Source organism: Clinocottus analis, unplaced genomic scaffold, assembly GCF_023055335.1.
Source record: "Clinocottus analis isolate CAN_PGR_092001 unplaced genomic scaffold, fCliAna1.0.p SCAF_9, whole genome shotgun sequence".
NCBI lineage: Eukaryota > Metazoa > Chordata > Actinopteri > Perciformes > Cottidae > Clinocottus > Clinocottus analis.
The window spans coordinates 9,624,697-9,683,980 of NW_027176251.1; the positions used below are offsets into that span (position 1 = coordinate 9,624,697).

General features: G+C 39.0%; 2 protein-coding genes across 2 annotated transcripts in view; one reads left to right on the top strand and one right to left on the bottom strand.

Moving 5' to 3' along the window:
* The window catches only part of gnl2 (G protein nucleolar 2), a 14,090-nt gene extending 4,497 nt beyond the window's left edge, over positions 1-9,593 (bottom strand). Inside the window, exons 1-14 of the mRNA XM_068570138.1 lie at positions 9,405-9,593; positions 8,758-8,842; positions 8,542-8,636; positions 7,459-7,598; positions 5,958-6,142; positions 5,569-5,635; positions 5,311-5,469; positions 5,081-5,194; positions 3,397-3,525; positions 1,885-1,989; positions 1,375-1,533; positions 1,072-1,179; positions 476-963; positions 82-170 (exon numbers count right to left, since the gene is read on the bottom strand). Coding sequence (XP_068426239.1) covers positions 82-170; positions 476-963; positions 1,072-1,179; positions 1,375-1,533; positions 1,885-1,989; positions 3,397-3,525; positions 5,081-5,194; positions 5,311-5,469; positions 5,569-5,635; positions 5,958-6,142; positions 7,459-7,598; positions 8,542-8,636; positions 8,758-8,842; positions 9,405-9,468 — 1,987 coding nt within the window. The 5' untranslated portion in view covers positions 9,469-9,593. The remainder of the gene's footprint in view (positions 1-81; positions 171-475; positions 964-1,071; positions 1,180-1,374; positions 1,534-1,884; positions 1,990-3,396; positions 3,526-5,080; positions 5,195-5,310; positions 5,470-5,568; positions 5,636-5,957; positions 6,143-7,458; positions 7,599-8,541; positions 8,637-8,757; positions 8,843-9,404) is intronic.
* A 27,863-nt stretch (positions 9,594-37,456) lies between these two features.
* On the top strand, positions 37,457-53,308 carry rspo1 (R-spondin 1). The gene is made up of 6 exons (XM_068570132.1): positions 37,457-37,535; positions 41,759-42,488; positions 44,422-44,616; positions 47,009-47,152; positions 47,596-47,820; positions 51,721-53,308. Exons 2-6 carry the CDS (start codon positions 42,392-42,394, stop codon positions 51,903-51,905), a joined length of 846 nt encoding a protein of 281 aa, XP_068426233.1. The 5' UTR covers positions 37,457-37,535; positions 41,759-42,391; the 3' UTR covers positions 51,906-53,308.
* Positions 53,309-59,284: the final 5,976 nt, after the last annotated feature.

The following is a 59,284-nucleotide window of genomic DNA, read 5'->3' on the forward strand; positions in this document are numbered from 1 at the left end:
ACCAGGTTGGCTACATCTTCCAAAAAATACATTATACCTTGAGCTCCAGACAAAGTCATGACAAACATGTTGATTGATTACCTTTCTTCTGTGCTTCCTTTGCTGCGGTTGCAGCCGCTTGTTTAGTCTTGATGTCCGTGAACGCTTTGTCAGACAGCGCCTTCGGTATCCTGTCCAAAGAAAAACAAAAGTAAATAAATTCCCAACAAAGCAAATGGTTGGGCTAGGGATTATTTATGGCGCAAGTTCTTGACTTGAAGCTGAAATTCAATGGGAGAGTAACAAACACAAAGATATTGAAAAATTGTTGAAACCGGCCACCCACGGATGACAGATTAAAAGGCTGGTTAGCACAGACCACCTAAAATGTGTGGCATCTCTGTTCATGACAAAGTCATGTTACTTTACTGGATAAAATAAATTAGGGCAAAACAAAGAAAATATCTGCGTGAGGTTTGGTGGGGAGCAGACTGACCGAATTGCAGAGAAGCGTTTGGATTTGGCTCGGTTCAGGAAATGCTTGTACTTGGAGATCTTCTCATCCAGCTCACGAATCACCTCCCGGGAACTCTTGTCGTTGTTTGCTTTGCCAGTCTGAGCGGTTGCGGACTCGTCAGTCTTTCCATCATCCAGTTCAATGTTTGCCCCATCTACCTCGCCAACCTCATGCTGCTCTTCCTCTTCTTCTTCTTCACTGCCTTCCTCGTCATCAGAGCCAGAGAAGTCAGACAGCTCCAAGTCAGGCATCTCCACGTTAACCAAGTCTTCCTCGTTGAACTCAGGTGCCACATTGATCTTGCCAAAGTTCTGTCGCACGTTAGACAGAATCTTTGTGACCTGTTCCTTCCTTCTCTGCTGCTGCTTCTCATGTTCCTCCAAGATGGCATCCGGATTGTCTGCCTGTTCCTCCTGTACAGTCTCAACTGCTTCTGAGGCTCCTTCGACTGGCAATTCTGCCTTGTCCTAGAAAAACGCAAAGAAATTACAGGCACAAAACACAAGGCGACAACACAGGGGCCCAGTTGGTGCAGATAAAAAGTTGTTGACCAATAAAACAGAATAAACTCTTACCGGTTGTTCCCCCTGAGGCCCAGGTGGTCTTACAAAGAAGGGGATACGTCCCCTCTGCCAATCATTCAACACCATTTTGGAGACTGCAGTGATATCTGGCTCGCCACCCTGTAGTATGCCAAGAATACATTGCTCAAGTTAAGGATTCACAGTAGTGGTTCACATACACTTGACCGCCAAAAAAGACCAGATTATTATTAGTATTAGATCAAGATTTGATGTTGCACTTCATAAAATGGAATTCAAACTGCACTTGTAGGTATACTGATATGATATAGCAAGAAAATGAAGGAGGATTCAGACCTTCATGAGTTTTCCAGTACGAAACGCCATCTTCTCAAGGAAGTCTTCAGCAGAGGTCCAACTGGGGATGCGGTAAGTCTTCTGAATGTATTCTGGCTTAGCCCGCTCCAGTACTGCCCCAATGTGCTCCTCTGGGTTCTTGATCTTCTCCACTTGAACCTTTGTGGGGAAAGGGAAAAAAGGTGTGCAGTTTAAGATATGGATCTGCAACCTTTTAGTTTCAGTGGCTGTGGCCTAGGATCTGGCAAAGGGATCTGAAGGATCAGAACTGGTGCTGATTATCGAATTCTTTTAACAGCCATGTATTTGCAAAAATAATCCACTTTCAATTATTTGTTCATCACGTTCCAGGTACTAGAGGTGTCGAATATCCCACATTAACAGTTTCTGGGACAGTGTGTCTTTCAGATGCTACTGTTTTTCAGTGATTCACCTCCATTTGATTGGGTTGGAGCAGAAGTATGTGCATGTCATAAAACCTAAGTAGAGGGTAAAAAAATATCGACTTACCACTCCTTTCAAGACAATATCAGATTCACTGTCTTCTGAAGGGTAGACAACACCAGGACAGTCGATGAGGAAGATGCGCCTCATCAAAGTGATGTACTGCCACACCTAAAAAAGGAAGGAGATTAATGTCGTCTAAATGATTCATTCATTTTAGGTTCACAAGAGATGTTAAGATCTTGGCAAACTTTCTTTAAAATGATCTTTTGGCAGAGTGGAACAAAGACCATTTTCGAACGGACTCAGAACTATGATAATGGCTTCCTTTCTTTTCTCCATATGCGCCTAACTTTTCAGATCTTAGACAGACAGGGTGAGATTCCTTGCTTTGTAGAGTCCATCTTCCTGTCTGCTCTTTGCATATCTCGAGAACCGGTTACCGACCTACTTCACACTTGGTGGGTGTTTTGCTGCGGACCCCATGTATTGCTTGGTCAAAATGCAATTTGAACACACAACACATTTAATACTATTAAACCGTGACTACATTAGCCAACAGCGCCCTGTGTAGGAGCTCTTCAGAGCTCTACAGCTCAGCAGACTTGAGCATGTTGTTCTTAGGGGGGCTTTAGCAGCCTTGAATGTTGGCTGCACTTTGCTTTCGTTGCTGGACACCCAAAACACTTCAACCAAATCAATATTCTTTAGTCCCTCCAGCATATCTGGTACGGGAAGCCAAGCAATCGGCCCACTCGTTGACGCACGCGTTGAACAGCTACACACGAAAAAACGGACAGACCACCCAACAATACCGTGAGCAGCAATACCGAGAGCCGAGCAATAGGCCCTTTCTGAACTCAGCAAACATAAGTGCACATCCATTTGAACAATAGTAAGAGTGAGGGTCATGACAGTGCAGCCAGTATGTGGTGAGAAAAAAAGACAAGGTGAGAAATAAAGGACGGTTGGCAGCAGGCCCATCTGATTCACTGGCTGGGTGTGCAAAAGAAAATCTCCACTCTCCTCTTCTTTCTCCTTGACCCTGCTGTGGACATTGGGGTTTGCAGACCCTTGTTCGTTTCCAAACAGGATAAGCAGCCCCAGACATAGGAAATTAAGGATGAAAATGGTTGTTGCTTTTTCTCTTGGCCCAGTCTCTCCGTAGATTTTCTGCTATATAGTTAAGAACTCTGAGCCCACTACTTCTGTTGTTGCAGCTATCAACAATTAAGTTAAGAGGAACACCTTCTTTCCTTTTCACTGTATACACAAAAATACCGTTCCCTTCTTTGCTCTGATCCCTTTTTTATTAGTAGTGATCTTTTCTTTTCATATTCTTAATTCTAGGCCTTTACATTGTCAATATAGCAGTTTGTTTTCTTTAGAAGAATATGAACGCTTAGCATTAAGCTTTAGTATTTAGATTAATATTTTTTCTTAAAAAACAAAAAGGATTTCAAAACAGTTTCCTGTACACTCCAGTGCAGTGCTTAACAAACACGATTTTAGTGTTGCCATACTTCAAAATCACATGTTTACATATTTTTTGCATGGCTAAGGAGACTTAAAACGTACCTTTGTTTCTCCGGCGAGGGGTGCCACATTGCAGACCTTCTTAGACCGCAGTGTGTTGATGACTGAGCTCTTTCCCACATTAGGGTAGCCAATGAAACCCACACTGATCTGTTTCTTGTCTGTGTGGAGCTGTGGGAGGCAAAACATAATGTCAGAATGTGGTGTTTCTTCTACAACAACCTAAGTCTGTCGTCTGTTCGTGGAGGTAATTTAAGATGAGGCTCTGTTGCCATTACCAATGAACCAAGTGAACTTGTCATCACTCCAGAGCCACAATGGAGTTTGTTCAAAACACATACCAAAAGATATCTGAAAAAATTATTTATTATGTAAACAACAAAAATCACGCAACCTTTTAAAACGAGAGGTACAGCTAACTTGTATTTCTGTCCCAGGAGGTAAACTATCAAGGCTGTTATTGGAACAGGTTTTTAATCTTGTTATCTCCAGAATTTTTGGTGAACTCAGTCCAGAGAAAACCTCTACAAGGAAAAAAATCTTGGACGTTTTTTGTGTCTTTCTCATAACAGCTCTTTAAATAAAAATATTGAATATAACCAGAACATACCACAGTCACGACATCACATTGCATGGTCAGGTCTACTTTTAGATTAGAGCTCATTTTATGTCAGCTTAGCAATACAGCTCATAATGTAGTAAAGGTTTTGGAAATTTGATGAAGAAACTATTAATAGAAAAATATTAAAGGAATGTCTAATGACTACTACTTTAATTAATATGAACAAATCACGGTACTTCATCAACACATTGATACATGCAGTAAACCCTAACTATGTTTGTGATTCTACATACCTGCTAATAAAATCTCAGCGAAGGCCACAACTTAAACAGCAATAGATATAAATGGATATCTATCCAAGTCTTAACTCAACAGTGTCTTCTATATTGATCATACGCTCAACTCTATCCTTGTTTACAATTATACATAAAGAAACAGCAAAATATATAAGTACTTTACTGAGGAGCTGTTTTTTGGCCTTTATATTGCAGTATTAAGAACTAATTACCTTTTATAAATATTAGGGCTGGGCAAGTTAACGCGTTTTAACTGCTTGTCCCTCACAGGGACGCTTACTACTGAACAGTACCTGTTCAGAAAAAAAGAAAACAGATTTATAAACTATATATGTAAGTACATTGTGTTATTCCAGACTGCTGTTATATTGTTCTGATAACATTAATTTAAAATAAAAACGCGCAATACACTAGTATTTACTTCATTGTTGAATTTGGCGCATAATGCGATTAATCGCAGAAAAATCATGCGATGGATCAGTTAATTTTTTTCAACTTGGCCCAGCCCTAATAAATAAAGCATGTAGATAATAAAATACACGGTATGATCCTTGGCCGCTCCACAGCTGTCCACTGCTCCTTAATTACTAAGAATTGATTATAATGTAGAGAATACATTTCCCCACCGTGGAACTAATAATGGAATAATTATTATGAACGATTCCAATCATCACACTATATAACACACTTTTGGATTGGGCAAAAAAAAGTACACTCATAAATCACATGGCGTGCAATTTAAACATTCATGGCCAAAAGCAAATAAACAGTTTTGTTTCAGATAAAAAGATTCCAGGGAGTGGACAATAAACTGAGCGACATAAAAGGCAAAAAGTTATGATTTGTTGAATTTGAGGCATGTGCTTACCTTGCCAAACTGTCTGAGCAGCTGGATGAGGGCGCCCTTTCCAAACGAGTTGGTTAGGCTGGCATGAAAAGCCAGAGTGGGGTACTCCTGGGATAAAACAGCTACCCAACGTTTCTGGTTCAAAATTAAGTAACAAAGAGACATTTTTTTCCATCAAACTATGAAAAAGAAGAGACATTCACTACCAATGAAATGGAAACTAAAGATGAACGTGTTCTAGTTATTCTTACCGTGACCCAGGAGGGGATGAGGTCACATTTGTTGAGAACAAAGATCAGATGTTTCCAAGATTTCTCTTTCTTCATATAATTCTCGATGCTCTTGGAGCGCGTTCCAATGGGATCACGGGCATCAAGCACTTGGATGATGACATCAGATGAGTCAATCACCTATTACAAGAAAACAGTCAAGAATGCGAAACCACCCCAACACATCTCGTGTACCAACTGGACATTAACATAATTCTGAGAGAAGAATGTAAGCAATACCTTGTAAAGTTCTCCCCAGATCCTCTTGGACTGACCCTTTTTGAAGATTTCCTCACGTACTTCAGCCCTGTTGCAAAATGAGAATAAAACTAGCATTAGCATGTGAAATGGTCATAACGAAAAACTATTGAAATATATGTTTTGTGGGGTCACAGTGACCTTAACTTTTGACCTCTAAATTCTAATCCGTTCATCCCGAGCTCAAGTAGAATTTTTAAGCCAAAACTGAAGAACTTGGCTGAAGCATTCCTGAGAAATTGCATTCACGAGAAGGGGCTTGACTGACATCCCAAAAAACATAATACAAAGCATTTCTACAACAAACCAGGCTTCTGGTCAGTTAAAGTACTCAGTAGTGGCTTGATTATAATTTCTTCTGAGGGTCTTACCGGACACCTGTGTCCTCAACCACCAAGTCTTTGTCCTTGTCTGCACTGTAGGTCAGGACTGAGGCTTCAGCCTTTTCCACAAGGTCCTTCATATCCTCCACCACGAGACTGGGCCTCTTCCTCTGAGCCTTGGGCCCAAATGTTGTCTCAAAACCTTCTGTGTCTAGGATGTGCACCTTGGAGTTCTGCAGATGTAGAAACAAAAGAAAAGATTAGACTTACAGCTCCATACAAACATATTGCACACCCTCACACACACAAACACACACACACACACACACACACACACACACACACACACACACACACACACACACACACTTTTTATTATGTCCTTAGTGATTAGTAATATCTGTGGTGAGTGAATAATCAGAATGGATCTTTTGTGACTGAAAGGTTTGGTAAACCTGTCTTCATCTACAGCATGAATGAAAACAAGTGAGGCCATCAATGAATTGCAAAAGTGATAACTGATGAGACAATACTAATACAGGAGGAAAGGTTTCTGTCTCCGTTTCAACACATTTTTGATATCGTTAAAGTGATGCAGTCATTCAATAGGTTTCAGACTGAATCACAGAACAAATACATATAGTAAACAGAACAAGCAAATATGCAACAACCATGCCAATGAAACAGCTACTCCAGTGCCAGGGCTAATTAGGTGTTCCAATGATTTTTATCATGAGACATGCCTCTATTGCAACACTACCATGAGAGGGGCGGTGGGGCAGGGGGGACAAACAGTTTACAGGGTTGTCAGAAACAATGATCTTTAAGGATTTAATCTGCCAAGATCTTCCACAGGGCTCTCCGTTTCTTTGAAAATGCATTCCACCTACCAAACCACAAAATCTGGTTCAACTCATCTGCCTTTTCTGGAATAAGATATTTCAACAGATCAGGCATCCTGATTTAAGATCAATGGGTTTCACAAATTGTTTTATCAAAATCATCAGTATCATGAATTGGCTATTAGCTCGTTGGTAGATGATGATATCTTCACTAATTGGGGGAAAATAATGCTCTGGCGAAGCCTGCACGCTCTGATCTGAGACACTGCTGGTCAAGGAAACAAATCAGTATCTTTTTATGGCTTCAAATTCAGAGAAAGGTTTCAATTTCATGAGCGCCTATAACAATTTTAAAAGAAAAGTTTGAATGGTTGTTGGGTAGAAAAGTTAAGGCTCGACAGAGTGCACCTCTCCCAGGTCAAGCACAGTGCCAGTCTACTCAGGGTCGCAGAATGAGGATTAAAGTGAGGCTGTATGTATGTTCAAAGATTTCCCAAAAACAAGCCACTGAGGGAAAAAAATATTATCTTCTGCACTAAATAACAAAAGCCAGGTAAAAACGTCAATAGCTCTATAAGCCAGTATAGGCTTATTCCTAGACAGCCTTCATTAGACAAATGGACAATTATATAGACAGCACAGGATTAAACAATTAAAATATTTTTTTTTCTTTACAGTAAAAGGAGCCTTCTGCATTATATACTCACATGAGCTTTGACTCTATCATGCAAGAGGGACATGGGGAGTTTGCTTGGTCTCATCACCACTCGATACGGATCCTTCTGTACCGCTCCCATCTCGTCTTGGAACTTCTGGAGGGAGGACTGCTTGATCACACGGGTATTTGCTGATATGCAGAAAATACAAAATGCATAATCCAGATTTCCCATTTTCTCTAAAATGTATATTTATAATCCCTTATCTGATTAATTTACCACCATACTCGTCGATGAGTTATTTCAAACTTGTTGATTAAAAATCCACATATTTATTTAACATAACATTATCAAGAGATATCTCTCAACATGTGCTATCACCTTGAGATGAATAAAGTACTTTTCATTCATGAATGTCACCATTAGGAGTTTAACTAGTTAAATAAAACAAAGTTATCCAATATCAGATCTATTATCTGGAGACCCAATCCAGCTATTTGAGTCAGCATCAGACTGATATCCATATCAGTGCATCTCTGTCAACACAAAAGAGAGCAAACTAGTTAAGTTGGGCTGAACAGACAAAGATTAACACCAAACCATATGATAAGAAACATGAGTACCGATTTTTGGATTTGATGCCACAGATGAAAGTGATTACCGCCACGATGGAGGTCATGGGGGTATAATGACTTCATAAAATGCAACTCCCTGACAGTAACATGAGCATACCGCTGAAGTGAAACAAAAGTGACAGCACTGATTCCATCATCCAAGTCTTCGTATTGTTTTTTTTGTAGAAGCTAGGAAGACATGCTACCACACTCTGAAAGCCAATGACTATCTAAATAAAGAACATTGTCTATCATCTTCATAAAGTCACCAAAAAGTGTTAGTTGGCAGTGATGCATTTATCAATATGCTCTTGAATGTTTTTTTAATATAGATTGCCAACATAGTCAGGCTTAAAAAAAAGTTAATAAAAACTCAGATAACTTTAAATTCTTCAAGTAGGACATATAATTTGTTCAGTGTTGTTTTGCTTATCACCAAACAGAAACAATAAAACAAGTATTTCACAAATGAGTTGCACCATCTTCAACACTACAACAGTCTCAAAGTTGTTGCACTTACTAAACCACTTGATGTTTGGTTCCACTCTGGCTACAGTCCCTGGAGTCACTGTGGACTGGAACTGTAGAGGTCTGATGACTTTTCCACGGTCATTACTAGGAGTGGAAGATCAGTCAGTGTAAATATCATATTTGTATGCATTTGTATGTATTATTGTCATATTTCTCTGCCACTTATCGACCCATAAGCATAATGAAAATCTGTATCATCACTTACCATCTCTGCTTTTGTCTGTACATATTCAGACGCTTGATTGTGGATCGGTCCCTCATGTTGTTGCCCCCAGCACCCTTGGCTCGATCTGTGAAATGTAGACAGTTCATTACAATAGCTCAACAAACATCGCTTTAGAAGACATTGTGTGTGTGTGTGTGTGTGTGTGTGTGTCATATGTGTGTATATATATACATATACATATACATACACATATATATATATACATATATATATATATATACATACACATATATATACATATATATATACATACACATATATATATATATATATATACATATATATATATATATATATATATATATATATATATACATACATATATACACACACATACACATATATGTATAACATAATAATAACAGCAAACTTCACACAAGCCCTTCACTAAAAGTTTAATACTTTAGTGTCACATTTAAATGGCGTCACGCTAACTCGTTACATCAGCAGCTAGAGTAAAATTGAGTTAACTTAATTGTGTGTTTGATTTCGAAACATTTGCACACGTATTGTCAGTGACTAGCTCAAGCTAACACAAGTTAACCTAGAATGTATTTTTAAAAAACATGCTGTGAACCAGTTAGCAACAGTTAGCATTAGCTGTAAACAAACGGGTGTCAGCTCACCAGGGTTGCTGCTGGACGACGAGGGGTTGATGGACATCTTCCCCTTGAAAAGAGGCTTCACCATTTTGACCGCTTAGTTGGTAAAACCTTCCTTTAAAAAAAAAGAAGACCACACGACGGTGTCTGACAGCCGACGTTTAGACGCTGTTGTTCCCTTCAGCTCTAAATCTTACACACGTACACGTGCTGTTACGGTGAAGCCGGAAAGACGTCATCAAAAGAGCGACGGCGACAAGAGCCAATCAGATAGCTCCTGGAACTGTACAGAATGGATGTGCTGTACATACTGTATAAATATTTCTTTTATTTCAGACTCGTAAGTCCATATAACAACAAACAGAATATATATGTACACAATACTGTGGGACAAATACATTACTAAAAGTGAATTATGTGGAACTAACTTTATCTGAACTTCAAACATGAGTAAGTGTTCTGGAAATGTATTTTGTAAATGTTTAACTGAGGTGTAAAAAGCAAGTTAATATTTACTTGCTCATTAGTTAGACCAGCACGTTGTCAATGTTGGGGGAAAAAAAATCTACTATAATAATAATATGTAATACTACTCTTTATGTTGTAAAGAAATGCATTGCTATACTCTTCTAATTCCAGAAGAGGGTGCAATACTGTTTCTATCAGGGTATGAATGACAACATTCCCTGCTGAATATCTACGGCCTCCCATGCTGACTTTAAAACTTTATTATCTGGGAGGCTGCTGTCTGCAGCTCAAAGTGAATCATAAGGGCCACATGAGGCATAAGACTTAAAAGGATAAAGGGTTTTGCACGATGAAAGAGGCAAGAGGGTTGAATAAATTTGTTTTGGCTAAAATAAAGAAAGAAAAATAATTAATGATGAGGGATGTTACAGGGATTCTTTTTAAATTGAGGCCAGTTTTGCCCAGTTCAGCCAAAAATATTTTCACATTTTATTTATTCAGTTAGCTATTCCATCATGTTTTCTTAATCTCCACACATCAAAGAATACAATTATGTAGGAGAAATTCAAAATTTTTAGTTTTTAAAGTACCAAGATGGGACTTCTGTGTCCTCAGTGTAGCATATGGCCTTGCTCATTAAACAGGTGCAGATAGTTTAATTGTATGGCTTTTTATTTGGCACTCTGCAAAAGAAAAAATCCTCTTCGGACAATATGATTTTTATCAACACCAAAGTGACTTTAGCAGGACTATTTGACAACAGGATGTGCAAAAAATGAGCTTGTCTGGTTGTGATGACGCTGCCTTCACAGTGTGTACGATACGTTACACACGTATGGCCCAGAGCCAAAGCAGGCAAGTTCGGAGAGACTGAGTTCTGGAGAGGCGCCATCCAGCATTCAGTTTATACAGCAGGGAGCCCAAGGAATGTTCTCTGTTAATTTTCATACAGATGAAATTGGAACTGACTTCATCAGTAATCCAGTCTGCAATAAATGATTTCTTTTTATATTCACAAGGTACATTATATGTCCATCTTCTTGAGCTGGAGTCAGAGTGGGAAAAGACAAGAAAAAAAAGCTGTTTAGATTCAATCTAAACATTCATCCTCCATTTAAAAATCCACATTTACAATAGGAAAAAGTCCATCCAACAAATTATATTCATGCAGTCAGAGGAGAAACAAATGTAAAATCCTTAATATTAAAAGCCAACTTAATTTAATCTTCCTCTTATGTTAGGGTCGGCGCCGACCCGTTTTAGGTTTTAAATGCATAAAATAACCGCATCATAGTAGTTTATTGCATCAAGGCTTTTTGACTTTGTCAGGAACCTCCATTCTAACAAAATAAAACTCTTTTTTTCTCACTAAATTAAAAATTCTCTGGTTGAAATTATGACCTTTGTGTTGTTAGGGTCGGTTTCCACCCAGTTATAAAAAATAAGATTTGCTTGATTGGTTGTTGTTTTTTTGACCTTGCAAATCTATATTTCGTGCTATGTCTTGTTCTACTTTTCATTTAGTTTTTTTATATTGCTGGAAAAAAGTAAATATACATGGGTCGAAATTGACCCATAACACCATAGATGTTACTATAGTTAATAATAATACAATTAAAAAAATAAATAAAATGTATTTAACAGATGTGTTGTAATACCCCTCAGTAATATTTAGGTAATACAACCACCTTTTATTTATTTATATGATTCTCTTGAGGTTCATTTTACCATTGTTTTTATTGAAATAGAGGGATATACGTTCAAAGAAAAGGCCCAGAGGCCCACACCAAAAATATTACAACATACAACAATACGTTCATGGATAAGGAATTCTAACAAGGTAACCAATAAATGAGAAACAATTGGGATAATAGTTAAATGTTTTAGTGTATTTTACAGCTGATTTAAGACATGGGTCAAAACCAACTCTTTAACACAAGAGGTTGCAACCGAAAGCTAATACAAGAGGAAGGTTAAATCCAAACTGTTATGGTATAGTTATGGACAAAGACTGTGCACTCTTCCAAAATCTTCTTCTTTACCTTTTAATGTGATTATTCTTATGCCAAAACCTTCTGGTTTGGCAAGACATTCATAGCACTCAAGTGATATTCCTCTGTGAAGAGTGTTGTATTAAAATGTTCAAATGACATAGAAATGGTCAATATATGTCTTGTTACCTGATACACACAGTTGAATGCTTTTCAAAATAAATAGCATATGTACATGTAGTGCCTCGAATCCAACACATTGTCACAAGAGCTTGTTGAATCGATCAATTTCAATGTAAAGCCACCACAAGCACTGAACACAGTTTACAGCAGTCCCAGCCTCAACACGTTGCATCAGTATTCAGCAGTTGGCTGAACTTCATGTGACCTTGATTTGCATGAACGCATATAGTAAGGCAAGGCGTTGCCCCTCCGAAGAAAACAACAATACTTTGACAGCGTTTGACCACAATTCATGGGTGATGCCTTCAGCTGCAGGAAAAACAAGTTAAGGGGCCTATATGCAATTTTTACCAATCCAATTCATAACAGGATACACATGGTGCTTGAACAAAACAAAAAACTCACCAATGTACTTGCCAAGAAACATAAAACATATTGAACAATTTGAAAAATATTACTTCTGAACTTTTTGCAGACATTAAAACATAGCAACTCACAGCAAGAAGGACCCAGGGTTCGATCCCCGATCCCATATGGTCCTTCTGTGTGGAGTTTGCACGTTCTCCCCGTGGCAGAGTGGTCCAAAGACATGCAGCTTAGGTTAATTTGACTCTAAATTGCCCATAGATGTGAACGTCAGCATGAATGGTTCTCTCTCTCTCTCTCTCTCTCTCTCTCTCTCTCTCTCTCTCTCTCTCTCTCTATATATATATATATATATATATATATATTCATATGTATAGAGAGAGAGAGACAGAGAGATTTGTAATTGAGGGCCATCTACCCGAATAAGCATCAAGATGAATCCCCCCATGGAGACGAGAACTAGTGATGATGATGATGATGATGGCTTGATGATGAAGCTGATGTATCTGTGAAGACTGGGCGTAGAGAGGGAGGTGGAGGGGTGCGTAACAGCAACATGAATGAACTGAAGGTGAAGAGACAATCATATTTAAAAGATACAGGAGCAAGATGATAAGCTAACAACGTTGGTTTGTGCTTATTGGATAGAGGAGACCAGCTAATCTACATAGCTAGTGTCATGATTGACAGCCCCAAACCAAGATAGCAAGTAAATAATAAGTGAGCGTGCATGAGTGATTGACAGATGTATGAGAAATAAATGCTTCTTGCAAGAGTATGGTCTTCTGACAGAACTTGCACTATAGCTTCATTAAGCTTTACAATATTATTTATATCACAGCACACAGTTCTGTTAAACATTTTATAGACCAATCTAACAGGGAAAATGTTCAAAACAGAACACTGTGTTCATTGGCCTCCTATCAGGGTGCTGGAGTGAGAACACTTGACAGATGATGTGAAAATTCTCCCCATCGCCTCTGATCTTTGGTCCTCTCGCCTTGGAGCATGGCAGGTAGAGCTTGTTTGTGTCGAATTGTATGGACAGCCAGCCTCTGCAGTCAAAGCATCCATCTTTCAGGTAGATAGTCAGGCAGCTGATCAGTCCTCACCGCTCAGGAGTTGGGAAGTGGGGCATCAACAGCTAGCACTAGTATTTGATAAGGTTATGACAGAAGCTTGCACAGATTGATACTTCATGTCCAGATGGTTGTTATTAAAGATGAAATATCACTTTTGATTTATAGTATGCTTTCTTATTCTCGGGAGAATCTGTTACTTTGATCCTGTTAAGTTGAAATAGAACAAATCTTGCAAAAAAGTTACCATAAGAATAAGGAATACGATAAACTGTATGAGAATTGTATTTATTTAATGGCACACAGTAATTCTAAATTACAACAACAAAACCCTGTGTTGTAAAACCAAACACCCAAAATGTACCCCGTTTCATCATAAATAATACAATTAAGCTACTTCCCCACTGTTACTTGGAGAAGTTATGATATGCTGTGGCAGGAATTTTAAAGTTTTCAAAACATTTGGCCACCCCTTGTCCGCCATTCACTTACTGAGAAATACCAGATGTCGAGGATTTCAGTGGTAAAGGTACTCAAGTCTTTCCTATCTAAAGCAGGGGTGTCAAACTCATTTTAGTGAAGGGGCCATATGCTGCTAATTTTAGTCTAAAAAAATAAATAAATAAATTCTTCTGTTTGACTGGACCCCTTGGCGGGCCGTATGTTTGACACCCCTGATCTAAAGCTACAAGACACAGTGAGATGGAAATAAGTTGAATAGGGTTAGTGTGACGAATGCCGCTTCACAAGTCAGTGGCGGTGTGTTAAAGCTCCCCATAACTGTTCATGTGAATGTGTGCGTTTGTGTGTGTGTGTGTGTGTGTGTGTGTGTGTGAATATAATATTTCAGCCTGGCTCGCTTTCCGAGTGTCTGCTTTGAATCAAAACTGGAACACTCGCTAGATGATGGAGCGCCACCTGCAGCCAGCGGTGTGACTCAAGAAAAAAAAGAGAAAAATAGACCAACTCCTGAACTTTGCTTCTTCTTTCCAAAAGGTAGCCAAAAACTGGCTTACATTGCTGATAGTGCTTTATGACTCAACTGGTGGGGTAATGACCTGCTGAAGGCTGATAGTCACTGTGTCATGACCTATTTGATCAAGTTATTCTATATGTAGACCTTAAGGGCCACTGCTGCAACAACGTTTGCTAGTTTGATAATAGACACTTGATATTAGGTGGAAACAGGATTACAGCGATGTTAGTGGTTCATTCCTGAAGGGCCCGACAAAACAGACCAATGGCCAATTTTGGGCCGTCGGTTGTTGCTCTAGTTTTTGCATTTTTTTTCAGAATTGAATGGCAAGCCAGTAAAAAATGAAATCATGGCAAACTGTTTCCATTGAATACTATAAACTATTTAGTTGACATAAACCCTTGATGTTGATATTGATACTGATATTAAATATGCCTTAGAAATACTAAGGTCTTCACAAATATGACATCCTTTTCTCCCATCACAAAGCGCTAAAGAGAAAAAAGCACTCTTGCCAGGGGCTCCTGTCTTCACATAGCAACCACACCTCATTTATATAGAGCTATATTATGGCCAGTTTTAAGTGGAGATTAGACGATAAATGACAGATCCAAAAGAGGGAATGATGAGAAGAGAGAACCATGACTGATGTAACTAATGAAAAACAATCCTGGAAAGACCCAGCTGGAGGTGAAGTGATGCAATATGTTGTTTTTCAACAGAATATGTTTGATGAATGCACAGTATTCTCTGTGTTTATTTTCACCAAAACATAATCTTTTACTTGTTTAGTTCATGGCTTGTCGTGGCCACAAGTTTCACACCACATAAATCATAGCATAATCTATTGGCAAGGACCTTTGGGAGGCGATCCCCGAGCCCTCTAATGAATGGTGTTTATGAGTGCTAATCTGTGGCATGTAAACCACCATTTTGGGTTGAGATAAGCCACAATAAGGTGAGAACGTATTAGAAAGTTCGCGTTGCACACTCACTTGGCTCACAGGTCAGTTTCCATTGACCTTCAGTTTCAGTTGTAATATCAATGAAGTCAAAATATTTACTATTATCTAATGTCACCGTGAACCTCAACGCAGAAACAGTTGGAACACATTTACAATTTCTTTTCTCACTCGGTGGAAATTCATGCATAATCTGTTCATAACCCTTGACACGCAGCTGTTAACCAACTCTGATAGTGAGATTTTATCCATGCCATGCCTCCAGGTGAAGGTAATAACTTAATGGGGTTTATAGAAAAATGGGGGTTTCCAAGAAGTTATTTGGTTCCATTCTTTTCACTTTTGGCCACCTGATAAGGTTGATAATTCTTGATAAACATGTGAGAGATATTACAGAGAAATAGGCCTGAAAGGTCTAAATAACTCTGATTTAAAGTGATTTTAATGCGACAACATTAAGGGCTTCTGTAACAATAAACCAAAGGTCACGACTGGCACGAACACAGACAGGCTTGTGTCTCACAGTTTCCAAGGAAACAGAGCATTAACGAAGAGTTCTCCACACGCTTGAAGACAGGGACAAGCAAAGTTGAAGCCTGTCTTTCTTCCTGGTGCCTAAAACAATCTTGTGGCCTGAAATATCAAATAAATTGCACTAAGACCGCCAAGAATATAAGTAATCCCATGGTGTTTAACGGAACAATAAAATGATTACCTACAGAAAAAACAAATATGTCTGTCAAGTGTTTCTCAGAAACTTAATACCAATCTTAAGTGAATTGCAGGAATGCTCCCCTGCCCGCAATCTTGATGTACCAAACCCGCTTGGTTGCTGCTCAAGCACTTGCTCAGAGAAGCTGGCAGCAGGTCCGTCTCTAGTCCTTCCAAGACAAACACACTCCTCTCGCTCATAAGGCCAAAGATGAGCCGCCATGGAGTTCAGGCCGCTCTTTGCAGCGTATCTGTGCATCTGGTCCGCAGCACTGGTTTCACCTTGCCAACGCAGTGTGTTCGTGCAAACACAGTTTGGACCTCTGCTACACTTTGAGTGTCAGCAACTGGAGCGCAGTCAAGGCCATGATGTGAACTTGAAGGGTCAGCTAAAAATAAGTGTTGCATGGCAAGTTTCAGGTGGGCTGTGTGCCATTGTGCTTCTTGCCAACAATCTTCTCCACTTGAATCGAAATAGTGTTCACCGGAGGTGGGCACCACCACCCCTCTCTCCTCTCTTTGCTTGTTTTTCTGTGCCTCACCATGGCAGCTTGTCTTTAATGTTTATCTGCTGCCCTTTCAATTTGATAGGGGCAACAGAGAAGCCTATTTGGACGGAGGTCTGTGTCACCTCAAAGCTATGGTTGCCACTGCTGAGGTCATGCCATGAAAGGGAAATGGAGCAGTACTGTTTCCTCTGAGCACTCTGAAACACAAGTGATTACACTGACTGATCTGTCCAAGGGACCCTGGTTGGTGAGGATCAAAGGCAGGCTGGAGACCACCTGGAACTTCTCTTGGCAGTAGACTTGGCCTGTAGAGGGATGAGAGGCTCTGGGAAAAGGCCCAGAAGCCCTGTGCCTCTCGTTCCCATCCTGATCTTCGTGAGAACGCATGCTCTTTGATTGAGGAACCTCCTTAGCTTCCAATGTGATTTTCTTCGAAGCATTGAGAGTCATATTAAAATATAGTGTGTTCTTGGCTTTACTTTGACACAATCTAAGTCGTAGGGCCGATTGGGTCGCCATTATTAAATGATTAGTCTCTGTGGCCTTAATGTCCTAGTAGGTCTTCTTCAACCACCATGAAGGCGAGATACATTAGTTAGGAATAGGCACAGAAAGGACACAAGAGCATCAGAGAAATCATACCTGCATAACACACCAATGTCTCTCTCTACGCTCACTAAGGTGTAATTTATTGTTTATATATATATATATATATATATATATATATATATATATATATATATATATACATATATATATATATATATATATATATATATACACACACACACATTCAACTAATTTGAATGACTTCAATATTTCACATTTAAATCAGATTAAAATCACATTTTGGTAAGAATAATTGGATTTCCAATATCCCTGTCCACAACTTAAGTCTATCAAACGCTGTAAAGTTTAAAAAATATGGAAAAATACTGCAAATCACAGAGGGACATAACAAGAGTAAGTAAAATGTTGGACCATTTAGCTTCTAAATTCCTATCTATGGGCCAGTAGTGTGGTCTGGCAGACACATTAGCCCTCTTTTCTATGACAAACATACCCAAATGTGTGCTCAGTGAGAGAAAAGACAGGATACATTTAGTGCTGACCAGCAGGGTGAGGCATACAAGTTGAAAAAAAATAACACGATGCAAAGTGTTCATAGAGAACTGAAAATATGTGCAAAATATTCATGCATACAGATAACATGTCTTACATACGAACGTGGTGTACATAGTCTTGACATGATCCTCAAAATCATTTTTGTGAGCCTTGTTACAGCCTGGTTCCCTAAATATTACATCCCCATACAATAAAACTGCACGTTGTGATTTATCTAAATAATGTCATGGGACACAGGCTCGCTAAACCTGTCTGGTCTGTTTTGGCACAAACATTATACAAAAGAACTGAAAGTGTTTGGAAGTGAAGGAGCCACTTGCTCTTTATGTAGATCCTTATACCATCAATATATTTTAAAGAAATAATGTGCATAAAATTATCAATCCCGCAAAAGTCAACATTGACATTGTTTTCATCAAAATGAAATTCAGTATGCAGTTTAGTTGTATCGGAATGTAATTCTCTACGAGACATGGGTTTGTTTTGAGGCCATCCCAATTATTGAACAACATATTGATTGCATTATATTGCGGTTTGGGGTGGCAGTGATTTGATCAGCGGCTCCTACTGTCTGCACATCGGAGAGTTCTTCAGCGCCACACTACAGCCAAAGTTGCTCCTCGGGCATTTCACAGCAGCCCACTGGAAGGGAATGGGTTCAAGGCAGAGGTCCGATTTCACGTAAGTATGACAATATAAATAAGGTTTAAGTTGTGATGCTTACGTGGTCTGGTGCAGGACAATTGTGCTCAGCATTCACAGAGAAAAGTGAGATTTGTCAGCTAATGGTTTAGCTAGTTCATATTTCCATTGCGTTTGTCCATGACACTGCTGCAGATAGCGAACTAGGCTTGTGTTATATCAGTCCAGCGGAAGTAAATGCTTAATATTGTGACGAGTTATGAGTTACCAATGGAAACAGACATGGAATGTTTATTTCCACCAGCTCAGCATTTTAATGCTCTGCGTCCCACGATATTACCAGATATGATTGCTTTCCAACCATGCGTCCTTGGCAGACAATGCAGTGTCACTGTGGTTTGAATGTTACCTTTAAAGGACACAGCAGCTTGAATTGAGCATCAGGGTGATCTAACCTGCCGCAACGAGACAAGACAAGAAAAAGCAGCAGGGCTTTATTGGCGCCTTTTTACATAGCTCTCAGACATGTTTATCATAGAGCTGTCTTGCTACTGCTAACCATGATGTTCTAGCGGCTTCAAAGGTGATCATAAAAAAATAACATTGTCTACTCAACCAGCATGTTTGTGAGAAGTGCTTCCTCTTTTTTTTTGGACGAGAAACCGTTTGGTAGAAGAAAAACAACACAAGAGCAACCAGGATTTCCAAGTAGAAAGATATAATTAAGTGTACTATTTTATAAATCCACCAGGAATGATCATTGTAAATTGAATTTGCACTTAGTCGCAGTGGAGAAAATAAACTAGAGCAGCTCTACAGTCAGCCACAACTCCACAGAATAAGTCAATAATGACACGCAATCAAAAACATTATGAACACATTCTTGTCATGGAGCTTAGAGTATTGTCCACAAATATGCATAAACAATGATTTATACCACCAATGCCTCCACACAAACCAGAAAGGATATCTGGCACCCAGACAGATTAACAAGACAGTCTTTTCAATGAATTCCTAAAGTCTTAAAGTCCTAAAGCGAAGGCTTAATTCTTGCCTTACATATGGGGAGAAAACTTCACTCGAGTTTGAATTGAATGCTTTGGTCACCTTATTAAAAAAGTGGTCCAAAATTGTTCTGCAAACGATGACCACGGCCCCCCTGTCATGAGCTATGTAAGATCTGAACTATTGGCTTCAACAGGAACTTTCGGATAAAGAGCCAACCTGCGTCTGTCTCCAGGAGGAACTAAACCTGAGTCTGAAGGAATGTTCCAGACCATAGAGAGTTTCTGTGGTGCAGATCAGAACCCAGAAGCGCAGACTATTGTGAAGGGATTATTAGTTCCCATGTAGTCCTTATGCCCTCTAACCCCCCTTTCACTTCTCCACACTCGTCTTTGTGCCTGACTCTGCTCCCTGGGTCCATTGAGCAGAGAAAATTAGGTTCTGCTCTTAAAAGACTCATGTCCGTTAACTCCATGATTCAGCATTTGTAGAGTTGGTTTGATGTGTCGGTAGGATAAAAAAAGTTTCCATGGTGTTGGCCGGTTGATGCTCGTTAGTGCCATATTTCTCAAGAACACTTTTGACCTCAGTTATTTTACTTTCTTGCCCTTCCTCTCTAATGGTTTCAGTTCGACCTGGAGAGAAAGGAACAATTTGCCATTGGCTGCAGTTTTGGCACTGAGGCATCCCCAACCAACCGCAACACTCTCTCCATGGAGGGCCTGAGGACCTGTAAATTAGACAAGCTACCCCAAATCCCCTGTTTTGTGATGAATTGACTGAAGCAATCTAATAGTGTTTTCTAACTGGGCAGGCGAAAACGGCAGATTTGGCATCCCCCTGACTGTCTCGCTGTGCTGGGTCCTATAAATTTTGCGCTGAGTTTTGGTGTTACTGAGGTCGATCTGCCTTTCCCCTCACTCTGTCTGTCTAGAGGATGAGGAGAGATGAAGACACTCGGCTCACTCCTGTGTTGTTTTGTACTGGGGTAAAGTTGCATTGAACCTCTCCCAAACCCTGGGCCTGGTAGCCTATTTATGGGCTCTTTCATGCCTCACCTACTTTCAAAAACATTCCATCATTTATGCACCATTAAGTTTGGTGTAGATGGATGTGAGATTTCTTAGATCACTTTTTCCAGTCTCCCAATCTTGGATGCAATTTTGACACATTTGTGACAGCATTTCTTCTTTGTGGTCATACAGGCAAACATAAAATCAACAATAACGTAAAAAAAATGTTTATAGACAGAATCTGGCCAATATAGCTGTCCATCAGCTACCGCGTTTATGGTACATGTTGAGGGAATATCAGCACGAGGACGATGGTGTTTACTGGAGAGTGGTAGGGTTTAGTTGAAAGGTCACATGCATAACTGTTACTCCAACAATGTTTCCCCAAGTAGCAAGTCAGGCTTTCTACGAAATTGATTATTATGCCCAAATTGTTTAATCTTTTGACATGAGTAAATGCTCAAGGAAATAGTTATGATGTAAACATTTTGCAATTGATTATTGGTTCAATTATGTATTTTAGCAGAAAATGAAGGGTTTAGAATTATGATTACTGCACCCCTTATACTTGGTATATTTAAGCCCATTCTAACAAATGAGAAACACTTAACTCTAATAAACCAAAATATATTTTAAAACAATTTGTTTCTGTTATTTGATTTATTTCTCACCCTCCAGGCAGTCTCTGGATTTAATTCACTACAGTCAGTACAACGTGAAAATCAGCTTAAACAAGGTTGATATTGGTAATCAATCACAATGATTTGTTAGTTTTTTGGGGGTAAACATCTTGGTAGGTTTGAATGGCGATGCATTTGTGTGAACACAAAGAATTAGCGTTTGTGTTCAGTGAGCCTTGATATCCAAGACTGCGTGGTGGCAGTGGAAAAATCAAGTTGTAAGTTGGACAAAGGAGCAACAAAGAATCATGTGAATTTGCACCCAAAATTTTGCATTATAAATTGTCACGTAGCAGTTGACTCTGTAAACTAGCAGTCAGTCACCAAGCATGTGTTGTTTTCTTTCTAAAAAGCAGACACGAAACGGAAGCTGTCTGGAATAGATTAATTATATCAGCTGATTTTCATGCAGCACTGAATTAAACAAAAGTAAATAGTGTAATTCATTAAAGTTTGACAGTTAATCACAACTGTATCTTGAAGTAGAACTCATAAAAAATATATTTGGCCAATAGCAACACAATTGGCAGCAAAAACACATTATACTGAATGAGGGCATTCCCTTGTGTTTGTGACCTCTTCATTTTGGAAACAGAATGTTTTTTAACCCCAAAGCGGATAAGCCTTGAGGTTTTCTGTACTTGATCAAGATATGGCGTGTCTGCATTCAGGGATTGGCCCATGCGGCAGAGTTTGTGGTCGATTGCTGTCGGGATGATTTTCCCTCGGTTTTTGTGATTTTTCGGAAAGCAAGTTCATCTGGTATTGCCACAGAATTTGGGGAAAACATTGGACAAGACTCTTATGCCCTTACCTGTGCAGATGTGTATCCAAATTGGGTGTATCTTTCTGCCCTGAAATGGAGCGATGAATAAAATGGTGTAGCTGGTCAACAAAATCACTGAAAAAGATGATTTTTAGAGTATGTGGTACCCATATGTGTGTACAGGGCAGAGTGCCTTTGCCCCAGCTCCCTCGCTCACCTCCCACTTGAACCACATCTGGAAGGGATCAGTTGGAAGGGCTGAAGGCCGTGAAAAATTAAAAAGTACTTAAAACTGAGCAAAATATTTAAATTGAGCCAGCAGATAGGATGTGTGAATTACACCTCTTTGCACTGCAGGAATGTGGAACTGGATAATGTGTGAAACATGCATCCCTCGTTTCCTCTCTCTCTCTCTGCTCCTTGTACTGCTTTATGGTTTTGTTTGAGTACACACAATCAATGTTACGTCTTCTTTAAAAATGCCACAAAATGAAAACCTTGTTTCCGTCTGTTTACCACTTTTACTTTCCTCTGAAGTGCCAAGTTTATGTCTAAATCCATTTAAAGAAAATATGAACACAGATTTTGTGATAGACAAGCCAATGCCTTCCATTATTTAAAACCTTTTAGGTAGATCTATGTCTTAAGCTAATTAGCTCAACAGAACAGCAACATATAAACAATGGCCTTTTTTGCAAGAAAAACATCTGATAACATCAGAGGAAATGTGACATTGCTTTTCACAGATTTTCAATTGTATTATGTCATAAGATGGAAAATATAAAAATTGGCAATATCATAAAATACAAGTCCACATAGCAAAGGGAGCACAGGGTTAAAGGTCTGCATATGTGAAGTAAGAATGCTTTTGCAGTATATCAACCCCACATTACAGGATATTGAATGTTATCTTTAGCAACATAATAGCGGTTCCATTTGAGACAGCTGGGTTGAATTTTAGAGAAACTGAGATCAGTGTCCTATTTGTTGTTCTTTAGTGAACAAGTCTGGGATTTAATTTACGTCCCAATCTATTTGTATTGTACTCAGTTTTCGCGTGTGTGTATTGTTTGCATCCGTTCAGTCATCTCTGTAAAAAAAAAAGTGCACTTTGGGAATTCTTACATCTACGCTTGTCGTTTTTTCAGAAGTACTTTTAGTCCCTCTTACCTCCACTGAAGACGTTATGTTCTCATTTGTTTGTCTGTTTGTAAACGAGATTGTGGAAAAGAACTACTGGCCTGAATTTCATAAAACTAAGTGGAAGGTTAAAACATGGACCAAGGAAGAACAGATCGAATTCTAGAGCTGATTGGAATCACTGAGCCTATAGACACATTACTATTCACTTATAAAAATGGCCCTGGTGAAGGCCTGCACTCTTTTGTATAGAAATGTCACACTTCTGCAACCATTCCTTTAATCTATACATCATGTTGCACAGTTGAATCCGTGAACAATATTCCGGAGATTAATCACATATTACAGGGTTGTATAGTCGAGACAATCCCTCTCGCGGTTTGCAAAGGCTTGAATTTCCATCAAATAGCTAAGTTTAAGTGAAAGCTGACAACGTGTAATTTGTCTCGAGAAGCATTTGACAGAAGTTGTGCATCTGAATGTGCAACCACAACGATGGCATTCTTCCTGCGTACTTCTCCAAAACCTTCATCTCATACACACAAGTATTTGATTTAGAGGAATTTCCAGTGTGTGCCATATCTTTTTGTTTCACAAACTGATCATTTGGTTCCTCAATAAATCCTCTCTGGCACCCTCACTTTCTTTTCCGAAGTAATCAGTTATGTGATTCTCCAAAGGGTTCAACTCCTTCTGCAGGACTTGAGCTCAACTATTGGGCTGTGAGCAACAGTTAAACTGACTCTCAGGCCCTTTGGGAGAGACCAAACTTTGTTGAGATTTTCCTCTTTTCTTTCCCTTTCGTACCTAAAATCTCACAATTACATCAAAGACATTCTTTGAGGGTCAATTTGGAGTGTTCAGACAACTGTGGCAGTTAATTTAAGGGCCATTAGGAGTGCATTTGTCAGCAACAGGTGTGTGATCAGTTCTGATTTCTGAGCAGTGGGCGTTCATATGGGGTTTTGAATCATGGTGTTTACTGCAAAGAGACACACAATTACTAGCACATTCAGATTTCCAACACACAGTTCCTCTGGTGTTTTACTTGTACAGATGGGAAACAAAATAAGTAACATTAATAACTTCTGCTACTAAACATTGTATGAGTGGGAGAAACGAGACATGCATATTCAAAGAGTGAGTCTGCAGCGGAGAATACTAACACTTTAATTGTCCAGCTGATGATAATTGCTTTCAAAATAAAATCTCATCTGCTTTATTAAGACAGTCTTCTTCTATGCTGGTAAGTAAAAAAAGAGATGGCCTAATCATCAGTCAAGCTTTTAAACATGTAGGATTTCTTCTTTGAATGCACATAGAATCTGTACATGTGTCTGGTCTGATTGAGCTTGCTCTCCAAACATTGTATTTAAACCAGAGAAGCAGAAAATACAAACATGTTCGTTTGACATGTCTGACAGACACAATACAGAGAATGCACAAGTCAACAGCTCCGAAGGGGCAAAGCCAATAAAAGACAGAAAAGAACGCCCTCCTCCTTCCATTGTGGATTGAGGAGACACGACTGCATCTCTCAAAATCCTGTTTTTGTTTGAAAGTTGGAGAGAAAAACCTGTAATCCTTTAAACAGGCATGTTTTTTTTATAATTGTGTCATTGGAGATCTTCAGAAATGTTTTTCAATATTATGAAAAGATAAACTTCTATTGAGTTAGGTCAAAGCTCAAAGCTATTGTACAAAAGTATTACTAATTGGCAAGTTACTCCGAAATGACCAAAAAGGCCTGTATTGTGACTCCACGTTTTTCCCGTAAATGTGTTGAAAGGTACATTTATTGAACTACGGCTAAAAGAGTTGTTTCAGATGGTTCCGTTTCATCAGCCAGATTGGACATCTGTTCCTGGCTCAACCAAGAAACTTAAATGTGTTTATTTTGGAGTGTGTTTTCAATGGCCTTTCCAATCCTAACAAGTTGTCAAGTATATGCAAAAGGCAGGTAAATTGCACAGTGCTGCCTTCAGACTTGCTCAAAGAGATGATTGCCATCTCAAGATTATAAGAAACATGTTTTCACTTGGACTGCAAACTAAGATGAAAAATAAAACTTATATGCACTTGTATTTACAGTTTATGAAATTTAGGTCCTAAAATGCATAGCTTCACCACGAAAAGAAAACATTTCAACACTGAGTGATAGTGCACTTTCTGCATTACATTAATTTAAAAAGAACATCAAAGGTGATTGGATATAATTTCATGGTGGGTGCAGGTATTTGGACTATTTAATATAAATAATTTGAATTGTGTAATTACCAAGATTTAGAGTATAGGCAGCAGAGGAAGGATCCAAACACAGAAAAAAGCAGATTGACCGGTGCAGTAAAACTATTTATTGAACAAAAAGGTTACAACATGTGAGTCCAAGCTGCGGGAAGGTAACAGGTAACCAAAACTCCATGCAACAACAAAAGACATGCCGACAAAGAGGAAGCTTGTGTAAGTAGTGAGTGAATGGAAAGTGGGAACAGGTGAGCAGGAGGTCTGGTGACTGCAAGGCTAACGAGGGACAGGTGAAACTAATCAGGACGGCCAGACAACCATAACTGGCAAGAAAAAACATCAGGAGCTGAAAATATCTGAGACATAAGAGAGGGGAGTAACACAATAAACCGGAAACGATAAACACAAATGAATGGCATTAAACAAAACAAAACATAACTTCAGAGCACAGCGGGACTTGATGGTTTTGATGTTCGGCACAACAAAGCATGCTGGAATGTCACATGTCATTAATTGTGCACGTTTGAACGCGGACCTCAGCATGTTATCAGAGAAGATCAGCGGAAAAGTGAAATTACCCCACATTAGAGGAGCGATTTAACCCAAACATAGGTTTAGTATCTGAGAAAATGATTAGTGTGAGTCACAGCTTCACTCAAGTGCAGAGCGCTTTGCTGGCCATGAACAGGGCTGTTTCCATTATTCATTCCTTATCACTACATTATCAACAAAGTGTGAATATGGGAAGTGTTTCCTATGATTAACAGCTGAGTTTAGAAATGAGGAAATATTATACTCAGTCCTTCTGCCAAAAAAAAAAAAGTTTCAGAAGATCTAGGCTGGACACATGTTACAAAGACAAAATAAAAGTTACATTTTTTTCATGTACGGGTAGATACTTTCTATAAGATTTCTACGTTATTGTATGAATGACAGTGAGTCAGATATTTTTATAGAACAAGTGCAGACAAGTACACACAGTCACCCACCTGCTGATGAAGCTATATGAAATGTCATTGTGGACTATCTTTTGAGAATCATACATATCTGTACACAGTTTCATAGCAATCCATTTAATATTTTTGGGGATATTTCAGTGTGGACTTAAGTAACGGACCAACAGATTTACAGACACACTTTTCCATCCCTAAAGAGCCATCCTAGAAGGGCTAAAACTGATACATTGTCAACAGTACATTATTCTGTATACATATAAAGAAATATAGATAACAGTTCATGTATTAAACCAAATTGTTTGTCCTGCAAGTTGTTAAATACCAGATGACAATGGAACACATTTGGCTCTGGCAATAATGACCCAGTCACTAATCATCTCATGTCAGCTTCAATAAGCAACTTAAAAGATGATATTACCCTTTTTTATGATGTGGTTATTTCTGTGAGTCATTGTGCTGTTTTAAATGTGTGACCTTTTGAAAATTGCATGGGCCAGGGTTTTCTTTTTACACACATCTGAAAATCAAAAAAGACAAGTATCTGAGAATTAGCTGTTAATATATAGACCTTGTTATAAATTGTATGGCAAGACAGAACTTACAAGATCATCCCAGTAAATGGCATTAAAGAGAGAACTAAAGGATGAAATATTTCTTGTCCCATAAATCCACAGAGTGAGTCAGTAATTGGTGTCACAGCAGCTACATTTACAATTTATTTAATAGATGTATTTAAGGGGACACTGCACATTCTTGTATCAAGTGCTAAATATATTGACAATGTGACAAGTTAAAGCCTTTGAATAGCTTCAGATTAATTTGTTCCATGTGAATACTCTTCCATAAAAATGTTATTGAGTGTTAGCGGTTTTTACAACTACAAACATATGCATGATTTATCTTGGCAGCAATAAACAGCAGTAATAGCTGAGAAATGGCACAATCAATTTCCCCTTCCGGCAAAAGTGTCACATAAAACCAGAGTATGTCCAGACTCATATTAGGTAAACCGGACGAGTCAACGTTGGAGAAACCAGCAAGCTATTGGGTAATGATCCAACCGAAAAAGTACTGGCTCCTCCCCTCGGGCCCTTCCCGAAAACACATGAACGTGCATTATCCGAGACTGCTAAAAGACAAGTCCACCAGAGAGCGTTGACGAGGGGTACAGGGCAGCGTTGTTGATACTGACATCACATGCAGGTAGAAAGGTAGGTAGGTCGTTAAAATATTTCATGCAGGATGAACGAAATGATTGGAAATCATTTTCACAGGCCTGAGACAGCCATTGATTGCGGTCGGGAAGTACTGAGGAATTCACATCTAAAATACTTTTAAAATAAATATCTACCCTAGGTTTGACACCTAACAGGTGCATAAAAAAGGTACCAATGTATGTGTGCCATGGCTACATCTTTTGGTATTTAAATAGTAGTGTGGACCTAAATGCTATATAATGCAGCGGTAATGTACCCTGATCCCCATAAAATGTCTCTTCTCTGCTTCAAATTAATATTTCTGGAAGCATCTATTATTGAACTAACTGTTGGTAAGGACATGCTTTTTGAGGAGTGTCTTTTAAATTGCATGTCTCTGCAGATCCATTTAGGCTTCTGGTGTCCTAGAGTGTGTGGGGCTCTTACCACATTGCCAACAGCCACAACGTCTGTCCTCAATGCTCCCTGAAGCGCAATTCAACCCTAACGAGAACAACTATGCCAGCATCGCTAAAAAAAAGGGGTGATGACCAGACCTGTGGCTTCTAACTGTTTTTAAAGGAGGAGTTGAGGTTACATAACTGATGGCAATTTTGTAAAGTCACGCGAAGCAATCTAATGTCTTCGTGCTGACATCAGACCGTGCCATTAGGAATTGCCAATAAAAACCTTTACTGCATTCTTTGTTTTTTTTTGTACTAATGTTGGAAACTGGCAGGAGTGTGTTAAGTTATTAGCAAGTCGGAAAACGAAATTGACATTAATTCAATTATTAATATCAATAAAACTATTAAAATATATTAACAATAAAAAGGATCAGGGAGCAATAACCAAACTGCAGATAAAGTCTTAAAATTGGTGTTCACTCAGATTGTCTATATTTAAAGTACTGTAACTATCACGCACAAGGCCCACTGGCAAAACTCAGGCTCGACAGTCATCGCACTGGAACTTTAACTAAAAAGCATGGAACAACACTATCACAGCAACAACAAGCATAACAGTTACGGTACACAATGTCTTCCTTCTACAACCGATAAATGTCAACTTGAATATGAAAGGAGCGGGGCGTAGAAGTTATACTTCTCTTTCTCTGCTGACTGCGATAGTATTCTCAATAGTGATTTATATAGCCTTGGTGACATCATGGGTACATCAAAGGGACTTCCTGCGGCCTCAACCAATCAGGCAACATATTTGATTTGACCCAAATCTCACACATAGGTGAGATTTTAACACCTGATGGAGGTTTGCGCAGCTTTTGCTAAAACAAAGGTTTCTCTTCCTTTGTTTTTTGCCACAAGTCCTAACACTAATCAAGCAGTGTTGTAAAGCTGCTCAATGCTACTTGTGTTTCAAAAAATATCCAAAGTTATTAAACATTAATTAATTAAGCTATATATTTGGATGTTTCTCATTGGAACATGTGTCTGTAATGATGGAGCCGTCAGTCCAATGGTGCTAAGTATGGAGGTTAACCAATCCTCTGAAATTGAATTTCCTTATTTATTTTTAAGAGTAGTAGAGCAATGAATAAATGAATGAATAAATAAATGAATTTTTAAGAGACAAGTAAAGCAATTGCTACATCAGAAGTGCATTGTTTTTACTTTAATGCATAACTAGCAGTATGGCAAAGAGACTAGAGATCAATGTGACAACTCATGTTAAATTATTTTTGTTTTACATAATCCATCCAAGTTTGAGCTTGTTTCAGATTCAACTTTATTGTCAGTATGGACAGTATAAACGGGTATTTACATGATATATATATATATATATATATATATATATATATATATATATATATATATATATATATATACACACACATACATTAGGGAGGTGTTTGTGGTGATGGGGGCTGAGATCAGGGTGTTGACAGCTGAGTGAAAAAGAATTGCATGAATTTTTATATTTTTTAATGGGCAAAGGCTTGGTTTGGTACAATGTATAAGACCGTGGAATTTATCAATTAATTCCAGACAGAAATCAAACATATAATAATATTAATAATAATATAAAATAGCTTATGTCAACTAATTTCCGCAATAGGAATGAACGAGAAAACTTAACCACTTTTATCACTATCAAGGTATTTGAAAGAAAAGTATAAATAAAAATCCTAGGCATGCATATTGGCAAGTCTTACTTTTTCCCACCTAAAATATTATTGAAAATATTGTATGCTATGCAGTAGTGAGTGATACCAGTACTTAAAGTCTTTTGTCTTGTAAGTTAAGACACTTTAAGGGGCCCCTTTGAGTTCCAAGTGCTAATGAACTCATTAGCCTCTGGATGAGAAAAACACACCAGCCTTATGGAGATGTTCGGGGATGGTTGAAACAACGCCAGGATCCTTTATACCATGGAGGACGTTACTTGTGATTAACACTCTGGACAGTTCCAGAACATCTGTGGGAGGCGAATCATGGTTGAGTGAAACATAAACAATATTGGTCACAGAGAAGAAGCATGACTGGAGCTGTGTAATCCATGCACCATACAGGGAAAGGGGATGAGAGAGTGCAGCAGAGTGAAGGAGCTGAAAAAGTAAGGAGAGGTTTAGCAAACACTGAGGTATATAACCTTAATTTCTTATAATGTACCCCTCAATGGCCATACAATGGTTTCAGTTTTTTCGTGCACCACTTGACAGAATACAGTCTGTCTCAGACATAATGCTTATTTGCATGTTATTAAGTGGAGCGATTGTGTTCTTGCATATAGCATCTGGCACCAGAAAGTAAACTGACATAGTATCAATGTGCAGGGCTCATATTCAGCCAGGACTAGACTTTGTATATTTGTGTAAATCTGAATTTGTTTAGTTATACATACAATAGATGAATTAATAGTTAATATGGCAAATCTGTAGCATTTAAAAAAAAAAAAAAAACAGTTAATGAGTTGTCATGATTGGAAAAAAAAAGGTATAGATATTTTTTTATTTGGATCAATGGATTGTCGTGCACATAGGTAAAATCACACATTTTATACTAAAAAGGAATCATTCACAGTGTGTCACTATTGCAAGGAATTATTATTGAATAAAAAAATTACTATTACAAAATAGACAACCAGAAACTATGGTCAGAAAGCTCATATTTGCAATGCATATGTTTAGTTCTTCGTGCTCTGAACTAAATTAAGATGTGAACAAATGTCAAACTTAAGAATTATGTTTCCTTGTAACTTGCAATCTTGTCTGATCATTAACAGCATTCACTGATCCAAATCCCAGAACATAAAATGTATGATCTGATACAGACTTTTACCATTTTATCCTGAGTTCTTTTATCTCTTTTCAGATCAATCTGAAGCCTTTTTCATTTCAGAGATAAAGAAAAAAATATTTCTGGTTCTGTTCTGCAACCAAATTGAAACAACATCCATCCAAAGATTAGGGTCAAATTAGTCTTTCTTCTTACAGCCGTAACAGATGTTGTAAATATGTTTTTTTTTTTAAACTATTAAAGACTCACATTTCATCTTACATATTTGTTTGAAGTAGCTTGCACTAAAAATTGAGCAAATGTTGGCATCTGATATTATTTGAAGTAGGCCATATCTCAAATTGAATTTGAATAAATCAAATTACCATCAGACACAACTGATGCCACTATTTTCAGAATATATTATGGATATGTGTATCCTTTCAGATTGGCTATAAAGCAAAGAGTTTTCTAATTATGATCAATGGAGTAAAGATTCATGTTCCACTGGCCAATATAGAGTATATCAACTTCTTGTGCACCTTCCAGAGCAAAACCGACAGTTTATGGCATTAAACTCCATGACCATGCACACCTTAAAATACCTTCGTCTTGGATGTGTCAGTCAAATAAAGGTAGTTCTAGCTAACGGTATTTCACCCTGTACTGCTCTGTTATAGATGAGAGGCAATGAATGGTTGATTGTTTTGAACTAATATTAATGCAGAGGCAGACGTGACATCCCTTTAGGTGACAGTCCTTTTGTTACTGAAGGCCCACTTCGCCTTGTTGAAATAAATGATAAAAATGATCGCAACATGAAGAAAAGCATATTTTGGGTTTATAAAAGCTTATAAAAGCAAAAGAATGAGTTGAAAGACAATAAAGATCCATAAAGCAGAGGGAAACTACAGATACATCTCTTTGCTATTATTACTACAAGCATCTCTTTCTTTTTTACACATTTTCATTACTTTGATTGTAAATGCAGCTTTAATACTTTTTATACTCCTTCATATTTCAGTCATGTTTGATAGGGAAACACATGTGGTTACTAATGGTGATGGCAAATGTGTTTTAATAATATATGTTCCATAGTTTTATATAAAGAGACACATGTATTGACCATTAGAGTCAGCGAACACCTGAACCTTACATGTTACATGTACATAAATCTTTTTCTTTGCTCCAATGGTTAAACTTCTGCAGTGACAGAGAATATATCTAGGGCGGGACTAGTACATTGAGGCATCGCTGTTAGGTGTGTACTCTTCTGCCCACAGAAGAAGAATATTTGTTTACAGTGCACCCATGCAAACTGTGGGCTTTGAATTCAACTCTTCACGTTGTTTCAAAAAGGAAGGAAAAAGGATAGGAAAACTTCACAAGTAACAAAATAAAAATGTCGAAAAGCAGTTAAAAAATACAAATACCTTACAGAAAATAAGATAACATGACAACGTCTTAGAACTTAAAGCCTATGAGTTCCCTACTGCAGGTTTCTTAAGTTTAAAGGTTTGAGAATTCCCATCTGGATTGTTCAAACATCTGTTACAGTTGAGCTATTTGCCTCAAACATTTACAGGCCTCTTTCACTCGCTGGCTCAATGATGTTATGTCTCAAATCTTCATGACATGAGCCTCTTTCATTTGGTCTGGGCAAACATTAGCTGATACCCATCAAATAAAACCTTTACCGTAGTGCACATCATATGCACAAAGGTCAAATTGTGGATGAGTATTTAGATCTCTTTGTAGTGAGTGAATTAATTCTGTTTACTTTCGGATTTTTCACTAGTGCGTTCCACTTGAAATCTCAGAGCATGGAGCTCACCTGGTTCAAATTGTCTGAGAATAACACAACATGTTTATGTGTCATCTGAGAAGACATGCCCAAGAAGAATTCCAAACATTTCTCTTCTCAAATATCGGGCTGTTACTTCCTAGACTTATTTAGTCCTAAATAAGAACACATCTATTCAATTATGTAGACTAACATCGAGTCTGCCCACTCTTTGTAAAACATGTCAGAACTGTGATATAAACTAATTTTATTCAAAATAGCAGCATGTGAATTTGACATTTATTGACTGAACTAAAGGTACAGATTCAATTTGTGAGCTATAATAATTCAAGATTATTAGTATTTTTGTGGTTTTGTTGCACTTTGTGAAATGACAATATAGGAATGTTTTGAACTAGGAGTGATTGGCATTGCACATCCTGCTAAAGGAACATGCCCTTTGTGAATAAAAATATGCAGATATGCATTTGAGCACCAATATGGCAAACACATGTTGGCAGCAGCCAACGTTCTGGGCATGTTGTTTCAAATATGATCAATCTTTATTTTCAAGTAGTGGGAAGAGTTTCAAAGAAAAAGCTTCCCAAAACATTTAAGCAACACATACATTTTTATTTTTTTACTTGACAGAACGGCTTATGTGAAAGTGTTATCAATCTTAATGTTGAGGTTGAATACATTGGTTTGTAGTATGATCATTTTTTTAAACAAATGTCCCAACCATACAAAAAATAATTTCTTATAATGCAGTCATATATTAAGCCAATCATAACATGTACTGCCCCACAACACCACTACTTCATACCTATATGCGATGAATTCTGAGTATTTTTCCTTTTGGATATTTATTTTGTGTTAATGAGTTAGATGCTTTCCTCTCTTTCTCTGCAGTGTGAAATTGCACCCTTGAAGAAACTACAGTGAGAATCCTCCTTTTTCCACTTATCCCGATCAGGGTGGGGCTGGAGCCAATCCCAGCTGACATTGGGTGAAGCCAGGGTACACCTTGAACAGGTCACCTAACATTTGCAGGGCAAACACATTGAGACAGACAATCATTCACGCTCTTATCACACGTAACCTAAGCTGCATGTCGTTGGACTGTGTGAGGAGGCCAGAGAACCCGGAGAGAACCACACAGAGGACCCATTTAACCCCCATGACCACCATGCCATGCAGCTACAGCAAGAATGTTAGCGAAACACCTTCTCCAATAGGATTCATGAACTAATGCAGGACACAGGCTGTTTCTACCTTCTTAAGAAAGGGCAAGCATCAGGGGGCTCATGCACCTCTTTAAATTCTTTGTAGGTGCTCGGTAACTCTTCAGGACAATATTTCGATCCCAAATGGCCTTCCTCTGGTAAAACCCAGCTCATATATCTAGATAAAATAACTGGGAAACGCATAACAATATGCTAACTGAAGGCTTACGTTGCAATCATCCTCTTGGTGTATATATTTGATCTGAAGTTGTAAGAGTCCTGGTCGCAAGATCTGGGTTAGAACAGAAACATTCGATCAACACCATGACAGTGGCAGTTCTCCCAGGGTGGATTATTGTTTCTGCGCTTGACCAGGATGGAGTAAACAAGGAAACTGGTGAGACACTGAACAACAACCTCCATCTACAACAATTCTGTCATTTGCCAACAGATGCCAGTAAAATTGAATGGCACAATTGACGTCATTTCTTTTTTTTAATTTTCAAATAGTACTCACTAACCTTAACCCTTTTAGTTTCATCAGACCATCTTTTTGAGGAATTAAGTGTGTCCTGGTTGTTCTTTGTTACATAATCAAACATCACATTTGCTTTAGATTTATCAGATGGCAAGAGGATGAGACTTTGATAATAACACATTGGAAAGTACACACGGTACTTTCCTCCTTTCCTAATTGTTTTCCCTGGTTGGTCAAGGTGGATTATTGGTAAAGTTGTGAGAGTTAAATTCTTCAGTTTTTCAAACTGTTTCTCCCAATTTCTTATTATATTGTTAAGTAATATCTATAAATAAATTCTGCAGTCATAGAATCTGTAGACCATGGGATAAGATTTTGGCATAAAAAGTTTTCTGTTTCTAGTCTGTGTTGTATTGACCAATCACATGCAAGCAGGCTTTGGTTGATTGCAGCTAACGGTGTGTGTGGAGAGCTAAATTATTGCAATCTCGGAACGCAGCGGCTATATACAATTTAACTTGTTACTGGTTTGAAATTAGCTTGTCAACTGGCTATTTGTGAAACGACCCAGTCTTACACGTCGATTCTCAACTACTGCAAATTGAACTGTAAGTCTTGAACAGCGCACAGGAAAGGAAGTCTTGGCCTGCATATTCGCTGGCTACACGGCATCCCCAAACATATAGCCTCTTGCCCCCAGAGCTTGTGAGTCATCAGACAACATCAGAGCCAACAGGATTGATCCAAAACACTGTGTACCATGCACATTGTATCTGAGCTACAGTTTGTGTGTACTCTCATAGCCTGTCAGATAATTGGCTTTGGAGCAAGCCTCTGCTGTGGTTTTGTTAGGCATTAGGAAGGAACTAAATTTGGTAAAGAGCTGTTAGATGAGAAGTTTGTGACATGTTACAGCACAGTATGGCACACGCACAAAATATGCAAAACTCTGTTTAACTCCAACCATTTATGTTTGACACATCCCGCAAGAATGGCCATGTCTGGAATTCATTTTACGGAGTATAAGTTGGAAGAAATGAATGCCTTGAGAACAAAGCCAATTGTACTGTAACATGAACAACAAAAAAGACTTTTAAAAAACAGAACATTTGGTTAGAAATGTGCTTTGGTGGATGGTTTTGTTTACAGATTTTTTAGGATACATTTTATTGGCACTTAATTCCCAATGCCAATGCAATTATAACTTATTGTAGTATTGTCTTCACGGTTAATTATCAATTATACCCCACAATTATCTAAAACCCATGAAATTGGATTCATACAATATGCATGTTTTGACATACGTGTCTCCGAAAAAAGGATGAATGGAGCTGGAAAAAAAGAGTTTGTGGAAAGCAAGAGATAAAAGACCTTGCTGACATCCTGAGTGTTTCAGGAAGGAAGTAAAACCCTTTATTGTGGGAATGTCCTCTCAGATAATCAGTATTTCAGAACCAAATAAATATGTCTCAAGTATTAACATCTAAAAAGGAAAGATGAGCTTCACTGATTCCATTGGAGATTTAACTTCATGTACTGTCATGTATACATTCTCAAAACTTGAGTTTACGAACTGTGTGATGCATGGTTTATATAATGATCAGTTTCAACGTTTGTTTGTAGTTAATGTATACTTCTTTTTGGGACAGTGGTATTATTTTCATATTTGGATGATGGATATGAAGAACATCTGTATATCTTTTTCTGACATTCTCACTGTTCTGCAGAGTCACGATGTTGGAGACATAAACCTATCATTAATCCCCATTTCTCTCTTTAAACTGGCTGCTCCGCGGTCTACCCTGGAGGTATTACATTGGCCATAACTACCCTTGGCTTTTAGGCTATGACAGAAATTATGACCTTAATAAAGTTGGCTTTGCAATATTTGCATGCATACGCATCTTACAACTGATACAAAAAGACTGTCTGGCTCTGTTTTAGGGCTCCACTGGGCCGTCTCTTGGCAGGCAGTGGATGTCTTCATGACTTAATGGGCTGTCTAAGTGACTCAAAAATACTTTGAGGATAAACTCCAAGTGGCCACTTGTTATTTCACGATTTGTGTATGGTGAGATTCCCTTGTTCCAATTAGACTGTTTTTGTTCATCATTTCTAGAAATTTGACAAAGGCACAAAAGAAATATTAAAAAATATATAATGAGCAAATAAAACACACATCAACTCAAACTGCCTACACACTCTCCCACTCGACCAAGTCAGTGACATTTAAACTAGTGTCATCTCTGTTCTCCCATGTTTTTCTCCCATCACAGGATTTTGTGATGTTTTATGTTTTTGGTTCTCATTTAATTTTCGTTTAGAGGCCCATGGGACTAAATTAGCAGCAGTATCATATTGATATCAAGAGTTCCATAACATGATCGCATTTACCTCAAAAACACTGCTGAGAGAAACCTAAACTTACGTAACACATTCATGACCCTATCATGAAGAACGACTATGGGTTAATACAATCTCGGTTAAAGACTGAAGTGGATATAAAAAACTAATTTATGAACCACTGATCTAATAACCCAATAACAGCAGGAAAACTGTCGTACTATATTGTATTTTATACTTTATTATTGTAACTTACTGTGATGCATCTTTCCTTCATAGGAGTGAGCATTTGCAAGCTCCCTGTGACTAAAGGTTGTGTGTACAAGTAAATAAACATGAATCAGATTTATCAAGCTGCATATGCAGAATCAAAATGGGATGAAACTGATAACAAATATAATTTACAGGTGCTGAGTATCATTTAGAGGCTTGTCCGTGTTGGTTTTCTCTCCAGGATAAAGGCCCAGAAGAGAAAAAAATAAAATCTTTAAAAAAAAAACACATTAAGCAATCCCTGTGAGTTTGAATGCAAAATTAGTTGTTTAACGGCAACACTTACACAAATCCACCGCAGGTTTTTCATCTCTCAGTGAGAATTGGAGGGGTGGGGCTTGCAATGCCCGCTGGCAGTGCTGCAGTTTGGATGCAAATATCACGGCTTTCTAACTACTTCTCAGAGTTTGATGCGGTTCGACGCTGCAACTTAAAATGCGCAACGCGCAGGAGCTTCAGTGCAAGTATCCTGACTTCAAAAGTCTGAGTGACTAAGTTCATCGGAATAGCCTGTATATTTTTTTATTCATATACTCTTTTACTGAAGGAATTTGCTTTTAATCCATTGCACATTTTCTGTCTTGTGCATCCACTTCACAGCCTGCCAGGAAGTTGCCTCGAATTTGTGACAGAAAGAAATGAAATCATATGTCTTTTTAAATGATGGCAGAGGAAAGTTGCATGGGGGTATCCTGGAGGAGGAGTTCTTTGCGACCAAACAACTAACGGATTTTCCCTTATAAAATAGGAAATTGAGTCCCGACTGCTCAATGAACAGCATTATTCGGAGACCCCGCTGTACAGGTGGGTTGATTCTTATTTTACGTTTTACTATTTGAGTTAACTGCGTAAAAGCGTTGCTTTTTCAATTTATTATGACTAAATTAATATATCCTAATTTGGGGGGTTCTGTAGAAAATCGACAATTTGTTTGTGTTACTTTATTGTACCCTAAACATATCGCAAGGCTTCTCTTTTTGACATGATAATTAAGTATTATAATTATTGAATGTATGCCGGTGGCAACTCAGATTTATTTTATGTTGCAGTCAATACATTTTCGTGGTTAGATGATTTCAATTTTAGACTTGCTATAATGTCCTTTTTCGCCGTGGTGAAAGCTAATGGGACTATTTCCTCAAATGTATTTCCCAATATTTTGCCTAAAATCACTATTAATACTAATAATTACTTTTGGCACATCATTTTTTGACAGTTGTGACCAATCTGATTTTAAAAGTAGGACAGATGTTGGTTACTTTTTAGGATTACACCATATATCCATACACATGCACACATACACCACACTAGTTGCTTGTCATCCTTTGGAGACACATGTCGGCCTCCCCAGCTTGAAAATGACAGGCAGGGAGAGATTTGGAAAAACAACAGGGCATTGAGGTGATGGCGGAGGTGTTGGACTGGAGACAGGTGGGGATCTGCACTTGATTTTCCTTCTCTCTAAGGAGCGATGCAAGACAAACATCTGTAATCCAGCATGGAGCCTCACAGGCAAAGCCGTGCTCAACTGAGCTGTACAAGATCAACCCTATGACCGCTGGAGCTGTGTGGGCTTAAGGCCGACATGGAAACTCAAAAAGAGAGAGCCTGTTGGTGGTTTGATTGGAGGAAGAGCATGATGATGTTCCTCTCTGCGTGTGAGTGCTGAGTGTTTTTCAACCGCTGCACATTTGACCTCTCACTGCCTGAACTCTCTAAGCTGCAGAGCCAAGAAACTGGAAGTGATTACCAAAATGGTTGAGGCTTCTGTTGGTGCTAGCGGCGCAGCCAGGTGTTTTGCAACACTCAGGCGATAGACAGCTAAGGTGGACAGGCTACTTATCATCTACAGATTTAGATTAAAAGGTGCTAAGAGCATAAAGGTGATGATGATGACTCTGTTTTCTCTGTCCTTATTCCCTCCTTTCTGTTGCATCATGTCTTCCAGTTCTTGTCTTTCTGGTTTTCATTGTGGGCTAGGCTGGATAGCAGCGCGCAAGTTCATGACTTCGATGTTCAACTCCGGGATAATATGAACATTAAAAAAAAAACTGAAAATGAATGGTCACTATGAGGGGGTGAAATCACCCACAAATTCCCAAAGCTTTGTTCACTGCGTACATGACGGACAGACACATTTGGGGAGAAAAATGTGCTTCTGTAAAAGCCAAAAGTGTATCGCTGTTTTTACTTCTGGAGTATAGCAGATGTAATTTTGTAAAACCAAATGCAGTTTGTAAACAAGACTTGTGAGGTTAGTGTGGAGCAACATGTTGCAGGGAACAGGGAAATGTTGGCTCCAACCTGTGATCATTCCTATGTGAGAAAAAAGAACTTATGGACTTTTTGTTTTTGTTATCCTCTCTTCGCCCTCTCCTCCCTGTTTGTGTGTGATTGAGGCATTGTGGAACAGGTTGCATGCTATGGTGATCTTTGTACAATTCTGAAATATGTGTCAAAAAGGCAATTGGTTGAGTTACAGGCAGAAAGTTCATCGACAGGTTGCATTTGTAACTCTGAGCTCAGAGTTGTGGCACCTTCTCGAGTTCAATAAATTCCCAGTGAGGGAGCTCCCTTTCAGTGCTTGAATAATTGATAGATCAAACTTAGGACTTACAAAGGAGGCAATTTAATCTCCTGACTATTTGATGAGCAGGGCTTAGTTTCATTGAGTTCAGCTGAATGTGGCTGAAGGTGAGGAAAGGCACACAGTTTAATGGATGCAGGAGCAGAGGCAGAATTTTTTTTTTCAAACAGATGGGCTGAGAGTACACAACAATCAGTTTTCTCCGTGAGTTTACAGTCAGACTCTCTCTTATCTGCATGGCGTGCCGAAATGGATGGGCTGAGGTGCGCTTCTGGCAGGTTGCACGGAGTTGTGGGAGTGCTGGCTTGTGAAAGAGTCTCTGGCACATGTCTTGAGTTACTCAGTGCTGGAAAGGTTATATTCTGAGTGATCCAGAGACTTAGCATGTCCCATTCTCTAATCATCACTCTCTCAAGTAACAGGTGCCGCAGAAGACTGGCCGCTTGCACCACTCTTTTGGCTCACGCCTGTAAATATGACTTTAGCCGGGAGGTGTCAATGACATCAAGTCATTAACTGTTAAGAAGTAAATCAACCTACTGGTGGGAAGAGAGTCTGCAGTGTTTCCCAATTAGGAGAAGATGCATGTGCCTCTGTCCTCGGCTTTTGTTTAACCGATGCCAGGGAAATTGTTATGATTAGAAAGGGAACTCCCTTTCTTTTCTGAATATGAGCCTTTAGGGTTGAGACATTCTGTATAGTGTGACTCATTCGGCATCAACAGGCTTCGACAGATGCTCTACTAAACCTAATTTGGTCCAAAAATGAAGAAAAGTCACATTGATGAACATTTTGTACTTAGATTTTACCGTTACTTACTTGTTTACTGTTTTCCTCCCTTTCAGTCCTGAAACGGAGTGCCGCTTCTCACAAGATAAGCTGTCTTATTATTCTATTGACTGGAAATCAGTCTGGATTTTTGTTGTACCCGTGTTTGAAAATAAAATGAAAAATAGATGTTTTAATTTTCATAATATAATAATATATATTTCAAATTCTATGATATGTCAACCATTACTTAATAGTTTTGGGTCAGTCCTGTTAAAAGGAAAATGGTGAAATATTAAATATTTTTTTCCTCTTTTGATTTTTGCTTTAACCAAAGATGTAATGTAGCTTGCTGGAATGTTCAGACGAACCGAACAACATTGTCCTTAGTGGGATTCAGAGCCATAACCAACTCAACAGCCAAATATGGTTCTATTTTTCTTTATTGAGCTGCGAGGGAGGACCTCCCATTGCTCAGATCCTAACATGTTCTGTGTCCTCTTCACACAAGAGCTGTAAATACAGGCAGCATAATGACACTATCTAAAAACGATCTCTGTACCAAATATGACAAAGGCCTTCAGTCTAAGTGTGTGTTGCATTTCTCGGTAAGTGTTGACGTCACTATATTTTCAAAGGATAAACATGCTCAATTCATCATCCGAGTCAAAATACAGCCTGAAATGCTATAATTTTAAAATGTTTGTGGTTTTTAGTCATGAGACTAGATCTTTAGATTACAGACATTTCTGATACTTGAAGAAACTTCAATGACTGTGGTTCAGGAAAACAATATGTCCTCGTTGCAGTGCGTAATAAAGACCTCATACTGTTTAAGTATGTGTTAATGTGTTAATAGCACACTGATATTCTCTCAGTTTTGTATAAACATATTGAAGCAATAGTTGGGAAATATACTTATTTCTGTTCTTGCTGAAAGTTAGAGGACAATACTATCAAGCTTGTATTCGTATGATATATATCACGGTAGTCGGCCTCTGGTAACGGAAATTCAAAGGACAAGTTGCGATTGTTCTATTTCTTGGATTACTTCTTAGCCAAGTGCAGCTGATCATTAGAAATTGTGGACAGGGACTTTAAAAGCAGCAGGTTGTGTTTCATAATCTGCATAGCTCCTCACCTTTTGCCAAATTCAGCTTCTCACTGTACCCTGGCTTTTCTTTGTTTGGTGACTCAGACTCTCGGCGAGCCATTTTGATGAGGCTACTTAAGCTGCAGTTTGCTTCACACCTTTACTTTAGCAGAATGTTGTCATAACCACGCGGATGCTGGGCTTCGGGAAGTAAACGCCTATGGCCAAGAAATAATTTGATACACAGCCCCAAGTAAAACTGTGTCTTGTTGTTTTTACACCTTAGTGTTCTTTTCTGTTAATAAACAAACAATATATAATTTTTCATATTTCATCTTGGAGGTGCTGGTAGGCAGATTTTGTTACTTTTGGAGAGTTTCCAGTTGTTATGCTAAGCTAAACTAAGATAATGGGCTGGAGCTGTTGTATTATCCATTATACTGGCACAACAGACACATCATAAAGACGCATACCCGAAAGGTCAAAGTATTCTCTTTATGGTATATACCTGTAACAACTCTTCTCCAAAACCAATTACCCATCTGTCTCCCTTTTCCTCATACTTTTTTTACTCAGCAGGTCCTGGTATCAGCAGATCTGGTGTCACACAGTCAAGAACCTGCATCTTTTGTATTTCAATCTACAAGTCTTTATTTGAGTGCTTCCTAAGAACAAGACACATGCTTGTGAGCTTAGGCACTCACTGAGAGGAAACCATCTTCTAACAGCGGGTTCCCAGCCTCCCTGACAGCCCACCCATGCTTCATGGGTTGAACCACCAGAAGTTTGACAATCTCCTCTCCAGTCTTTCCTCCTCTTCATCCTCTGTGCAACCCCTCAACACCACCCCCCTCCCTCTCCCCCCTCCTCTCTCCGTCCTACAACCCGTGCTGTCTACTCCGTTTGCCAGTACTACTACCCCCTGCGTGATGGCTTGTTGCGCCTCAGGCTTGTTTGGATTTGCAACTGCAGCATCGCCCTCCACGACACAGACTTGCAGACGCAGCAGCCACTAGAGTGAAAGATACAGAGAGACAGAGTGGAGGAAAGGGAGAGACAGACAGGGAAAGACAGCAGCACCACAGGAGAGAGGAGGGCTCATCTGGCCCAGCAGCTGAGGGATCCACCTGTCCCAAAGAGGAAGGGGGCCCCCCCACCTGATCCATCTGGTGGCAGGGGGGACCCTGCGGGGCCAGGAAGGCAACAGAGACTATGCAGCTGGGACTGGTGGCGCTGGCAGTGGTCTTCCTCGGCTCCATGGGTCACAGCGATGCTCTTAAGCTCTCCAAGGCGAGAAGGCAGAGACGGGGTGAGTTCACTCTTTCCTAGTTTGTTGTGATCTCTTTTTTCTTCTTTTTTTTCGTTCCTGCGGTCACAGTGGTGGATGCCTTGTAAACATTTAAAAAGTAAAGGTAACATTTTGTTTATTTTTCCGTCACTTTTATTTGTTTTTCCGAGAAGAGTCATGCTAGGTTCAGTATTTCCCCTGAATGGTTTGTCTTTCTTCCTCTTTTTAAGAGTATGCCTCTCTCAGTTTATGTAAAACTTTTATGGGTATTATGATTGTTTATAGAAGAGGGTTTTGACAGATTCTCCCTTAAAGCCATTACTCTTTTTGTGTTTGGCTCTGTGGGCATGAAACGGAATGAGTACCGGACAGTTCTAAGCTCTGAATTGGACCGTGCCGCCCGTGTTGTTGTAAGCATTTTTCTGACCTCATGCAACCACTGAGATGGTGCTCAGCCCGACTCGCAGTATATCTCTGGCCTTAGAGCCTCAGTGCTGGTGTTACTGTCAGCTTTGAAATAATTCTTCCTTTACACACAAGGAGCTTTCAGCCAATGCCAAGCTCAGCCCAACCTCTGCGAACCAGAATTCGTATAATACCGTGCCCGGCCACAGTAACAGATGTGGTTTTATTAAAATCACACATGCCGGGAAGGAAGAACTGTCGTTTGTGTCATAGAAATCTTTTTTTTTTTTTTTTTAAGTATATACACGCACATGGATATGCAATGCTTCAATTCTGACACAGTGTGTCATGTTCCATTGTAATAGGTACAGAGGGATTTGGCTCATTCCCCATATACAAGCGCCCTCTCCAGCATCACAATCAGTTGAAGCTTTTTACCTTTCAGATATGGAAGTGGTCTGAAATGTACACCTGTGATATAGCCTGTACATCTTTAATGTCATCAAATTTCTCTCTCCAAATGATTTGTGTCATACATATAGTTTGTCTCATGCACGTCTTACAAACAGTTTACAACAACAAATTGTTGCGTTGGTTAAAGATTAATTTCCATAGCCATTATTAGTTTTTCTTCATTTGTTATAGTGTGCAACAAGACCTGGCTGTAATTGCTGCATTTGAGGTTACCACAACTCATGCATGATGTAATCTGTTCATGGGAGAACCCTTTTAACGCTTTTACCATCTGACTTATCTCTGGGACGCGGGGCGGCAGATGGATTGCTGTGTGAGACTATGTATAATGTAAATCTTCTCTGATGACGGTGGTTTTGTCTCTGAATGGCTCCTAGAAAAAGGATGTGCACTTTGACACACTTTTCCTAGAAATTATTTAGATTAGTGGTTGCGTGTATCAGAACTGGTGATACAATCTGGGATTACGCGGATGTAAAGTAAATGCATCTGCCTTTTTAGACTTCGGACAGGGAGATACTTGCTGTTTGGTACTACTATAAAAGTAGTATTGGATTCTTGGCCATGTCCGGCACTATTGCTGTTTTTTGACCGACTCTTGCTGATTGCGAGGCTGTCATCCCCAATTATCTGGATTTCTGCAAATGAAAATCTGTTAAGGATCTTCGGCTAGCATTTGAATTAAACAGTGAGTGACTGTTCAAACAAAGATGTTTGGCCTGGCCCCCGGTTAGATAAAGCTGCAAGCATTAACCTGAACTTGTTGCAGCGATAAAGCACTAGCAGGTTTATGGCTGGCCGTGTGCAGATGCCAGCTAAATATTAAAGTTATCCAATGTTGTTCTCATAGGCAGAATGTTAACAAATATCATTTTTATATTCAAATAAAAAATCTAAATGTAGACTCCTGAAACTGAAAAAAGTCTCCAAGTCTCATGCATCCAGCTGTATGCTTCCAAACTGCCCAAACACCTGCATTTCTGTTTATGATTTACAAATGATCATTTTTGCTATGAAGTAATCCCTGAAACTGACTGTTCCTTTCTCTCTGTTTATTATGTTTATTTTTCCACAGTTAGTACTGAGGGGCCACCATCTTGCCCCAAAGGCTGTGACCGATGCTCAGAGTATAACGGCTGCATTAAATGTAAGCCGAAGCTCTTCATCTTCCTGGAGCGCAATGACATCCGTCAGATAGGCGTGTGCCTCGCCTCCTGCCCCATGGGGTACTTTGGTATGAGGAACCCAGAAGGCAACAACAGATGCACCCGTGAGTTTTGCTTTGTGTTCCAGACTTTTGACCAATTGATGTAAATACAAATCTGTAAACTTCCACATACATGCAAGCTCGAGCTCACTCGCTGGCAACAGCCCACTCTATAAATCCCCACAGCTGAGGTTAAATCAAGCCTGCAGAAGTGTAAACGATCTGTTTATCTTTGCCCCATCAGCTCCTCTTTGTGTACAATATGGGGGTATTTGGAGCAGTAGAGGGATGCCCTGCTAGTTTATTTGTTTTATTGGTATATTTCCACTTTGCTGCACCACTTTGTGTGTTTTTATCAAATACGTACAATATGCATGCGTGAAATAGTAATTTACCAATTGCCACACTTTATTTTCTGAAATGAGCTCATCTTGCATCCTAACCAATCTATGCTACTATTTGTAAAATACTCATGTGTGAATATAAACGGCCGCGTAATACTACTCACCCTGGTGCAAAATCGCACAAAAAGCCTTTCAATTCAGCAAAGTATTTACTGAACTGGAGGAATGTCCGTTGAAAGTTTCATTGCAGTCATCTTCATTATGGTTAGAGGCACATTTAGCCTATTTGTAAAGTTGGTGGAAGTTGCAGGAATTACCAACGTTACTGAGTTGATTCTGCTGGCACTTGTCCCGTGCTTTTAGCCGAGGAATGCCAGCACCTTAGTCTGTTTCCCATTGCGAGTGGGCAGAAAACACGATCGGAAAAACATCCCAACAAAACATCTCAATTGAATTGTTGTTTTGTCTGTTTTTGAGAGGATGTTTGTGTTTTTTATTTGACCCTCATGTGCAAAGTGCATGCCAGATCTCAACCAGTTCGTTATGCTTTTACTTTTACACATATTTCATTCTGGTGCACTGTTACTAACTGTAGCATAATGCATTCTGTGTAATCTCTGAAGTAGCTATGGAGAAGATCTTTTTGAATGTGAGTGGGTCTAAAAGTACAACATTCATTACCTCTATAATAAACTAAAATCATCAAAGTTTATTACTATTCCTGGTTAGTTGTGCTGGTAGGTGTAGGGTCCAGGGTTTTAGTCAAGACCGAAACAAGACCAAGACTTGACCAGACAGTGCTAGTACTACATCGCGTGACACACTTAAGATATAATGTGGAACATGCAAACCTTAGGCAAACTGATTGGAAAACATTTTGATTAAATAGTCTTGTATTGCTATATATACAGTGAACGTAAAAGTGCACCAAGAGTCTTGATACAATAATTATGTGAAGGAATAAAAAAAAAAATCTATGAGCAAACAATTTTAAACAAACAAGAACTAAAATCAATATGATATGAATGATAGTGAGAGAGAAAATACAATTCAGCTCAGACATTTCTATTGTCGAGTTGTGTCACAAGTCTAAGTCAAGTCTCGAGCCTTTTGAGGCAGAGTACCAAGTCCAGTTTTTTAAGTCACTATGAGTGCAATTTACTACTTTTTTTTTTTTTACTTTTATCAAAATATTAGATAATTTTCAACAAATTCAGCTAGGTCCTAGATTGTTGTGAAGTCTGAATTCATCCCAGCAAATTCTTTTTGGAGGCCTTTGGTTATTTTCCAATCATCTGACTTTATCCATATCATGGGATGTTGTGTTCTTAACATTCGTCTTACATTGTAGAGCTTCAAACATCAGTACTGTCACATTTTGTTGTCTAGGGCATAAAAATAGTAATTAGGAGCGGGAGGAAAGAAGCCAGTGAGGAGTCAGTGATAGGTCATTTCCGACCTCGGCATTGGACCAGCTTCAGAGTAGACATTCTGAGTGTAAGTTTAGTACACATGAACAAAGTGTGTCTAATTCTTAATACGTTGATATAAATACAACTATTGACAAGAACTAACAGATTTCCATCTTTCTCGGCTGTTTGTCATGAGAAGAAGGATGTGCCTTTCAAGAGGGGGCCAGAGATTTAAAGATGTTTGTTTTATATGCTCCTGTGCTTGTAATTATCCAGATTTCAATAAGTTTGTTTTTTATTGGAGCGGTTGTAACGAGTCTGCGGTGTGCAGAAACGCTTGAGAAACCCACTGAAGCAATACACTCCTGGCTGTACTCGTTCAAACCAGTTTTCCAAAAAACAAGGCCATGTGTTTTTTAAGAGAAGAAGAGCGTTACTCCCCTTTAAATAGACACTGTGTTGCTAAAATCGTAAATAAATCTCTCAGAGAAACTAAACTCCAAGTTTCTCTTGTTCTCTCTCTGTAGAACCATTTGCTTTTTCAGTCAACAATGCAATGAACAATCCATTGAAAGAGATTTCCACTAGAAATTTCAAGAGAACAACACAAAGGATCTGAAGCTAACAAAATGAACATAGACACAATGTGACTCTAACTGATTTGATCCCCTCATTTTATCCTCTCTTTTTGTCTTTCAGAATGTAAAATAGACAATTGTGAAGCGTGTTTCAATCGCAATTTTTGCACAAAATGTAAGGAGGGCTTGTATTCACACAGTGGGCGATGTTATGTCAGCTGCCCACCAGGCCAGCGCACCGCCAATGAGTCCATGGAGTGTGTCGGTGAGTGACCTTTGACCTCAACTGTTTACTCATTTTGAGACTTTAGCCTTAGCATCTTTTAATGTTCCTATAGAACAGTAAGAGATGCTAAGGCATGTATTATTTCTTTCCGTCATCTTTTCTTTCTGTTCTTTTCTATTTGATCCTATCAATTATAGGATGGAATAGATAAAATAAATCAATGTAACCCTAAAAATTACCTTTTGTTGTGAGCGTAGTATACTTCATAGCCCTATAGTTTGGTACATTTTTAGACTCTTAGCAATGATCTCAACCTTTTACCTCTCAAGTGAAAAAAAGATTCAATTGTTTACAGATTGGATTTATTATTCTGAGCTAAAATTGCTGAGCTGTAAAAAGCAGACGTCAAGACTGTGAAACAAATGTTTGATGTCGGCGCTGTGGAACTTTCACTCACTACCTTCATCACATTTTTTATCCAGGTCAGCGTCCTGAAGAGTGTGAACTGGGTGATTGGAGTCAATGGGGTTCCTGTATGAAGAAGAACAAAACATGTGGATTTAAGAAAGGCTCGCACTCTCGAGTACGCGTACCCCTTCTGCAGGTCCACAGCCCAGACTCCTTCTCGGCCTTTGCACCCTCACAGACCTGTGCTCCGCAGACAGAGAGGAGGAAGTGCATTGTGACCAAGACGCCGTGTGTGCGAGGTAAACACTAATACACATACTGCCAAAAACAGAGACATTGAAGTAAAAAATGACATGAAGTCAAGTCTTTCAGTTAAAAAGTACAAGTTAATCAAAGATAAGTCAGGTGACAGCACTCATATTACTGATGATCAAGCAATAAAGTCCATGTGCTTCATGAAACACCTCCGCCAGCTAATATGATGACTGATGGAACCATTACTCAACATCCAAAGGCCTGCATTCCTGCCAGCGGGTCTGTGACCTACAGTATGTTGATTGGGTTTGGTTTGGCTGAGCTCGCAGAAGGATACAGAATCTCTTGACTTCGCGGCGTGTAAATAATAAACACAATCCACGAGCCAAGCAGATGAAGGGCGGGCATTACACACTGCAAAGCTGGACGAGGATCAGAGCGAGAAATAGCTATTTGTTCTGACGACCATTGAAGCGTGAGGTTTACATGACCATGACATGTTTGCTTGGGCTCTTATCGTCCACACAGCAGCTTGCCCTCCAGCAGGTTAACAGTCAATGGCCATCATCAACTTTCACAACAGCTTATTAGTCACTCTTGGCCTCGTACACAGCTAATAAATGACAGCTCTGGCCAATAGGCTAGAAAAGTGCAACAAAAACAACACTGATCCTGTTTATTTGCTTTTAAACCTTTTGTCCTTAATAGTTTACAGGCTGATGTGTTGGGATGGTAAACCTTTTGTTTCACGCAAATAACATCTTGTTGTATAAGCCTACACCCAATTCTTAAGGACTAAGAGAGTTGTAAACAAGTTGTATTTAAAGCCATTATTGGACGGTGGCATACTTTGGGGATTTTGGGCACAGCAGTCACATTGCGCAACCATATTTGCACAGTGTTGGCAACTGTAAAGATGTTGCAACATGTAACTGATTGCCTGGTTTGCCTGCATATATGTGAGTAAACACGTAGGAGGCTTGAATATTTAAGCAGCATTCTCTACTGTGGAACAGTTCCTATAGGGCTCTAAGTCGAAAGAACAGAACATGATCTGACATTGTCCCGTATAGATCTGTGGTCATGTCTGGAGGGAAGGAGGCTGGCGTGCCTTATAATAGCTCTGTGAGGAGGATTCTCATTGGACAGACTGTGATGGCACACAATTTGAGAAATGAGAAGCAAATTGACTCCGTCCGACGCCTGCATCCTGGAAAGAATGTTTTCCATGAGTTTAGCAGAATAAATATCAGTGAAATATTATAAACTCCCCTATGAAAACTGCTACACAGACTGTCAAATTTCTAAATTTGGAGCAAAGTGAGGTCATATCAAAAGGGCAGGGGTGTTATGTGAGGTGTCACCTGACGAGCGATGAGTCATGGAAGCTTTGTGGATTGTGGAAAAAAAACGGCCGCTGACATATTTTGTCATCCTGTTTTTCCTCTATTCTGCTGCAAAATACTTTTGTATGAAAATAAGAAACATACAACTGTGACAATGCAAAGGAAGACATTTTTCTCAGTGAGGTAATTCGTAGGTATTGATGCCTTGACTCCAGTGAACCAGTTCATGTGAGTAAACTCACTTTAAAAAAAAGAATGACAAAAAAAACAAGCACAGCTGCGGATTTATCTGTGGAGTTGACTGGCAAGCTATATATAACACAAGGGGCAGACATTGTATAACATTAGTGATTTAGTGGTCTGTAGAACTCACGCTTTGTGTTGATTTGGCTCCAAAAATTTCCCCCTTTTTTCTTGACGCTCCACAAAAAGGTCTCACGCGAAAACTGAATTTTCTGGATGTGTTATTGCATTTGTCAGGCTAAATTGTTTAACTTGGATGGAAAGGAGGTACAATCAGGGCTGTCATAAACTGATGGAGTCCCCCACTCCTGGCTCCATTTGTGATTTGTTAAGAGGAGTAATTAAGTCCTTACACAGTGAGCACATCAGCTCAGATGCCTGAGTGTGTGTGAGGACTCTTCACTCATGCTTTACTCTCAGTTGTTGGACCACATTGATAGAAATTGAAACTATTACGGCTCCATATGAAGGGCTTGTGTGAATGGTGGCCATAAAAACCTCAGCAATAGTTATATTAATTCAAGACAACACATGACTGATAAACATGCTGGACATAAGCTTCTATGATTTTAGTCCAATTCACCAAATGACATCGCCAGTGTTGATTTCATGATTTTGGCACTAATAGCTCTTAAAAAGGTGAGTTATTCTTGTTTGTGCCCTACTGTGTGGGATTGAGCTGTCACATTTTCAGTTGGAACAGCATCAACATCACTTGTATTTAGTCTGTCCACATTCATTCATTCATCCATCACAGTATAATGATTTTCACTGGCTATGTTGAAACACGATTCGGTGAAATTTGAGAAACATAGTGAACTTTTAGTTTTTTTTACAATGCGCTTAAACCAAAGAATCATAACTGTTTGTACAACAAGTTTAAAAATGCTGGTAGAGAAATAAACACAGACCTTCAGTTATTACTGCACAGCAGTATACAAACATGGTGGCGCCATAAGCTCAGCTCTTGTCAACTATAGTGAACACTGTCCAGCCCTTGGCATGTGTTCACTCAGAATCCAGGATGTGCAGAGACTCTCAACGCACAAGTTCATAACAAACATCCTCCAGCGTAACTACACTCCCTCAGATATACAAATACTTTTGAGTGCAGCCTAAACAATAGCCATCTGACACTAGACGCAACGTTCATTTCCACTCTCTGACTGCTCTTCACATCCTCACGAGCCATTATTGGGCCCTCAACAATGTTTAAGTCATTATACCAGAAGTGATTTTAAAGTGATTTATGTGACAGAAAATTGTGTCACTTGACTGTCATGAGTGCTCTTACAGTCTTATGTGCTGCATTTTAAAATCAGCAGCACAACTAAGCTCTTTATTCTCTTTAATGGGTTACATGTGGAAGATAACCACACTGTGATAGATGTTTGTATTTAGAGGGAAATTATACTCTTAAATGTGGATCCGAATGCAAAAGTACCACCAAGTAGCAGATGGGGTAGTTCTCTGAGTGTGTTTTGTGAAACAAGGAAGTGAGTAGCTGTTGAAATAAAAATGAAGTCAACTATCACGAGAGCGGCTCTCTGAAGCTGAATTTAGGCCCATTGGTGCTTCAGCTACATACTAATATCCTTATGCTAGTGGACATGGCCCATTTCCCACTTCCTACCCCTTTACTTCCTACGCCCCCCACCCCCTCCACCCTCAAATTCAGGTGCCCTTGCTTTGAACGCGACCATCTGACCTTGGTCTTCATTTTGATCTACACAACTCTTAGGTGACTGCATTTGACACGTTTGTGATGATATTGTTGTAACAAAATATGTCGACAGACATACAGATATTCAAACACCTGGCAAAGTTTAAAAAATAAATGCTTCTGTGGTAGTTCCTAATACAGTAGGTTTCTCCAGGACCACATCTGGTGCAAGATGAGATGCCAGGGGATTATCAAAGGGATTAGGATTCAGCCTGTGGAGACCATGAACATATGACAATTGATCCAACAGTTTTCAATCAGATTGACCAACTAAAGTTGCTAAAAAATGTCTGACTTCCAAATGTTTAGATATATTTGTTTTATTTTTTTTTGCTTATAATGTGTTGATTGATTGTTGCCCCCATTAAATAACTCTGGACTATATATGCATGGTTCACACACATGGTTGTTTTGCCTGTATTAGAAATCACATAATCACAACCACGAGCCCTGATCCAACACACATCCCTTATTATCCACTCTCATCCCTCAGGAATCCATGCTTTTCATTTTGTTTAGCCAAGTAGAGGCACTTCTACATACAACATCTGGTGATGACAGATATCCTGCAGGAATTTATTTGAGAAATGGTAATAAATGTAAACAATATTTTCTATGCATTGTCATTTCAGACAGGAAGAATAAGGCAGACCGACAAGATGATACAAACAGAAGAGAGAGGGAGAATGCACGCGGGCGAGGACGAGAAGGCAAAGATGGTAGTAGAGAAGGAGGAGGAGGAGGAGGAGGGAAGAGGCGAAAAGAGCAGAGCAGGAGCACCACCGCTCCCAGCATCACAACCAGCTCCGTCAGCTAAACTCCATCACCTGCTGGATGGGGCTGAGAAGAAAAGAAAAAAAAACAGAGACGATGCCTCATCCAGCAGCACCAGCCATAGACAAAGTGATGAAGGAATGGATTAATGCTGCTATGCATTGCAGAAGATGCAAAGACAACTGGAGAATTGCTGCAACACAAAAGGCTTCACTGAGCTTTTTGAATAGATGAACATATCTGGAAGATACTAGTGTCTTAGTGTTGTTCAGAAAGACTTGATGATTTTCACTCCACCATGAGGGATCACTGTTGGACTGTAAAGTCTCGTTGAAGTAGTGGTTTGTGTCATGCACACAACTGTGTCACGTCTTAAACTAAGAACAGATTCCTGTGCAGCAGTCAAGCTGGAAGTCTGATAAGGAATGAAGGGTCTCTTTCGTCTCCTCTGGTCTATGATGTATTATGTTCCCGTCCGGTTTCAATCACAATCTGTTCTTCATTTGTTTTTATGTTTGTGAGAAGTAGCAGATGGATTTTCTCAACAGCCGCTTTACGTGATGCAAAGACAATGAAAAGTATGAAGTCTTTGTACCTTTATTTCCTATTGTGAGATGAATCGAACAAGAAAAGGCACTGGAAATCATTTGTGGTAGTTGGGGACAAAAGGTCTTCTATACAGTGTATTATTTCAAGGGGGAATTTTGTAACAAAAGAAGCCTAAGAGAAGATTGAAGAGAATTACTGGCTCATTTTCTTTGTTGTCTTGACACAAACTTTTGCCATTCGATAGCTTAGTTGTTTAAATGTTGCTGTTTGTATCAAAAAATAACTCTGCACAGAAAACGAGGACTAAAAACACGTATTATCATGTGTACAAGGTTGCATGTGCATGCCTCTGTGCATGCAAAATGCGTGTCTGTGTGTGTGTCTGTGTGTGTGTGTGTGCGTGTGTGTGTGTGTGTGTGTGTGTGTGTGAGTGTGTGTGTGTTTGTTTGTCTCTACCTAAAGTCTGGGTGTTTGTGTACTTTGTATGCATTTCTGCACAGAATCAAATTAGTTGTTTGTACATGTGTGTTTACGTTGGCACATGTGTGTTAATATTGGTCTCATAGATTGAAGGAATAGGTTCTTGAAAACGCGAGGAGGGAAATGTAAATGCACAGTGATATATCAAATATGCAGTAACTACAAGCCACTGACTATCATATAAGCCATCAAATCATCAGCTGCTCAGTAATCATGTCTGTTTGCAACAGGGTCTCAAGATTTTGCACAACTATGTTTCCTACTGCTCAAGTTTCAGAACAATCATTGCATTTTACACATTTGTACTCCAAAAGCTTCATGATGTTACAGATACAGAGAAATGTTTTTTTTTTTTTTTACATAGAACTTTTTTCATTGGGTCTGTTTGCTTTACACATGATATTAGTTTCAGGAGAAGTTACACACTACATTATTCATTTATACTATGGATTGTGATACTGAATATTTCCAACTGTGTTAATCATTAAAGTATTAGAATCATCATGTATAGCTTATTCTGTGAAATCCTAAATAAAAATCAGATGAAGCTGATTGGAACTTCAGTCAGACACTGATTTTGTTATTAGTTTGCTTGATTTCAGAATGATTTTTTCTGCAACTGATCCAACATGTATTCATCCAGAGTTGCCTGTTATTGTAGTCTCAGACTATACTAGTGTCAAGTATACGCTTGTATTTATGTATGATGCGTTTTACACAGAAGGACAAATTCTTTGTTCTACAATTTGGGTTATACTGTAGTTTTATACTTTAGACAGTTATTTCTATTGGCTGTCGTAACATTGCAGTTGCTACGTTGAACATCCTTTATTGTAGGAAGTGAGATTTCTAGTTTGCTGTATATTTTCCCACTTACGACACGTTACTTACTAAAGAAAGCAATAATTTTACACAAACATATTTTTTTTAAATTATTTTATTTTTAATAAAATACATGTTTTTGCTTCCAAAAAAAGTTATCGTGTGCAAAGTAACGTTAATAAAAGGTCTTTTTCAAGTGGAGAGCTTACAGAGAACAGAACTAAAACATAGCAGTTCAGACAGAGCGAATAAGGACAGACAGTATGAGACAAATAAAGAACACATTTGAACATTAAGGCATGGAAACATTTTCTAGTAGGAACCCAAAATACAAATATGAACCTGAAGATTTGCATGATAAGTCTCCTTTAATAGCCGAGATCAGGTCGGCTAACCCGATGATGCGTTAAACACAGGGACATAATCAAACAGGTTTTACCTTCATGTTGGCCAGACTTTTTGGGAGGAATAAAACAAAGACAAGTAGAACATGTTAAATTGTTTAGCTATCATTGGCTTCACTGCATGCAAGTAAAATCAATGTCGGAGAAGGATGAGAACAACAGTCAGACATGCACTCATGCTATAAAATACAGATATACACTAAAAATAAGTACAATAATAAAACAATGTAAAAACTGCTTAGTGCGTTTACAGCTTTCTTGCGCAATAAAGGGACTATTAACATTTTAGGTGCGCTCACTTGGGGTTCTCCCACCAAATGAAATGGCTCAAATAATCTGGAGTAACTTGTTTACAATGTGTCTGATCACTGGTGTTACCCTGTTGGATTTCATTGCAGTAAATTCAACACGAACAGTTATATAACCAATACAATTATGGCCCAAACTATTAAATTAAGACCCAGGTACTTAACAGGAATTGAATTATCAATATGCTCTTGATCTAACAATTAAAGTTATCATTTATTTCTATAACGGACTAAGGAAACAACAATGGACCTTTAATCTGACTAAATCAGGACAATTTTAATAACAATGACATTTTATGATTTTATAATTTTGTGACAGACATTGCACTCTAACCCTGGTCCTGCCATCATAATCTTATAGGGGAAGTTTGAACTACTATTGTATTAATTTTTTATTCTCTGACCTGAACTCAATCAAAACCTCAAAGACTAACGATAAACAAAGTTTGCTGGGAGTACGATGCTATCTATCAGCTAAGAGCACTCAGTAGTTATGGTATGGCTCCTCAGGCTACAGGAGGCCATCTTTGGAATTGGAGGAGCTTAGATGGTGCGATGGTTCCGATCCCCGGCCAAATGCTGGCGCCTGGGCAGGGGTCGTAAAAGCAGAGACAGAAATAAAAACTAATGGTGTGTCATAGCCAGAAGGGAGGGGGGTATACCATGCCTTGGCCCGACAACAAAACAGCCGTTTCTCATTACCAAAAGGGAGGGCAGGGGGAATGGTAGAGTATGCACCGTAAATTACACATTCATCGCTCTTCCTGACCATAAATTCTTACCCTGGCCCCATTGGACGGAGCTCTCTCTCACCTCCCACTCTTTCTCTCTCTCTCTCTCTCTCTCTCTCTCTCTCTCTCTCTCTCTCTCTCTCTCTCTCTCTCTCTCTCTTTCTTTTCTGTTGTTCCCTATTCTCATGTTTTCCAAGAGAAATGAATGGTAAATCTTTGGAGTATATGGGTACCCTTGATTTGCCAAGATCCTTGACACTGAATGATTTCATTACTTTAGTTTGGCCTTTAAGCCCAGGCCCGAGTGCATCACATCAGTAGATTCTATGTCCGCATGACTTAAACGCGCAATCTCTGATCCAAATGTAAACAAAAGAATACCACCACTATACCACGACTCATAGTCAGAGCCCAATATCACTCTCAAAAGGACTTACAGGTCTTTAAATACCACTAGACGACAACCACCATAGGTTTTGTGAGACAAAACAATGCCAATGTCTTCATCATGGAGAGATGTTATCATGTGACTTTAGTGTGGGGTATTGACTAAAAGATGCATTTGAAATTTCCAGAAATAGTAGTTTCTGGGACTGAGTGACATAAAATAAGCCTCTCTGGTTTTATACCAATGCTTTGAATTAAAAAGGAAGAAAGGCAAAGAAAGAAACAATCTTACTGTATTTTCAATTATGATCATTTAAAAAAACAAAACCTCACTAAATTCGGATTTTGCTCAGAAAACAAGTGACTTATATTGGAACATCAGTTGATGAATAAACCCTATTTATGGGTGATTTAACCTTTTAAACTCTTATTCTGGTTTCTATTAAATGTTTCACCCAAGTTTTATTCAAAATGCATGTGAACACGCAGCTTTAGCAGCAACATTTCCTTTGCTATGTTATTCCATTCCATTGTAATCCACAGCTTCAGTGAAACAATGCTTGCAGACATCTCCCTTTGGTGTTCTGTAACCGCCAGGGGAATAACAGGATTGGGGTACGTGAGGCCACTGGAGTCTCGTACTGACTGCCAGCAGCATCTACGGGACCCTTCCCTCCCAGTATAGTGGCGTCCAGCTCTTTAGCCTGAGGAGATGTCCTGTCAGCAATCCCACTGATCCATGATAATTTCCATCTCTGAAGCTCCACAACCATCCTTTTCTCTATGGCTCGAGATCTGAGGGGTTGAATCTGGAAATTCACAAAGAGAAAATTAATTGTACATTGTACACTGACAGCCTGATATGATCAGCAACAGATATCGATACAAGTGGGGCTGCTAAATCAAAATAACAAAACTGTTCAAATGTTTTGGGGAAGCCAACACTATTTGCAAGAGAGATACATGTACATCTGATGACTGTTAAAAGACATAACTCACTTAAAATGGAAATCACTAATGATGCATTCGGGTGGTGTAATGAAAGGTAGGATTACTCAAGAAGAACCAATGGTGTGTCAAGTGGAAACCCATGAGGTATGCATGAGACAAGCAACATCGTTATGATATTTAGTTTCTAATTACTAAGCTTGATTTAACCCACATGTGTCTGAGGCTCAGGAAAAGGTAACACACGCCTGATGCAGGAAAAAAAAAAGGTTTAGAAAATGCTTGTAATGCATTCTGTAGTTACGGTATGAAGATACTTGCTATTTACTGACACCTTTTGGGGGTAATTGGTACTACATGGTGGGAATAAAACCCACTCAATCTTTAGATTGGGCTGTGTGTGTGTGTGTGTGTGTGTGTGTGTGTGTGTGTGTGTGTGTGTGTGTGTGTGTGTGTGTGTGTGTGTGTGTGTGTGTACATTCATATTCAGAGGGGGAGTAAAAAAGAAAGAACATGCTGCAACTAACTGTGCTGTGAATTGTTTGATTATTGACACAATATGCATTGGTGTGATTGTACTTTGAAATTATTTTTTCAAAACATAGATAGATAGATAGATAGATAGATAGATAGATAGATAGATAGATAGATAGATAGATAGATAGATAGATAGATAGGCAAGGCAAGGTTTTTCAGACAAAAAAATATTAATATCCTTGGATCTGGTTCAATTAAAGACATCAGCAGATCTCAGCAGACCTGCAGCTTTCAGGACATGTTCCAGATATGTGGAGCAGAAAAGCTGAACGCTGCTTCTCTGTGTTTAGTTTTAACTCATAGAACAGAAAGTAAACCTGTTCCAGAGGTAACAGCAGATCACAAACATATTTAGGCCCTAAACTATTTAGTTCTTTATAAACCAGGAGCAGGATTTTAAAGTATGTAATTAGTTGGACAGGAAGCCGATGCAAAGACCTCAGGACAGGAGTGATGTGATCTACTGTTTTTGTCTGTTTTTTAGTAAGGACTTGATAATACTGTACATACATACATACATACATACATACATACATACATACATACATACATACTTACACACACACACACACACACACACACACACACACACACACACACACACACACACACACATAGGTAGAGATATATGTGTACAGGGTGAAGCAACATCTATTTTATTTTCACAACAACATCTTGTAGATTGTGGTAAAAACATGTGTAATTGCAATGAAATACATTACCACAAGAGGGAGCCATGAAAACATAAAACACTTCACGTCATCCTACAAATAAGCCCTCAGTAACTATACTGTATCACGTATACTGTAGCATTATCCTGATCACATGAATGTGTGTGCTCTTCCATTCATCTGATCAAAGTAAGGGCTGTGTAAATTTAGCAATCCAAATAAGTAAAAGCTTTCTTTGTCAAAAGAGTTACACAGAGAGAGAGAGAGAGAGAGAGAGAGAGAGAGAGAGAGAGAGAGAGAGAGAGAGAGAGAGAGAGAGAGAGAGAGAGAGAGAAATCCCAAACAAGTTCAATTCTAACAATCTTCCATCACTGCATTGAAGAACGTGATACACGTTAAAGCTAAATTCAACTCTTATTTTTTTAACAGGAATCATATCGCTCCTTCACACAGAGCTGGAGCACTTATCTTCTTCTTTTTCAACGCAAATCATTCTTGACATTTTGAATTACAGTCAATCCCGGTCAGTCCACTCCTCAAACGTTTTGCATTTCAAACATGTCATCTCTAAACAACTGTTCCAAAAGAGCTGCCAACAGCATAGACCTGTAGTTATACAGGGATGCTGCAAGCAATATTACAGAGGGCCTGAAAGCAAGCATGCTCATGAAACTTCCCTTTATCCTTAATTCACCTCTGTTTCATGAACCCGTGCAGATTCAAACACATCCTGCAGTGTAAATGTTGTCATTGACAACCTTTGGATCCCACTGAAGCAGACAAGTAATCAAGAGGTGCCTCATTCCCAGTCGACAGCTTTGGCTCACTTGTTGTCTTTCATCGCCCTCACTCCACTCACTGTTGGCCTGCATGGTTCAGACCGCTGTTTTCTTTCTGAACAATCACTTGTTTTGTTCCTCAGTGCTGAGGTGTCACGTATGCCTTATGAGAAGAGTATAAACAGTCCACCAACTAGGATGTTGGAGTTGACATCGCCGGTCATCCTTAAGAAAGGAGGGACAGAGGTTGGATCAGAGCAGTGGATGCATCCAACCCTGAACCCTGGAAAAACAAGGCCTTGTTTTCCTGCTGAGAGCGCTCATTACAAGACTGTATGAGAGCTTCCCACAAGCAAGCACAACTCCTTGACCTCAGATGGGAGTGAATGGAGTGGACGCGAGCTCGGGCCAAGCCACAGAGGCAGACTCCAAACCTCGCCACCGAGCACCAGCCCCGTGAGCGTCAGCTTGGGACACAGATGTATGTTGTTGTTGTTTTTTTTTCCCTTTCTCCATGTACAGCTCACAGCTGCTACAGCCGCTCTGCTGGGGAGTCATGTGCTCTGTTGTGGCACGGTACATTAGGAACGTGACAAATTTAGACAAAATATATCACGAGTAGATGAAGAGTCCCCTGGTGGCCTCTGGGAATGGAAACGATAAACAGGAATCAGAGTCTTGCATCCAGATGATGTGTATCATCTTCATCATCGTGGTTTAGTGCATTAGTGTTCAAACATTTGCAATTGAGCCCCAAACAGTTGAGGTCGATGGTGGAGCCAAACATTAACGCTCGGTCAGTGGCC

Coding starts and splice junctions, on each gene's coding strand:
- rspo1 (XM_068570132.1), top strand. CDS start 42,392: ATGCAGCTGGGACTGGTGGCGCTGGCAGTGGTCTTCCTCGGCTCCATG. Junction 44,617..47,008: donor AGGCAACAACAGATGCACCC/GTGAGTTTTGCT, acceptor TTTGTCTTTCAG/AATGTAAAATAGACAATTGT. Junction 47,153..47,595: donor TGAGTCCATGGAGTGTGTCG/GTGAGTGACCTT, acceptor TTTTTTATCCAG/GTCAGCGTCCTGAAGAGTGT.